The following is a 72,089-nucleotide window of genomic DNA, read 5'->3' on the forward strand; positions in this document are numbered from 1 at the left end:
GAGTTTTTACATTTTAAAAACCATTTCAAGGGAGATCGTCACATACTTTGCCCGTGGCCATGTTTGTCTTTAACCCAGCTGGGGATGCTCCACGAACCACCCACCGTGTCCTCGGAGGCAGAAAGCTCTGTGCTCTCACACTCACGCTCCTGGAAGCAAGGTCTTGAGCCAGCCATGAACGAGTGAGGGGAGAAAACCCAGAACCCTGTCATTGATTATTTAGCACAGAAGAAGGAGAAAATGATCACAGGTGGCAATGGCAGATGTGCCCTGCCCGGGATACTTGGCAAAGAATGGCTCTCATTCGATCGCTGGTGCGATGGCTTCTAAGGTATCAACTGTCCAAGCAGCGCTCGGCTGTCCCCCGCCCTCCCATAGCAAAGCATCGCTGTTTTTATTTTCGTCACTTCCTTCCCTCTCTCTTTTCTAAATACTTCAATTGGTGACATCAACGGCAGATGCTGTGTGAAACGAGATGCCTAAGTGAGGCTATAAAATTCTCTCAACAAACAATGCCAGCAATTAAATGTTTCAAAACAGAGCATCACGGTCATATCTCAAAATAGATGCATGACATCTTGAAAGATCGCCGCTATAGATCCCAAGTTTGGCGAGGAGCCCGAAACAGCTCTCATTCTAGGCACCAATTCAAAATGCTATTACTATTATTCTTAATTAGGGCATACTAATTACTTTCTAACTTTCTCTCCGCTTTAAAAAAAAAAAAAAATCCCTTCTCTTCTCTCCTGGAGTTTCAAGGATACTCACTGACAGTCTAATTCGATCACGGAGGCACCCTCATAGAAAAGGCAGCCTGCCTACCAGCCAGGCTCCTGCAAGATCCCGCCACTCCGAAGACGATCACCCCGGTGCTGAGGTTTGGGAGGACTCTGGCTCCAGGAAAGAAAGTCAGAAATTGCTATTAGGCTTCTCATACATCAAAGGCAACTTCATTTGCATTTTGCCACCACAAGGAGGATTAATAGGCAAATGGCGCATCATCTGCAGCCCAGCTGAGTTGAAAGGTGGATAAACATTCCGTGCTGGAGCGAGAAGACGGATCAGGCTGTTTCAGCCAGGGCGTCAGACCGTCTACACCTCAGCAATGCTGATGGAATAGCAACGAAGACTGTAAACTGGAAGTCCCAGCCACTGTCACCCTTATGCATGTGATTAAGATTTTTCTCCCACCCAGAAAGCCTGTGCCTCACCCAGGAGATCCCGGTACCCCCAGCGAGATACTAAGCAGGAAAGAAGGGGTGGGAATGAAACTGTATGAGCCCCTCTAGCAAGGTCAACTTCAGGAGAGAAAGAGAAATCAAAACCACAAAAAATACAAATAAAACATACACACACACACACACACACACACACACACACACACACACAACAGAGATATGGTACAAGAGCCCCCTGGAAAGTGCTCTGTTGGATGGAAGGGACTCCTTCTCTCGCTCTACCTGCTTTGTGTCCGTGGTTCACACGGATCACATTTGACTTGAATTCTCACAATTCTCGAACGGTTGGAATAAGGTCATTATTGTTCATTTGCTGGTGAAAGAACTGAAGGAAATCCCAGGAGCTCACAGGGCTGGGAAGGATCTGAGTCTAGCCCTCTCTGGTTTGTTCAACTGGACCCCAGGCTGCCCATCTGCGTCCCGGACCTTCCCCCTCTCTTGGGCTGCTCTGGTTCTCTCGGTCCTCACATTCAGTATAAGCTGGCTATTTAAAGCCGGTCTCCAACAGGAGAGGTTGGTCATGCTGGGTGGAGAGGATGGCATGTGATTGAAGTCTTGGTTTCCCTGGAGCCATTTTTATTCTTATCTGTGGCCACAGCCGAGCTCTTCCACAAGCTTGCCACTACTGATCTGTGATGCTGGGCGAGTGGGGATGGAGGAAAAGTGCAATCTTCCATCACCAGGGAATCCCCTGCCCCTCAGTAGTGGTGAGAAGTCTACATGTTGTACCCAATGTTTAACTAAGATCATGAAACATGAGAATGAGAGAGAGTACAGTCATCAGGGACTGTCCAACTTCCAACCATATCTGCGTTAGGTACAACTCTTCTGATCACAAACAACAGAATATATAATAAAAATTGACTTAAGCCAAAACCGGAGATTATCTGTCTCATTTAGCAGAGGGTGCCGAGGTAGGGCGGCTGGACCAGGGCCTTGTTGGTGCCACCAGGATACCTCTCTCAGCCCTCCCCTGGATTCTCTTGATTCTTTTGATTTTCAGCTTCCCCCACAGGATCCTGTTAGCTTCAGGACCACATCGTAGAAGAGAGAACACCTTGGTCTCTACCAACACCTTGACGGGGGTCCCCTGAGTACATCTTGTTGGCCTTCCCCAACCTACTCCAACTTCCAGATCACCCCCACCCATAAACTCTCACCACTGTTTTAGAGGCACGGGCCCAACGAGTCAAGGAACCCAGCATAATCTCAGTACTAACTCTCATGTTCTCCTAGTTTCCCTGGAAACACACACAAACACTCCAACATTAAATTAAATGTGAGACAGAGCCAAGTGTTGGCAAGGACGCAGAGCAAATGAAGCTATGAAAACACTGCACACAGGAGTGAACGTTGGTGCAGCCACTTTTAGAACAGGGTTTGGCAGGGTCTCTAAAATTAACATACACCTACCTTATGACCCAGCAATCCCACCCAGAGGCCTATCCCAGAGCAATGAGTTTGTATGTCCAAAAAAGAACCATACAAGAATATCCAAGACAGCGCTGCCTATTATAGCCCAAACTGGGAACAATCCAAGCATCTTTCAACAGGGTGATAATCAGCCACGTCCTGCCTGAAAGAATGAGCTGCTGGTACACACACCAACAAGGCTGGGTCTCAGTTCTCATGGTGAAAAAGAGAAGCCAAACACAAAAGACTATACGTTGCATGAATCTATTCATATGAAAATCAAGAACAAGAAAATCTCATGGATGGTGGAAGAATTCAGCATTGTGATTCCCTCGGGGAGGAGTGTACTAAGTGGAAATGAGAACAAAGAAAACCCTTGGGGGCTGCAAGTGTCCTACATCTTGATCTGTTGTAGACACGCACAAAACTTTGTTGGACTGTACACTGAAGTTTAGTTGTCCCGTGTACACATTCCGTGGCATCCTCTATACCTCACTAACAGATTAAAATTCAAAGTTAGACTTGAAGACGATAATAATATAGAATAAAAATGTTGGTTGAAATCAGATGTCTGAGTGATTCTGAATATGGTTGTGTATCGATGTGGTTATCCAAGTCATACTAAGACAAGGCCTAGGCAGGGAGCAGATAACCAAGGAATGCTCAGCGAGACGTATGTCGTAACTTGCAATTCATGGGGCAGTTTTTATTTTTCCAACCTGGTCTCACGTTCAGGGTAATTCCTAAGACCACACAGGGTGATAAACCCCACTCACGGGGAAAGGAGATATTTTGCAGCCCCACAGGCAGAAGTGGTATGGCGCAGGTGCTTTCTGGTGGCCTGGGGGCTGTCCTCTCTAAGGGAAGCCGGGTTCTACTCTGGATACACAAAAGGGAGTGAAAAGCAGTAAGGGTCCCACCACATGAACTTCCCGAAAGAGGAAGGAATCATGTTAAAGTCTAGAGAAAATGTCTCTGGGAGTCTTCGGTATAATGACACAATGTGGATAAGGAAAGAGAGACCCCGCAAAGTCCCTGTGACTTTCGCTTCTCCAGTGGTATGCTACATCACCTTGTGGCTGTCCACATCTGTAGCAAGAGGTTCATCTAGTTGCCTGCAAGGAATTTCTAAGTGGGTCGACAGCCTGGTGTGAAGGGTTTAAAGCTGACCACGTGTTAGCCATGCAAAGCCGCCGTCTCATGTGGAAAGCCTTTCTCGAGGCCCGGGGCATCTGAGCTGCTCAGGCAACCCCAGCCACCTCCCAAGCGGGCTGGGAAAACCCTTCAGACTACACTTCAATCACCTGTGCTCTGGCGACCCTCGTGCTTCTCACGGCACCCCCAACACGAGCCAACCTTCGGGGTCGTAATCGGGTCCCAGCAAGTGCTCCAGGCTCACCCGTCCCTGGGCCCTGCTGCCCGCCACACTCTCGGGGGGTGGGGGTGGCGACCACGTGTGGCCCTCGTCCACCACGGGGCTCTCAGGCCTTCCTGCCCCTCTGTGGGAAAACCCTCCCTTTGCCCTTTGTGGCCACCTCCTTCCTGTCAGGCCTCAGTTGAATTCTCCCTCCCTCGAGGGCCCTTCTCCAAAGTCCCATTTGGAGCAGACCCACCTGGATACCCCCTCACATAGCACAGACTCTTTTCCTTTGTGGAACACGTCACGAATAGCGTGTAGTTGTTGATGTGCTTACCGTCCTGCTCTCCGACTCTCAGATTGAACTCAGAAGGAAGGAGCCCAAGCTGAGCGCAGCACAGGGTTCCCAGCCCCGGCAGAAACAGATAGTAACGGGACGGCAAACAACACACGGACGCAAACACACGGGTCGCCGCTCCAGTCTGCTGCCTAGCAAGGAAGGGCTCATTAAAATGATAGGCGTAAAAATCAATTAGAAAATAAGTTCTAATCCTAAAACCCATGCTGATGAAGCCGTAGGAAAAGAGAAATGAACTCATTGCCGAGAGTGGCAGGAAGCAACAGAACACCTGTGGGCCAGTCACAATTATTTGGTACCAGGAATTAATTCAAAATAAACAAAACCGCTTTTACAAAGATAGACGTTTCCCATGTTTTCGTAATAATTATAGATCAGAAATAGCCTTAGCTATGTAACAAAGAGGGAACTGTTACATCTAGCATACCAGCTGGGCAGAATGTCTGCAGCTACTTGAAATGATAACACCTATCTTAGGGTCATAACAATTAGTTTTGATCATTTTTTCATATTAAGAAAGCATAGTAAACACAGTCTACAAAACATATATGCTGCCGTGCCTAGATCTACAAATAAGGAGTCTGAGGAACTCCAACACGAGCATAAAGAACACCGACGTTAACATCTCTGCGTGAGAGAAGAGAAACATCACCATTAACTTCTCCTTGAACGACAAATAAAGGAAGGTGAGTAGCGCTGAAGATTCCATGTGGATCCCCAAACCCAAAATCACTTGTCATCGATGATTACAGACGCCAGCGGCTGCTATCTCCGCCTGCTGCCCCAAACCCTGGTGTCTCTCAGCTGGTCCTCTCTCCTGGGCCTCCTTCCACACCGCACCCACCCCACCCACAGAGGCCCTCCTTGGAGGGAGCCCGGCACCTTCAGATACTCTATCCTTGGAAGTTGGGCTCCTTTCTCTGGTTGTAACACCTGAGTAAGCAAATGGTTCCCCAGTCAAGAGACTCTCGCGTTGAACTCGACACAGTCTCGGTAAGACGGGGTTTTCCAGAACGTCCCTTGAGGATGCTTGAGAAGGCGGCTTTCGCTGCACACCAGCCTCCTCGGAGGCCCGGCTGAGACTGTTTCCTCTGCTCTCGGTGTTTCCTCTGTAGCAGAGAAGCACAGTCTGGAACTTTTGCTCTGTGGCTGACCTGCATTTGACAACCCAGAACAAGGCATTTTTGGTTTTCCACATTTTTTTGCCTATCAGTTGGCTCTCTCCCCACAGCGGATCAGGAAAAGACCATCTTGAAAGTCCACGCTTGACTCACATACCAGAGAGTTCTGTGGCTCTCCAAGACGTTCACACGAAGATGGTTTCCACAGGGAAGAGACGGACACGAGGGGAAGAACACGTACCCACACCCATGCAACAGAAAATAACCGACTGTTTTGTGTTTTGTGTCCTTGGGTAGTTCTTTCTAGGGAGCTAAGCAGGTTAGTCACCTAATTAGGAAGAGTGAAATTGGTCATGTCTTCACTTTTACAGTCCTTAAAGCCTGATCCAAACCCAGACCAATCCGGTTTCCACGCGCACCCGTGGGCGACAGGAGTCCGCCCGTTCCGTGCGGGCAGCTCCTCCCTGAGCCGCCCGAGCCCGCCTGACACGCTGCCGTTCCGGGGCTGCACATCACTCCTGCTGGGAGACAGACCCTCATCACTCTCAAGCTTCCTGAAGGCTCATTTAGGCCTTGGCAGGATGGTGGGTACAGAGCAGCTGTTTGCTCTGACTCTTTCCCATCATTTGACCAGTTTTTAATCCGCAACAACGCTTCCAAAATTGAAAACGGAACCAGGTTGGATTCCCGACCGGAGCTGACCGAGTGTGGGGCTGGCTGGGCACATCACAGCAGGTGCCAGAATGAAGATGAATCTCCCTGGCCGCCTGCACTCCTGGCGGGGGGCAGCTCGGCTGCCAGGAGCCCTCGGTGCGCGGCGGGGAGGCCACCAGCCCGCACCCGGCACATCCCTGGGCAAGAACGAGGGACGCTTTGTCCTGACAAATCCAGACATCCCCCGACCCTCCCCAAGATATCCTCGGTGGTCTGTCGGACATGAACAGACCATCTGAGACGCTGTATTAATAACTGAGAGGCACCGGCATGAGGGGCAGAGTTTCATCAGGATGCGGGAGCAGCCTGCCATTGGGAAATTCATCCAAATTTATATTCGTTTAGAGTGTTTCTTATGCGGGTGCCTGGGTGGCCCAGTTGGTTAAGCCACTGACTCTTGATTGTGGTTCAGGTCATGATCTTGGGGACCTGGGATCAAGTCCCACATCGGGCTCTGCACTCAGCCCGGTCTGCTTGCCCTCTCCCTCTGCTCCTCCTCCCGCTCTCTCTCTCTCTCTTTCTCCAATAAACAAGATCTTTAAAAAATAAAAAATAATTAAAAATAAAATGTCTCTTATGAGAATTGTGTCTAGGCATTCAGGCTTCTTTTTTTTCTTAATTGTGGTAAAATATAATAACAAAAAAGTTGCCATCTTAACCACGTTTAAGTGTCCAGTTCGGTGGCAAGAAGTACATTGTTGTGCAATCCGCTCCACATCCATCCCCAAGACTCTTCGTTCTGCAAAACTAAAACCTCATATCCCGTCAAACAATGACTCCCTGACCCCACACCCCACCCTCCAGCCCTCCGCAACCGCCATTCTTCTCTCTGTCCTTATGAGTTTGACGACTCCAGGAACCTCATATAGGTAGAACTATACAATTTGCCCTTTTGTGAGTGGCTTATTTTACTGAGCATAATATCCTCAATTTCTATCCATGTTGTAGCATTTTTTAGAGTTTCCTTCCTTTTTTTAAAAAAAGATTTTATTTATTTATCTGACAGAGAGTGAGAGAACACAAGTAGGCAGAGAGGCAGGCAGAGAGAGAGGAGGAAGCAGGCTCCCCATTGAGCAGAGAGCCTGATGCGGGGCTCAATCCCAGGACCCTGAGATCATGCTCTGAGCCAAAGGCAGAGGCTTTAACCCCCTGAACCCAGGCACCCCTAATTTCCTTCCTTTTTAAAGCTGAATAATATTCCATTGTATGTCCACAGCCTCATTATATTTATTCATCCATCTGTCAATGGACACTGAAGTTGGTTCTTTTGACTCTTATGAAAAATGCTGCTGTGAACATAGTTGTACTAGTATCTGTTCAACCCCTGCTTTCAATTCTTCCAGGTATATCCCCAGGAATGGAATTGCTCAATCATATAGTAATTGTGTTGTTTTTTTTTTAATTTTTTGAGGAGCCACCATACCATTTCCTAAGCAACTGAACCAATTTACATCCCCACAAAAGGGTTTACAGGACAAAAGGGTTCCAATTTATCTACATCCTCGCCAACACTTGTTGTTTTTGGTTTGTTTTGCTTTGTTTTTATATAGTCACTGTTGTAACGTGTGTGAAGCCAGGTCTCATTGTGGTCAGACTTCTTTTCACAAATCCAGAAAAAAAGGAAAAGGAGCATTCCTAGGTGTTCTGTGGGTGAACTGCATCTGCCTAATGATAATAGGAACCACAGCACCACCTCAAGAGTAGGGACTGCTCCTCACAGGTGTGTCTTCGGGCCTGGCACTGGAGCGGCCACTTTATACAGATGCCTTGGTGTCTAAGGGTTGAGGTGATGACCTGGTGACAGACGGAAGCCTTGGCCACTATGTAGCCAGGAGGTGACTGGATTAGGGAGCCAGGTGAGAGAGAGAAAAAGATGTCTCGAGAAGGCGGAGGGGAAGAAGGAATGAAAGAGGCCTTTGAAAGAGCCAGTCCTTGGGGAGAAGCACGGAAACTTTGATGTCACCCCGTGAGAGCTGGTGGAGGGTCCTCCTCGCTAATTAGCGTCCGCGCGCATATGGAGCTCAGGAGGGCCGCTCGCGAGCCCAGCCAAGACCGCCAGCTCAGCAAGTCGTCTGGAACAGAAGCCAGCTCGGCGGAGCCGCACGCTGGGAGCAGGTCATGGGTCATCTTTTGCTAAATAAGAACCGAAGAATGCGCCCTACTAATGAGATGCCACCCACGACAGACACCACGCAATTAAACCGGGAGAAGCCAAACGCGGGAATTAAAGAGAGCAGATGAAAACGGGAGGTGAAGGGAGAGGGAGAGTCGAACAATAGTGCAGCCAAACTCCTGAAAGACGGAAGGACACTCGAGGATCACAGATGTGTTGAAGGCAAGGTCCGCTCTGTATGATTTTCCATGAGTTTCTTTGACTCCATTTTTTCCTCTCCCACCAGCTGTGAATCCCACCACGCGGATGGGCTGACACCACTTCCCTGACGTTGCCGGCCCTATCCTGTCCTTTCTTGCCTTCCTGATATTTGGACTGATGGGCAGACGCCCAACACTCGCACTGCCTCCTCCCATCCCCTGAGTGGGTGTGGCGGTGATCACAGGCCACGCCCCCGCAGCTGTGCCCCGGGCCTTGCCCAGCTGTCAGGTCCTGACCCACACCACCTCTGTCTTGTCACCAGCCAGGACAGGCCGTTTCTCCAGCAAGTGATATTCTGCCTCCTCCCTTTCCACAGGTCAAAATAGTGAATGGATCCCATCCAACTATCAGAGGTAGTTCCTTTTCCTGGAACATTCTGAAAGCCTCAGGGTGCCAGGTTCATGTGTTCCGTCTTCACTATCAGCCGAGGAATGGATGCAATCCACCAGCCATCTGGGCCATGGTGCGGGATCCCCCAACTTAGAAAAGCCTGCTCTCCTGTCTGTCTTGAAATTCTTGATAATTGTATAACAAGGGCCCAGAAATTCACACAGCAGATCTTGCTAAGAATTTCTAACATTTTCCAAACTTAACTGAGCTCTGGGCAAACGCGATTCCCCCACTCTCGAAGGGGATCTCCCTCCCTGTCTTCCTTCTTTCCTACTAACCTTGCTCCCGTTCTGTGCACAGCACCCGTGCGTCGGTGCACAAAACTAGACAACGCGGAAATGGGTTTAGTATATTCCCTGTCTTTCTTTGTTAACTTAAAGTGAGAGTTTGTGTGTGGAAAGGAAGAGAGAATCCCATTATTTAACTACATAGAGAAAAAAACATGATCTGTAAGGACATGTCCATCTAAGGGGGGCAGAAATAGCCTCAAAAGAAGACACACATACGGGGCACCTGGATGGTGCAGTCGGTTGAGCATCCGACTCTTGATTTCGGCTCCGGTCATGATCTCAGGGTCATGGGATCGAGCCCCATGTCAGGCTCCAAACTCAAAGCGGAGTCTGCTTGAGATTCTCTCCATCTCCTTTTGCCCCTCTCCCTGTTTATGCATGCACATGCTCTCTCTCTCTCTCTTAAAAAAAAAAAAAAAAAGACACACTTGGTAGCCCACACCTATGATTAGGTAGATTCCTGAGGATAACTGTCTCTGAAATTTTAAAAAGCACTATGTTCAGATGACTCCTACTGGCTCTCAGATTGTCCTCATTCTTCAACTGATTTTTACAGGTAACTATCATTATTTGATGTACACTGTTAAAAATAAGTACAATACATACAAACCAAATGAATGAAAAGAACAGATCATACCCAGAGATAAGCAGTGTTGGCCCATCGCATTCACTATGTAAATCCCTGCTAAGTCTCCTCTATATATTCAACACATTTTTACATATTGGACACCAAAGCATCATGACGCGGCTCATGGAACTTCCATTTCAGTGTGAGAACTCAGCAGGGCATGAACACCAAGCCATGAGGCAATCCACTCCAAATGCTCTTATGAATAGCATACAGAGAGAGACAGGGCAGCACTCTAAAATTGGTGGTCTGGGGAAGGTATCTCCGATAAAGTGATACTGAGCAAGGGGTTGAGGTGACAAGCAAGATTCAGCAAAAACATCACATGCAAAGGGCCTGTGGTAGAACACACCAGGTTGTCTGAGGATGACTCCAAGCCAGAGGGTCCAGAGCACAGTGAGCCAAAGGGGAAAGTGGTAGAAGGTGAGGTCTGTCCAAGAGGCAGCAGGGCCAGATCAAGGAGTGTCCCAAGGGCTGTGTGAGGTGCTGCCTTTTATTCTGAGAGAGAAAGGAAAGTGCTGCCAGAGTAGGACAGGGTCTGATGTAAAAAGTAAAGAGACAATCACAGCAATAGCTAACAATACCTGGAGTGCTTACGATGCACCAGGGTCTGTGGCGTAGGGTTCAGAGTGTCTATCAAAGAACTTGTAAAGTCCCTCTACCAAGAGATACGTGCTATTAAGACACTTTACTCATTACACAAACACCTACATATACATATAAATTAACACATTTTAATATATGCACAGAAATATCTATGTTCCTATATGTAATATGTATATTTAATCATGGCTATTTTGTGTCACATATAAAAATAAATGTATATGTAAGTATTAGTTTTATATATGTATATATTTAATCCTATATGTGGAATTAAAGGAATATATATAAATATGTATATAATGAACATTATAAGCGGGTAAGTATAAATATACACTTATAAGTGTACCTTACTGAGTACACATACACACAATGAGCAGTACACACACATACAGTTAATATCCAAGGCTAAATGAGTTTACACCCATTTACTCCTCACACTGAGGAGTAAACTGAGGCACAGAGGAGCTTGCCGAGTCACACAAATGGGAAGTGGAGCTCGAGCAGCCTGGCTGGGAGCCCAGCTTTTACCCCCACAGCACCGGGCGTCCAGCAGTGGGGGGGGGGGGGCGGGCGTGCTGAGCAGGGCTGGGGAGCCAGAGGGGCCGGAGCACAGAGGCGGGAGCCCTGGGGAAGTGGTCCTGGTCAGAGGAGCGGGTGCAAAGCTACCAGCCCTGGGGCCTCTGCTGCGTGCGTGCGTGCTTCCAGACACGGCAGCGAGTCGTGCGCTGGCACCATCCCATAAATGGCCTTTAAAACAGAACTGCCTCTGGGACAACTTCCCAAGTGCCTAAATATCACTCAACCACAGTGGATTAAACCTTCTTACAGTCAGGCAAGTTTTGTTCAAACTAAGTCTTCGCGTTGGTTAAAAAAAAAAAAAAAATCAGGAAGATAGTCCCCACAGCTTCTCTCCTGCCAGCCTCGAAGGGGTTCCCCAGGGAACCCCCCAAGAGTTGCCAGGAACACAGATTGAGAATCGCTGATCTTTGGCGGTACAACGTTTGCTTTGACATGAGCGACGAAGTTGTTTCCAATGCTTCGTTGTCAAACATCGCAACAAACACCTGTGAGCCCGCTCCATGGTGGTCTTGGTGAAGCTCCCCGAGCAAACCCTTCACCTGCCATCACACAGGCACTTGCAGGGTCGAGGGTATATCCCTTTTTAAGGTGTCTGGGACATATTGTCAAAGTCATCCCCGAGACATGCTGTATTCATTAACATTTCTTCCAGACTAGCAATTTCTAGTCACACACACACACACACACACACACACACACACACACACACACACGCTATTTGTATTCATTTTAAAGATGACAAACAAAGCTTGCCATAATAGGACTTACTGCAGTAGAAGTAAAGTATTTTTTCTCCTGCACAGTCCATTTGTGGTTTTCATTTTCTTTATGACCTGTTGACCACCTATTTTTCTATGAGCATCTTTTTATTTTTCTCATTAAGTTGTTTACTTTTTTATAAAGTATATGTTAGGTACTGAAGCTTCTACTTATTCTATAGGTAGCTCAGGTCCCCCCCCCCAAGTTCTCACGCGCTGTTCAACTTCATACACGGTGTTGGAGACCATGTGTGGGGGGATGTTTGATGTTTAGTCAAGCCTACCGGGGTGCCTTTTGGGACATCAACCTTTGGTGTCTTACATAGAAAGTTTGTCCCCACTCCCAGATTGTACAAATTGTACATGTTTTGTATATAATGTATAAATTAATTTTGTATACAATGTAGTGGTTAGTACATTGTATAAATTGTGCTCTTATAGTCTCTTCTCGTACTTTGGGGGGGGTATATTTTTACACCTAACCTTTACCCTCATCTTTGGCTGATTTTCAGTGTGTTTGGACGCAGGGGGGAGGGTTCTTGCCCCATTCCATGCCTTCTCTCCCTTCCTGGTCTTGCATCACTGACTATAATGTTTGCTATGGGGTTTTCTTATGTGGCATTTATCATGTTAATATCATTTGCTTTTATTCCTAGTTTGAATGTTTCATCATGAAAATATTGGATTTTGTCACATGCTTATTCTGCCTCAGCTGAATACCATGTGAGGTTTTTTTTTCCTTCATTCTGTGAATGTGGTATATCACACTGACTGATTTCTGCATGTTGAATCATCCTTGCATTCCAGAAGTAAATCCCATTTGGTCATGGTGTATAATCCTTTTAATATGCTGCTGGATTTGATTTGTGAGTATTTCGTCAAGAATTTTGGCATCAACATTTTATTTCTGGTAGTGACTTGGTCTGGCTTTGGTATCAGAACAATGTTGGCCTCATACGGTAAGTTGGGAAGTATTCTCTCCCCTCCAAATTTTGGGAAGGTTTTCAGAAGAATTGGTATTAGCTCTTCTTTAAATGTTTAATAAAATTTACCAGTGAAATCATTAGATCTAGGGTCTTTCTTCCATGGGAGATTTTTGGTTTCTGATTCAATCTCCCTATGAGTTGTAGGTCTGTTCAGAGTTTCTATTTCTTTGTGATTTGGTCTTGGTAGGTTTTGTGTTTCTAGGAATTTGTCTGTTTCATCTAGTTTGTCCAATCTTTGGTGTGCACTTGTTCACAGTACGCTCCTCTAATCCTCTATATTTCTTTAGAATAGGTAGTTATACACCATTTTCATTTCTGACTCTAGTAACTTGAGTCTTTTCTTTTTTCCAGTCTATCTAGCTAAACGTTTGTCAATTTTGTCAGTCTTTTCAAGGACTTAAATTCTATTTCATTAATTCTCTCTATCGTGTTTCTATTCTCTATTTCATTTCTTTCTGCTCTAATTTTTATGATTTCCTTCCTTCTGCTAGTTTTGGGTTTGCTAAGTGCCTCTTAATCATGGAATATTTCACACAGATATTTTTAAAGCTTACCACATGATTGCCTTGCAAATATTTTATTTTACTGTCTTGGAGTTAACACACAGTCTCATTGTCAAATTCACCTCCTTCCGATGTAGCAAATACCTTCTCTCTTACAAATGTAAACCTTAAAGAATCTACTGTGTCTAACTTGTATCAAATGGCTTCACTGGAAGAATATTTTCAAAGCAAACAAAACATCTGGCTCATTCAGAGTTTTGCTCTTTCCTTCCACTGCTCTCCTTTAAGTGAGTAGCTGCCAGCAAGGTCACCCCCAGGATCCTCACCTCCTTGACTGTTGCCCCAGTTTGGTGGGTCAACCTCTGCCCACAGGATCTGAGGCACCAACTCCACTCCACCAGTCGGTGTTCAGTCCCACTCAACAGGCAAACATTTTGAGCAGCGTGTGGACGATCTGGAGACCATTTTAGCACATCCCTCCCAGATCTGCACATGCATTGATCAGAAGTGTGTGGGTGTGCAGGCTAACCCAGTTCCCAATTGTCCAGAAATTATCATTTCTGTAATGATTTTTGTAATTATCCCAGCATAGAAATAGTGTTTTATCTGGCTCAACATCAGCTCCGTTCCCCTGGTGACAGAAGAGGTAAAAATGAGCCTAAAGGGCAGATTTCTCAACCCTCAGCCTGCCCCACCTGGCCGCACCCCCCCAACCCCCCCACAAACAGGTGGCCCAAGTTGCTGTAACTGGCTCCCAGATTCTGCGCGCAGCCCAGCGGCTGAAACCCAGCCAACGGCACTATCTATTTTAGTAACTTGCCCTTTCGCAGCCTCCAGCTTGTCTCCCAGCTCCCCGAAGTACAGACTTTTCACCGTGCCTGCTGCGCCATGGACTTATTTCAAAAAGACAACCAGGCCGGGCTAAATCCATTTTGTAACAAGGTAAAAATTCCTGCTCTCTATTAAGACTCTTTGCTTTCTTCTGGGGCCAACATCAGGAGAAAGGGAGGCAGAGGTTGGGAAGGAAGGAGGCAAATGAAAGGACCGGTGTATTTCTAGAAGTCAGACTCACAAGCTGCTGTTTCTGCCCACGCCTGTCATCTGCAGGATGAGCCATTTGCCTGGGGAGTTTTACAGGGAGCAGCAAAGCTCTGTATTCTGCTGATTGGCTGCTGAGCGTCCCTCCTATCCAGACACCTGTAAGGGGCCCAGAAGGCCGCGATGTGGTTACATGAGGCTCTGTGAAGGCTGACACTTGCTAGCACAAATGTGTGTTTAATTTATTATGTGACCACTTCAATTGGATTGCAGATATCGGGTGAATGGCTGGCTGGATTTGCATACCTTATATTTACAACTGGCAGATAAAAAACTCCTCTGAGGTAGGGACTGCGGGTGCATCCATTAATAAATCACTAGCAGAGGAAGGAAAAATCAGAAAGAGTTTCAAGGCTCATATTAGAAATAATTATGCTCAGAAATATAAAAGCAAAGCTATATGGGGAGATGACCGCAAGCCCTCGGGATTCCTGGTTCTCCTCCCTATGAGAGCGCAGAGGGGTCCTCTCCCTCTTTACCTTCCCAAGGGACTGATGGTTGGTGGGGGCAGCGAGGGGGTGGGGGGAGGCACTGTGGGAAGGATACATTCAAATGGAAGCCCCCAAGATGGGGACCGCACATCCAAGAGGTCAAGCAGCAGATGGTATTCTCAGATGCCTGTGGCATCTGCTGGCCTGGCCCCCCAGATGACCTGGGGGGTGGCTCCAGGGGGTTGGACCAGGGGAGATATGCCTGTGCTTCCAAAGGTCACTCATAGAGCTGCTATAAGGGATCACGGGGAAGTCGGTCCTGTGTAGAGGGAAACCAACTGCACCTCTCCCTGCAGTCTCCATCCCGACTTGAGGCAAGGAGGCAGCTGGCCTTCGGAAAGATCCAAGTTCCCTTTCCAGGCATCGTGGGCCCATGCCCATCCCCATGCCGGACACTCCCTGTGTTGAGAAGCGGGGGGAGAGGCAGCAGCCATAGGCTGAGCAATAAGCAGTTCCTTGACCTTGAGGAAGAGTCTTTGCGGCCCTGAGCACAGAGGTTTGGGGCTCAAGTTCAGAGCTGGGAGTGGAACAGCCGACCAGTGTCCGGCCTCAGTCCCTCCCAGTGGTTCCGCAGTGCTTCTGGCCCCTCTTAGGTCTTTTTCTCTCTACATCTAGGCTCTCCCAGCTAAATTCTTTGAGCTGAACTGGGTCAGAAGAAATGACACGGGAAGAGGGTAACCAAGCTACGACACATTCACTAAGGGCCCCGTGGAGTCCATTTGAACTCTTGGGACGTGGGGTTTTACCTGCTTCCCATAGGGGCGTTCTTATCTGTTAGGTAGAACATACTCTACCCGATCGTACAGACCTGACCGAGGAAGGCCATAACTCAACCAGGGACAAGGAAAACCAAGACATACTCTAGAAAACCTCCGCAGCCTTAGACGGCTGGGCATGAGGGCTCTGCAGTGCTCATGCGGAGACAGCTCTCCTCAACAGGTTTCTAGGATGCACTCGTCCCCATCCCAGCGGTTCCTGGGGTCCTGACTGTAGGACACAGAACAACACACAATAAAACCCCAACTTTCTTTCCTTGGGAGCAGAAGCCACGAAAACACAATCCTACCCCTGGAAGAGTGAAGTTGGAAGGCAAGTATCTTGGTTTTCTTCTTTGGTTTTAAACCAGCCGCTGACACAGGGAGAAGGTGAAGTCCCCTGACCAACCCCGGTGTCAGGAGGATAGCCCTCGAGCACTTTTAGCCTCTCTGATTCGCAGACGGGAAAGGCTGCTGTGTCATGGAGCACAAGGCTGTCACCCCCGAGCTGTAATTTCTGGGATTCCCTCTTAGTATCATTCCAAAATTAAAAAACAGAACTGGTAGGTCCCCCAGTCCCCAGGACTCTGGTCAGAGTCCCCGTTCTTGCTTTGAGCCTAAGCTCACCGATACGTTGTGTATTCTCCTCCCCAAGGACACTCAGTTGAGAAGTTGCTTGTCCACAAAGTCTAAACACTTTCTTTTTCGTCTATTTGCTTTCTTTCTCAAATCTTAAATCCTGCAGATTGTACCAATACGTGATACTCCCTCTGCACCCCTCACCCCCATGTCCAGAGAAGCAGAGCTGTGCACGAACGAGGCGCGGCACCAGGGTCAAGTGGAAGGAGGGAGCCTTGCCACCAGCACCAGGTGTGGGGACTGCCCAGGAAGAGCGGGACCGGCGGGGGAAGCTGAGGCCACAGGAAATGGCAGCAGAGCACAGTGAGGAGTCTTCTCCTGGTGGCGAACCAGCAGGTAAGGGGCATGCAGGAGACTCAGCCACAGCGCCCCACCCCAGCCATGATCCTACCAGACTTAACGTCTCTCTGATGGTCCTGCCCTCCAACGGTGCTGTCCCTCTAGCCTGCTTCTTCCCTCCCCAACGCCCTAACGTGTGACCCGATGGAGGCCCATAGGTCTCTCTCACATCTACCCTTTCTCTATGTGTCTGCGGAGCCAGCAGGAGTCCAAGCCACCAGCACGGCATGCTGTCCTTTTGAAACGGCCCCCAGCTGAGCCCCCACTGTTCCTCGGGGCCAGTCTCTGCATCACGTTCCACTCTGAGGCCAAAAGGACCTTTCTACAGCTCAGGTGGTTAGATTCAGCAAATAAAAACTCAGGATGTTCTGTTACATTAGAATTTCAGATAGATCATGAATATGTTTAGTGTAAGTACGTCTCACGCACATACCGCCCATGAATTTCCCTCCTAGCTATAAACCCAAGACAAACACAGACACGTTTCCATACAAACACTCATATATAAATGTTTGTAGCAGCATTATCCATAATGGACAAACGCTGGAAACGATGCAAATGTCTACCAACAGATGAGTGAATACACGTGATGTGGTACATCCATACAATGCGATATTACTCAGCGACACACACACATGTAACATGACTGAATCTTGAAAACGCTACACTGAGCAAAAGAAGCCAGTTACAAAAGACCACATAGTATGTGGAAGTCCAGACTACAGAAATCTGTAGAGAAAGAGAGAAGATTAGTGGTTGCTCTGGGCTGGATCCAGGTCGGCAGGGCTGGGAAGATGGGCAAATGTTGGCTAAGGGTACATGTTCCTTTGGGGTTTCTTAGGCAAAGAATATTTTCTCAAATCAACTGTGGTGATGGCTGTACATGTGTGACTTTTCCAAACACATTGAAGTCCACACGTGACATGAGTGGATCGCAGGTTATGAGAATTCTATCCCAGCAAAGCGGTGTTGGAGTGGAGGGAGATTACATCCCATGAAATATTTGGCATATACTTAAACTAAAAATTTGTTTCCTCCTCATCGGAATATCCCATCTTACTGGGCGTCCTGCGTTTACCCGGCAACCCTGCTTATAGCAGACAACAGATCCTGTCCCTCTCTTGCTTGGATTTTTTTGAGGACCTGCTTTGTAATGGAGAAGAATTCACAACCCTTAAAAATCTTCAAGACCAGGAATGACCTTGCCACCACCCTCCCTCTCACTAGCCCTCAGGCAACATCCTTCTCCCTGTGCCCCAAACGGGGCTGCAGGTCAGTGTTTCTGGCTAGAAGCACTCCTTGTGGACTCAGCATCTTTTTTGCAGGTGGTTCCCTCCCTGCAGTACCCACCCCCACCGGCGCAGACCGCGAGCCGTGCTGGGGATCCCTTATGTTCCTCCCGTGAAGGTTCTGGTGAACGAAGGTGCCAGAGGTGATTAACACAAAGAAATAGAGGGAGCATCACGGTGAAATTTTCTAACCTGGGATGATCATTGTTAAGTCCTGATGTCGAGGCTTTGTCTCCCGATACGGTGTTTATCCAGCACCTTCAGGGTGGATTTGGCATGGATCATAGATTCTGGCCTTCTTTTGGGGGGCTACTCATTTCTAGTGGGTAGGTTGCTGTCCCTGCCCCTGCTGGACCCCATTGTCATTCTCCATCCCAGCACCCTCCCGGGGTGACCGTTTCATGGATCCTGCACCCCCACCCCCCCAGGTGAAGACGCCATCACACCCTTGCCCTGGGCCCCCTCACACCCCTGCTCCCCACACAGGTGCTGTGCGCCCTCAAACGGCTCATACTCCTGGAGTCCTGGAACAGTGTCCGACACTCTGGAAGCGTTTGCTTCCAGCAAACAGCCGCTCTGGAAGTGTTTGCTATTACAAGAGGAGGAGGTCAATAGATGCTTTTTAAGCCAAGTTCCTGAGAAACGGGGGAAGGCTGAGTCGGCCCCCATCACCAGCCGTAGGAAGCAGCAGGTGGAAACAGCCCCCAGGGAGGGAGAACAGGCAGGGCCTGGAGTTTCTGAGGCATGTGCCTCATGGGCACAGTCATGAAGCTTCATGGTCACCCCGTGAGCGGCAAGCCAGGCTCAGTCCGAGAGCATCCATGCCACCATCGCGTCTCCAAAGTCTCGCCAACCTTGGCCAACACGGAAGAGCCCCCTGTCTACACTCCCCGAGTTTCCCCTGCAGGCGGAAGTCGGAAACGAGCACGAAGCTCCAGGATCTGAACCACTCTGCTTGTACACACTCACCCGTCCACAGCTGCACTTAACGTTTCTTCTAGATTGTTCTACTTCAGCCCGTGAAATGATAGACCACTCTAGTTTCTGGGTCTCATAAATCCAAGAAGAGGAGACCACATTTTAACTCTCACTTCATCAAGGGGCCCAAAATAATGCTTATCCTCAGATCTCCTCTATGAAATGTGCCAAGTTCTACCTTGATGCCTCTATTTAAATCATTTGCATGCTTAAGAGAGAAAAACTTTTGCACAACAGAAAAATCAATAGAATTTTTTTCTTAAAATGTGAGAATGTTCAAAAATGAAACCATCACCAAGTAATGCACAAGCAGGCAGAGCACAGAGCTGACACTTCTCGAAACCCCTCACCAGATCCCTCTCCACATGGCACCCTACCCGGCCCCGAGCACACAGTGCCCTCCCCACAGGAGATAAGGTGGGAACCAACATTAAATCCATCCACAGGAGACCTATGAAAAACTACACTAGAAAAAAAAAAAAAAGTCCTGCGTATTAGAAGTAAACTCTTCCCATTTTTTTCAAGGTTAGGAATTTCATTACTGATGCCCCATTTATTTTTCTTTAAATCACTTTTTGGATAGAAGGTCACCAGAACTATTTTAAACACACACACACACACACACACACACACACAGCAAAAACCACAACAAATTTCTGTACGAATGGCTCCTCTCAAAAAGGGTTCAAGGTAACTTGCCGTCACTAAAGCTCACGGAGACGCTTGGTCCTGGAGAAAGGATACAACATGGCATGGAAAACAGAGCAGCCCATGGTGGGAGGCACCTCCACATCCTTTCTTCTCTCATGAGCATTTGTTCAAATAGTATTCCCATCGTGTGGCCTTCGTGGGTTGGTTAGAGGCAGCATCGAGCATCTCATGGAGCCTAAGAGAGAGAAGCAACGTTTCCTTTGAAACAGCGATGTGAGTAAAATCTTGACCGTCGATAGTGACAAATGGCTTGGAGCAAGAAGTAAATCTCCCAAAGCAAACTCCTCCATGCGGGACCCGCTCAGCCACGAAGCCACGAAGGAGGATATGGAAGAACCTGTGGACGAAGTGAACCTGAGAGGAAGAGAACGTTCTCATCCTCGTTCCAGGTGCTCACCAGCTTCTGAGCGAGGAGGAACTGGAGGCCAGGACCAGGATCTTCTGCACAGCATTTATAACGTACCGTCTGTGAGAATTTAGAATGACTAGTTGTGGTTCTGAGAAAAAGGCAACATAATTCTTCCTTGAAGATACCTGACAATGATCACTTTTTACCTTGCTGGGGTTTCTTCTTCCAAATTGCAACCGTGATGGCAAACTTCCAGAAGTAGTGGGGTAGGGGGACGTCTGACCCAGGAGAGCAGGGGGAGCTGCTGCGGGAATTTCCAAAGGGGTCCACTGGACCCCTGATGGGGGACTGGGAGTGAGAGCTGCTTATGCCACCGCTGCCACTGACCAGGAGGACCCTATGCCTTGTGACCTTGGTGTCAGGAAGGACGCTGTGCACCTGTGTGGGGCCCTTCCCTCTCCAGCGCCCCGCACTGCCGCGGGGAGCCCAGAGCTCCAGCATCCTTAGCTCACGGCTCCCCATCAAGCAGGACGGTTTAAGCAGGTATCCCCTCCCGGTATAAACAGAATATTTAATTTTCTTTTTTAATCATCACTTTTGAGCCAGAGGCGTGCGCGTTTCCAAGCACTCAGTCACTGAAAGGTGTGGAAGACAAGGCTTGAGGCGTTTAGAAGCTTTTCAAAATTAAGTCTTTTCATTTTCCTTCCATCATCCTTACCTGGGGTTTCCTGTCACCACTGATCCATGGGAAACTGGGAAATTGTTGGAGCAGACGAAACACCCCAAACGCTCATTCGTTATCCTCAGGAAAGTGATCGAGCAGAGAATGGCAAAGGGGCTCCAATAATCTTCCGAGCGGCCATTTGTAGAAAATCCGGGGGCAATCCGTTTTTTAAAAAATTCTCTTCCTCTAATGAGTTGAAAATATCGAATATTCAAGCTGAGGGAATAGCGATCCTAATGGAGGCAGGATGGATGGCCAGGCGAAGGTCGCGGCAGACTGCCGCTCTCCCACCCTCGCACGTCGAGGGTTCACGCTGCCCCTCCAGACTCATCTCCTGCCTCCACTCCGGGCTGTCCAGCGCACGGTGCCTCATTTGTTACAACATAAAAGTCCCCTTAATATTTTTTATCATTTCACATCACAGGCACGTAATGACACCCCTAGGAACAACCTGTCCGCCCGTGTATGTTTTTAGCATCGCTGGCGTCTCCTGCAATTCTGTGAAGCTGGGAATGAGCCCTCGCCTGCTGGGGAGAAGGGACAAATCACTCACTGGTTGTCACCCCCATCTGGCCCCATTGGTGGCTACGGCTCGACGTGGCTCAGCCTCCGTGACGGGGTCAGGCTCTGCGTGGGGTTGGGGCCAGCCCTGTGCTGTCGTACGCAGCAAGTCCGGGCACCCATCGTCTGAGACTCTCGGTGACGCAAGCCCTCCAGCCTCATCAACCCCAAAGTTTTACAAGTTGGGGGTCCACCCAAGTGTTGTCGCCAAGCAGGAAGTACTACACAATACCTCCCCTGGGGAGGAAAAGCCCACATGACCCCAGCAGCTTTCTAGTCATTTTCATACATGCCCTCAAAGATTTTGTTTTTTGTTTTGTTTCTGTTTTTGTTTTTATTTTCCTTAAGCCTCTTTTGCTTAAGGTAACAAAAATGCTGGGGCTCTCCTGGGATTTTGAAGATTTTATTTATTTATTTGACAGACAGAGATTACAAGTAGGCAGAGAGGCAGGCAGAGAGAGAGGGAGGAAGCAGGCTCCCCGCTGAGCAGAGAGCCCGATGCGGGGCTCGATCCCAGGACACTGGGATCATGACCTGAGCCGAAGGCAGCGGCCTTAACCCACTGAGCCACCCAGGCGCCCCTCTCCTGGGATTTTGATGTTAAGTGATTTTGCAGCGTTGCTGTGGACTCTATGAGCCCCTGTCAGCTGGGTTGTCTGGGGCACCCAAAGTGCGTCTCCAGTGATGCACTTTGTCATTCACCATTTTGAGACCCACTGGCTCCCACTTATCTCCTGCTCCACCAGGAGCTGCACGCGACACTGTCTCTCGCGGTACACGGCAGGCAGCGTCTGGGCCACCAAAGCGGTTCTCGGCCTGGGCACTCCCCACCCCTTCCTCTGATGGCCACTCCGGCAAGGAATTTCTACCGGGCTAAGTGGCCCTCCGGATGCAGAGAACATCCTTTCACATTGGAGACCCTTACCTCCAGCAGACCCGTGCCCGCACCTCACCTGCCTCCGCCTGGCTCTCTGGGTGAACCTCGGGTGCCTCCCAGCCCGTGGCTTTGTTCCAGGGACACACACACTGAACGCCACCCCTGGTTTGGCCCCTGCCTCGAAGAGGATCAGCGTACCCCTTCCAGAAAGGGACTCGGGAGAGAGAGGAGTACAGCGCACAGGAAGGAGACTGATCAATGCCACGAATGATGGCTCCCGCCACCTTACAGACAACAATGACTGAAAACGGAAAGCAGGACATGACTCATTTCTCCTACAAAAATGTTGCCAGGAGCCAGGTACGACTATGACAGAAATGATCAAATCGCAGGTTAAAAAAAAAAAAAGAGTGTCACGATTAACCAAATAAGCTTGGAGAAGGCCTGGTTCCCACCTTCCTTCCCCAGGCCCTCCCACCCAAGAAGGTACCGAACTTGCTCTTAGAAAGGCGTGAAAGCAGGGGAAGAATGACAGAAGCAAGACGCGGAGAAACACATAAAGCACGCAAGATCACAGGCACATAAAACACATCAAAATAAATCTGTCATATTACTATATTTACTTCTTTGTCCCTCTTCTGCCGGCTGCCTGTGCCATAAATCTCCCCTGGAGGAAGGGGAGGTGGGAGCGCAGGTAACATATCCTGAGATTTCAAACATAAATATGGAGTTGTGGGGGAAGGCGGGCAGCCGGGAAGGCGTCGGCTCCTTTGATAAGTTAATACGCCCTCATAGCATAAGGCACCGCGAGCTTGACATTTGAATCATTTATGGCTTGGGGGGGAAATGGCAGCAAGCAGCCTTATTTTTTTCTGGAAAAGAACCCACATGTCTTTATAAGCAGTGAGAGTGTCATTGATGGCGCTCGGGAGCCTTTCCATTTCGGCCATAAACCATGTGTTTGGGAGCCAGGCCATTTCTGTCGAGGAGTGAGCCCGCCGGCCCCGAGCTCTTTGTGCCCGAGGCCCGCGGCCCACCTCGGCCCAGCACGGTCATGGTCATGGCAAGGCCCGGCAGCACCGGCGTGGCCCACGACCTTCCCTCCCATCAGGTGGCTGCAGTCTTGGCAGGGCGGGCAGTCCGGAGGATCCTGGGAAGCACAGTCACTATATTCAGCGGCTGAAACCCACTGGCCGGGATTGTCTCCAAATCCCTCCCATCGGTCAGTTCATTCCCGCGGAGAGGGAGGCCCGGCCCGGCCCGGAGTGGAATCTTTGCGACGTGGCCAACCTGACAGCGTTGCTAACACGAACCCCCTCCCTGCGTGGGTGCCTGAGCGATTCCGTCTCCACACCCCCCCAGCCCCAGCTGTGTTTACGCCACCCTCCACCTGACCTTCCCAGAGCACCGGATATGAGCCCAGCCCGGGACCCGCACCCCGCCCCCTGCCCCCGTCGTGCACCCAAACCATGGCGGCAGCTGTGCCACATCTGCGGGCGGGGGGGGGGGGGGCCAGAAGGCACAGGGAGGCGGAGGGCTGGGGGAGCGGCGGCTGTGGCAGACTGGATCCTCTTCCCCTGAACTCTGTGTCAGGGGCCAGCCTCGGGGCTGGGTGCCCGAACCCAGCCCCGCGCCGCCGCACACAGGGAGCAAAGTGAAGAGACCGGGGTGGGGTTCAGCACGCTGGCCAGCGCCAGGCCTCCCCCGGGGGTTCGCTCTTCCCGTATCTCTCCCTGACAGCCACCTGTTTCCCCGGTAGCGCAGCTTGCCGGCCATGTCCCTCCGCGCGCTACCAGAAGTTCATCCCCGCAGCGGCCCCATCTGTCCCCAAATTCTGCAGGCACCTCCCTCGCCTCCAGGCCTGTGGGTTCTCGCTTCCAGGGCTGTGGATCTGGGGAAGCCAGCTCCTTGCTTGCTCTCCACCTGCCCTCCGCCTGCAACGCTGAGATGCTGCCTTCTCCTCCCGCTCCGGGGCAGCCTAGACATCCTGCAGCCAGGGGGCTTCTTCCCCACGTGCCCCGGGCCGCTCATGACGCTGCACAGCGTGCCCCTCTGCCACTTGCAGCAGCACTCAGCCTGCCCGTCCCCGACCCACCCCTGCCCTCTGGCTCACACTTGTTCCAGGCCACTCCCTCCTCTGTGACCATGGACACTGAGCCTGCTGCACCAGCCAGCACACACAACTTGGCTCTCACTCCTGCTCCCTCCGTGGCATTGGCTCTGACAGCAAGGCCACCTTCCTGCTGTGACTTCTCCTCTGGCTTCAAGCTAGGTAGGACCCTCCTAGCGGGACTTCCCTAGATTCTTCTCAACACCGGACTAACCGTCTGAGGCCTCGCCTCTCCAAGTGTGTCCCAGGCACCAGCAGGGAGCTCTAGGAAATGCAGAGTTCATCCCCTTCCCCAGACACACCAAGTCCAAGTCTGCATTTTAGCAGGATTCCCGGGTGATCTGAGCACACAGTAAATTCTAGAAAGGGCTATCTTAGGGCAGCATCTCCAGCCTTAGATAATCACAGACATCGCCTGGGGCATCAGGAGGTCCCCTCCTCCAGAGGGAGAGGGTGATCCTTGCGTGGTGCCTTCGAGGTTCTCACCCTCCTCTCCCTGCACAGCCTGCTCCCACGTCCCCGGGGTTTCACCAGCCCTCCTGCTGGCTGATGCTCAGACACCTGCTTCTGCAGCTCACACCTGTCTCTCAAATCCCATCTATTCAACTGTATCAGTGTCCTGGGGCTACCAGTTGGGTTGCTGAAAACGGTAGAAATTTGTCTCACAGTTCTAGAGGCCAGAAGTCAGAAATCAAGGTGTCGGTAAGGCTGCTTCCTCCTAGCTTAGCTCCTGGCTGCTGCCAGGCATCCTTGATGTGGCTCCGGTCCCTGCATCTGTGGTCACGACGTGTTCTCCCTGGGTCTATATGCAGGTCTCCCTTCCCTTTCTCGTATAAAGCCACCAGTCACTAGACCCAGGTCCCTCCAGCCCAGGACAATGTCATCTTAACTTGATTGCATCTACAAAGACCCTGTTTTTCAAGTAAGGTCATATTCACAAGAGCCAGGGTTAGAATTTGCACCTCTCACTTCGGGAGAAACAGTTCAACTCACAACAGCATCCACCTGTGCTGGGTGATCTCACAAGCTCCTTAAATCAGACATGTCCTAAGGTAAACTCAGCACTACCTCTCTGGGACCTGCTCCGGCTTCTGTCCTCTCACCCCAGCAAAAGAACCTGCCAGCCACGAAGACCTGGCCATCAGTTTTGCCATCAGGTCACCTTTCTGTCTCTCTGTTCTGTCTACCCCTTCTCAGGTTAGAGTTCCACCATCTGTCACCAGAGTCATGGTCCCTACTTATCTTGGTCTCCCGCCGGCCAGGTCAGCTCTCTCTACTCCATTACAGACCAGTTCTCTTGTGAGGCACCGATCTAAAAACCATCTTCCATGATTCTGATGGAAGACCAGACTCCTCCACGACGTTTTCTAAACCCAAGATGCCCTGCCCAGCCCCCACCTGCCCCCGACTTGCCTCTCCTTATGGCTTCACCTCTTCATAGTCCACACCCCAGGCACTGCCTCAGCTCCCGACACGGACTCTGTCTCCTGGAAGCTAGCACTTCCTTATCTTCCAGGCTCCAGCTTGCACATCACCTCCTCCGGGAATCCGTCTGAGGCTCGAAGGCGCTTGGGCATCTCTCTACTTCACTTCTGAAGCATCAGGTACTCAGTCCCAGCACAGGCTTCCCTTGCCTGATTCCTGTTCCGAGCATCGCGCTACGTGACAAGGGTCATTAGGATGGGGCGTGGCGCCCATGCAACCCAGGGCCCCTGTGCCTGGACAGCCCTGGACCTGAGAGGCGCTCAGGTGTTTGTAAACTGAATATTAAGAAAGGAAACAAAGACTGTCTTTCCTCTCCTTCATGGGTAAGTCTCAGGCTTAATGGACTTTCCAGAACAATGAGCCTTCCCGGGGGATATGGACTTCCTGGCTGAAGTCAGTGGCTCGCTAGTTAATTGCCTTAGAAACTGTTTTCTGAAGCTTGTAGCAGGGGAGATGTGCTTAACTACCCTGTTCATCATTTACTCATCAACCCCAGTGGAAAGAGGATAAAGGGCCATCACAACAAAATGCCCTGAAAATCTGGATGATCTGGAAATGTGTTTTGCTATTTTTTAATGAAGAAATTGTTTTAGCAGGTCTTTGACCTTAGGAGGTTAGAAGTGATAAACTGACCATTCTGACACCTGTTCTTCAAATTATTTAAGAAAAAGCAAAGAACCTGTTTTTGGATTGGTCCTCCCCCTAAGGAGCCCTTTACCTAATTAATTCCCATAAAACCACTGTGAGTTAGGTGAAATGAGTTAAAGTCAGACCTAATTCACTAGAAGCCAGGGGACCACATCTCAAATTCACCCTCCCAAGTGGAATCAAATCAGGGTCTCCACAGAGAGATTCACTGTCGAATGGCGCGTGCCGGCATAGCCCCCTCCCCACGGCGGGTCCTCACCGGTGCTACCATCACCGTGGAGGTCCTGCCTTCCTGCCTGTGTCCTCCTCTGGACCACCCTCTTGGTAATCCCAAAGCTTAGTGGGTGCCTGTGGCCTGGAGTGGGAACCCGAGAGAAAATCACTACGTGGGCGAGCAGAGCTCTAGAAGCAGCGATCTTCAGCTGATGGCACCAGTAGAGGCCTCCGATTTAAAAGTTGTCCTATGAGCCAACACTCATATGCCACATCTCCAGCTGTTTTGAGCATACACACCAGGCCTTTTACTCTTGATACCCAAAGAAAGGAAAAACATTCCCTTCCCAGCACACGACACCTCCCGAGCTCCTGACGCTTGTGTCCTCTGTCTTCGGAACTGCACGCAGATCTCATTCACAAAGCAACCGTTTCCCCTTGTCACCGGCTACAAGCAGGTGATAGGGGTAAGTGCAGCACGAAGTTCACCACGGGTGAAGTTCAGCACCGTGCAAAGACATCTACGCATATGCTGTGGGGAACGAAGCAAGCAGGAGGAAGCAATATGGAAAGGAGAAATGGATTTGGAAGGCACAGACGAATTTCCCAATGTGCAGAGCTGCCCTATCATTCTCCCGATGACAGGATCCGGGAAGAATTGGAACAAACTAAAGCCCAAAGGGGAGGGGCCCGGCCAGGCGGGGTAAGAGCTCCTTGAGTGAGCGCAACGCCACCCTCCTCCATGGACACAGAAGAGGTTGTCCTGTCAGCTCGGGTGCGTGGATAGGCCCAGCCTTTCCCTAAGACCCAGCTACAAACCCTCTCTGGTCCCAACCCTGATCACCAGCCCCTGCAAGGGGCCATCTCAGAAGCGGGGAAATAAGAGAGATGCCATGCCGGGGATATTCTGAACCTAATATCTTGCAATTATTAGCCATTGAAATAGAAGTAACAAACAGCTGTGGTCCCCCCGCCACCATCCATCGCCACACCCTGTCATGCAGTGATCTGGGCACACCTCTCTGGGTCTTCTCTGAGATCATCCTATCATCCTGTCTCTCCCCTGTACCATCAGCCTCTCCTCCCCCCTGGTTTCTGTTTCATGTTAGCCCATCCATATGCCCACATCTCTCCCATATCAGAAAGTGGTCCCGGGTAGATGGAGAGGAGAAGGGAGTTGAGGGAAAGTGGAAGGGGAGGTGAACCATGAGAGACTATGGACTCTGAAAAACAACCTGAGGGTTTTTAAGGGGCGGGGTGGGAGGGTGGGGGAACCAGGTGGTGGGTATTAGGGAGGGCACAGATTGCATGGAGCACTGGGTGTGGTGAAAAAACAATGAATACTGTTACGCTGAAAATAAATAAAAAATTTAATTAAAAAAAAAAAAAAAAGAAAGTGGTCCCGGACCAGAGGTTCGCTCTAGCAGCTGTCCAGACTCCCTTCCTTCCCTGAAGAGAAGCACAAGGAGCCGAAGTCTAGAACCTTCGAAGTCAGTTTCTTCTACCCACGGCTCCCTTGCCTCCAACCTCTTCCCGGTTCATGAGCGCGTGTGTTCTACAAACGCTCACGGAGAACGCAGCATCTGTCAGACTTGATGCTTGGCTTGGTGTGGAGGGTAGAGCTGCAGGAAGACAAGCCCTCGCCTTCAAGAGGTCATGGGATACTGGGGAAAGAATCGCCGTGGGCTAAAAGCTTACTGAAAAGAATCCGTGCTCTGAGAAGCCCATTCCTAAAACCACCACAGCTGTGGTGACCCCTTCGTGCTCTTCTGAAACTTTTCTCTCCTCACCCCGTCCCCAGCGTTCTCAGCACCAGATCCAGTGCCGTCTTTCCCCTCCTTTTCTGCTCCAGCTTCCAGCCCCGGCCGCACGAACCATGACCTCCTCCCCGCTCCACTGGGCTTCCCCATCCTGTGTTCTCCCGCCTCCGGATGGAACGCATCCAGCCCCTCATGTTCAACCGCCAACCTGTGAGCAGGGCCGTCAAGCCGGAACGTCTGAGCCAGCCCCTCGTGCTGAGCTGAAGTCCCACCCCTAGCCTCAGTCCACCCAGGGATGCCAGTGGGTCCCCAAAATGCAGCGTGTCCTCGGGCAAAGTTGTGACCTTTCCCAGTGTGCCAAAAGCCCCAGGAATGGTCCTAGATCCATCCTCCCCCCCGCCACTCTGCCCTCATCATCCCATGATCACATCACTGCTCCCTTCCAAACGCCCTTCCAAACTACCGCCCCAGTTTGGATAATAAATAAGGACTGTCAATATGACTTTAAGGGAACCCTCCAGCCTCTCCCTCATTCAATCCTCTTTTTTTTTTTTAATTTTTAAAGGTTTTTATTTATTTGACAGAGAGAGTTAGCGAGAGCAGGAACACAAGCAGGGAGAGTGGGGGAGGGAGAGGCAGGCTTCCCCCTGAGCAGGGAGCCCGATTCGGGGCTCGATCCCAGGACCCTGAGATCATCACCTGAGCCGAAGGCAGACCCTCAACGACTGAGCCACCCAGGTGCCCCTCATTCAATCCTCTTCTCCCAGATTCATCCTTGCAAAATGCCGCTCTCCTCCTTCCTCACGGGAAGCTGGTAACTCCTCACTGCCAGGAGCCTGAAGCTGAAACTCGGTCCGGAGGGTATCAACGCGCTGCCGAGCCCTGCCTGCTTCCCTTTCAAGCCAGCTGAGCCCCTCCCCGGCACACGGTGGCATTTAGTAAGTGTTATCTAGTTATTATCATCGTCGTTATGGTTGTCACTGTCATCATTCTTACTGCTTTCACATGCACACACGGTGCAGGAGCAAAATCCATGACTCACTCACTCACGTACCCCAAGATGGTAACTGAGCACCTCTGTGCTCCAGGCAGTACACGGGCACCGCGGATTCATTGGAAAACAATAAGGACAAAACCCCTTCCCTCCCGGGGCTGACTGACCTTCTCGGTGGAGGAGACCATCAATGACAAATTAAGGCAAGTGTGTATCATTTCAACAGGTGGACAGAAGGGCAGGGGGAGGGCCAGAGGCTTCGGGACTTACTATTGTGTGCAGGGCGATCGGGGACATTTCTAACCAGATGGCCCTTGATGAGACACCTGAAGGAAGCAGGCGACAAGCCAGTGACCGTCTGAGGGAAGAGCGGTCCAGGCAGAGGAAACAGCCATGCAAGGGCTCCGAGGTGGGACACACAGGGTGTTTTCGATGGGGAACAGCCGGGGGCCGCTGGCTGAAGTCAGAGCAGGTAGAGGAAACAGTAGAGGATCCAGTTATTATAGGTCAGAGAACGAGATGCCTCAGGGTCTTACAGGCCACGAAAGAACGGTGGCGTTGATCATCTTTTCCTCCGGGAAAGTATTCTGAGGTCAAATATGCGTGGCAAATGCAGGGTAAACTAGAGCATTTCCTAGTGTCTCTCATGGGCTAATGGTAAAGGGGGAAATTTCTAAGTTTCTAAATCTGTTCTCCTCACACACATCTTCGGTCAAGTGTACCTTCACTCACATCTCTGCGTGGAAACCAGTTTGGGAATGTGGCCTTAACCACGAACTAGAGGATAGTATTAACTCTTGAAATTGTTAACAACCAGATCATTCTAGGTTCCAATTGTATGTAGAAATGCTTTTCCTGGGGGCCCGGCTGGCTCAGTCGGTGAAGAGTGTCGCCTCTTGACAGGCTCGGGTCATAATCTCAGGGTCGTGAGATCGAGCCCCATGTTGTGCTGTGTCCTCACTGGGGGGTCCGCTCAAGATTTTCTCTCTCTCCCTCTGCTCACTCTCTCTCTCTCTCTCTCTCTCTCTCGGAAAAAAAAAAAAAAAAAAAAAGGAGATGCTTTTCCTTTTGCATTGAACATGTGTCCTCCGTAGTAAATTTAGGAGTTTCTAAACAGAAAGTGAGATTAAGGTCTGCATGCTTGTGCCATTATGTAAGGAACTAAGTCTGTTTTTATTTTATGGAAGTCAAGAGTCAGTTTGGATGGGGGAGGGAGGTTCTCTCCCATTTCTCATGCTTACCTTCCTGAAGTCTAAATGCAACTGAAGTATTCATAAACTTTTCTAGTGTTTCTTAGAAAACCTCTTTTTAAGGTTATGGAAATTCCCCATACAGTATGGTACAGCATAATCTACAAAACCCACAACTCTTCCAGGGTTTTGTGTTTTTTTTTTTTTTCAAAGCTCAGAAAAATGAATTGTTTCCTTAATCTATAGTAACTTTTTCTTACAACTCACTAATAAAAATACTTTGGGCAGTGAGGAAACAATATGGAAAATGCTTGTTGAGATGGTTCGCAAATAATGAAGACAAAATAAAAATCTCCAGACTTTACTGAGCTGGACTGATTTCCATATGTCTTACTAGGTGATATTTATGACATCACATATTTTTCTTAATGTGCTAGTGACAGATTACCTAAGAGTCAACAAAATCTTGATCAGTGCTCTGGGACCATTTCACATACAATAAGAGCAATTTCCATCACCCGTTCTCACAGTCATCTTAATTAGGTCAAATGACCAGTATGGAAACAGCTAGCTGAGTTCCCTTAAACATGTTAGTAAGCAATTATGATCCCCTCGCTTTCAAAAGAAGTGATAATTAAATTCAACCCAGCATTTCCAAATAAATGTGATGTCTACAGAGAACTGACGTGAGCAAGTGTGTTTTTTAAAAATTTTCTAAAAATTATAATTCATAGTCCCTAGACAGAATGAAATGGCTGAAGAAAACAGACTATTCTTCAATTTTTTTCTCTTGGTGTGCATAAAAAGTTAAAATACCCGACAAGCCATTTGAATTCAAAGTCATCTTTGACTTGGGAAACTTGAAATAATGAACATGCCATGGAAATCTTAACTTCCTATTTCATTCTCTAAAGGAAGTAAAATTATTTAGTTTGAGAAGATGCATGATAGCAAGAATATAAGTGTTAAATGCTGAATCAAAGATAAGCAAACAACGACCACTTGTTTTTTTATTTTTTCTTATCTTATTTTTAGGATATTAGAAAGTGAAATTGAAGTAAAATTTTTAAAAATTATAAATTCATAAAATGCTTGTAAGGACAAATGTTAATAATTTTTGAGTACTAGTGAATAAAACTCAATAGATTAAAGGAATAGAATATTATGACAGGAAATTTTGCTCAAGAAAAAAAAAGGGGAAAAAAGAAATAAATAAATTATGGAGGGGGCTCATAGGACGCATCATAAAACCTTGGCCCTGTCATGGGGAATGATGAGATCCACATTAAATGCTACTTCAGTTTACCTAAAAGGGCTTAACAACAGGCCATGAAAGGATAAAAATGCTTTTTAAGTAAATTAACGGCATCCCAGAAAAAAAGTTCAGTAATTTTTGTAAAAACACAGAAGTATTCTGCTCCAACTAGATAAAATTCACAATCTCTGGCCATACGTTTAAAAATTACCATTTGTGTAAAGACAGAAAATACAACCCATAATGGGGATAAAACCCATTAAATGCAAACTAACCCAGAACTGACACTGATGTTAGAATCAATAGATTGAGTCATTAAAACACATAATGTAACTATATTTCCCATGTTCAAAAAGTCAAGTAGAGACATAAACCATTTTTTTAAAATATCCAATTCCAGGGCACCTGGGTAGCTCAGTGGGTTAAAGCCTCTGCCTTCAGCTCAGGTCACGATCCCAGGGTCTTGAGATCCAGTCCCACATCAAGCTCTCTGCTCAGAAGGGAGCCTGCTTCCTCCTCTCTCTCTGCCTGCTTCTCTGCCTACTTGTGACCTCCATCTGTCAAATAAAATAAATAAAATCTTTAAAAAATTAAAAAAAATCCAATTCCAGATGCAAATTACAATGTGTAAGATGAGCTGGATGGAGTTAATAACAGATTAAATAATGCATAAGAAAAGATTAATGAACTTGACATAGCCATAGAAATTACCCAAAGTTAAATAGAATGGGGAGGGAGAGGGAAGGATATTAAAAATAAATAGAACATCCGTGAGCTCAGGGACAAATTCAAGTGATATGACACATAGAATTGGAGCCTCCGAAGGAACGACAGAGAACGGGAGATGGAAAACCATTTGAAGAACTATTCAGATCTGGTGAAAATTATAAAGCTATAGACCCAAGAAGTTCAATATACTTCAAGTACAGGAAATGTGAATAAAACCACATTAAGTCATGCCATAATCAAACTACGTCAAAAACAGTTCTAAAGGGAAAACATTTTTTAAAAACTGTATTAGAAACATATAATCAGGGGCGCCTGGGTGGCTCAGTGGGTTAAGCCTCTGCCTTCGGCTTGGGATCCTGGGATCGAGCCCCGCATTGGACTCTCTGCTCAGCAAGGATCCTCCTTCCCCCTCTCTCTCTGCCTTCTGCTCCGCCTACTTGCGATCGCTCTCTCTGTTGAATAAATAAATAAAATCTTTAAAAAAAAAAAAAAAGAAAGAAACATATAATCAGAGATAAGGTGCCAATGCAGATATCATTGGAAACAATGCAAGTGAGGATAGAGTGGCTCGAGCACTTTAAAGTACTTCTTTAAAAAAAAAAACAGTTAATCTATAATTCCATACTAAGCAAAATATTTTTAATAAGGGTAAAAATGAAGACTTTCTAAAAAGATTTTATTTATTTATTTGACAGAGAGAGAAATCACAAGTAGGCAGAGAGGCAGGCGGCAGGGGGGCGGGGAAGCAGGCTCCCTGCTGAGCAGAGAGCCCGACCCGGGGCTCGATCCCAGGACCCGGAGATCATGACCTGAGCCGAAGGCAGAGGCTCAACCCGCTGAGCCAAGTAGGCACCCAAAAATAAAGACTTTTTATGACAAACAAAAGCTGTAGAAATTTATTGCCAATAGACCTGCATTAAAATAAATGTTCAGCAAAATCTTTCTGGCAGAAAGAAGGAAAATGATAGTAGATGGAGATAACAGTCCACAAAAAAGGAATCAAGAACATCTGAAATAAGTAACTTCATGGGTAAACAGAGGCCCTCTTTGTTCTCATTATGTAAAGTTCTTTAAAAGATTATTGATTGCGTCAACAGCAATAATGACAACATAAGCTGGAGTTTGTAACATACGAAACTGAACAGCGTGGCAGAGGCACACAGGCTGGGGAAGGAGAACTGTACATACAGTATTGTAAGATTCTTGTGCTGTCTGTGAAAGTGTGTATCACTTGAAGGTGGGCCGTGGTAAGTTAAACAGACAAATTAAAACAACCACTAAAATATGCAAAGTGTTCTAACTAATACATCTACTAAACAGATGAAATGCAATCATAAAAATTTTTAATAAATCCAGAATGAAAAAAGAAAAGAGAAAAAGAGAGCAGGTAGGACAAAAAGAAAACAAACAGCAAGACCATCTATTTTAACCTGTGTCAATAACAACGTTAAATTTAAATCTTCTACACATCTCAAGGAAAAGGCAAAGGTGTCAGACAATGTTTAAAGAAAGAAGAAAAGGCCCAGCCAGATTCTGCCATCAAGAAACCCACCTTAAATAGGACACAAATTGGTTAAAAGTAAAATGATGGGACCACAGCTGTATCTATACTTATGGGGCTGGCACGAATAAATGGAGGCTGGAATGGCCATACTGAAATCGGACCAGGTGGACTTCAGAGCAGACGATACTACCATGTATGACGAAGATCATAAAGGATGAAGAGTTCATTCATCAGGAGGAAATTATAATGATTAACACTTACGCATCAGGTAACAGAGCTTTAAAATACATAAAACAAAAACTGATAGAACTTTGGGGCGCCCGGGTGGCTCAGTGGGATAAAGCCTCTGCCTTCAGCTCAGGTCATGATCCCGGGGTCCTGGGATCGAGCCCCGCATCGGGCTCTCTGCTCAGTGGGGAGTCTGCTTCCCCCCCCTCTCTCTCTGCCTGCCTCTCTGCCTACTTGTGATCTGTCCATCAAATCAATAAATAAAATCTTAAAAAAAAAACTGATAGAACTTTAAAGAGCAATAAACAAAATCTCGCATATAGTGAGGGGTTTACATACCCTTCTCTAAATAACTGGTAGAACAAAGAATTAATAAAGCTCTGGAACACTGAACCACAAAATCAACCTGCTTGACCTTATGAACATGCATAGAACGCCCCCCCCCAATAACAGGAGTTTATATATTCTTTTCACAGGGACAAGGAATATTTAACAAGATAGTTCATATTCTGTGACACCAACCAAGACTCGTATTTGAATCAAATCATAGGATTTTCTTAGACCACAATGGAATTAAATTAGAAATCAATACCAGAAATGTATCTGTAAAGTCACAAAATATTTGGAAATGAAATAACACACTTGTTGTTGTTGCATGAATAAAACAAGAAATCAAAAGGGAAATTAAAATTCTTCTGAATTGAGTGAAAATAAAGATCTAACATATCAAAATTTGCAGAATGCTACTAAGGCAAGTGTTTAGGGAGAAATTTATAGCATTTAAAGCCTATACTAGAAATGGAGAAATCTCTCAAATCAATGACTTCAGCCTCCCTCCACCTTAAGGAATTATGAAAAGGAGAATAAATTAAAACCAAAATACGCAGAAGAAAAGAAAGAATAAAGGTCAGAAGATAAACTAAAGAGACAGAGAACAGGGAGAGAGGAAGGAGTGGGAGGAGAAGAAAACACACAGAACCAAAAGCCAGTTCTTTGAGAAGAACCATAAAATTGATAAACCTGTAGCCAGACTGACCAAAAAAAAGACAGAGAGAGGAAAGAAAGTACCAGTGTCAGGAATGAGAAGCGACATTGCTATATATTATAATGCAATCAAGAGAATAATAGCACAATATTATAAAATTTGTCAACACATTTGACAACTTAAGATGAAATGGACAAATTTATTGAAAGACACAAACTTGCAATGTTCACTCAAGAAGAAATAGGGAACCTGAATTTCTAGTTAAAAACCTCTTCACACACACACACACACACACACACACACACACAATAGAGAGCCAGCTATAACTTTACTCATGAACTTGGTTGAATATTAAAGGAAGGAATAAAACTGATTCCACACATACTATTCTGGAAATAGGAAAGCAGTCACAATTTCAATGAGGTCAGCATTATGCTGATACCGAAACAGTGAGTAAGCCAACTGCCCCCAAACTGATCTATGGGCATAATATAATTCCCATCAAAATCTTGGCAGGATTTTTTGCAGAAAACACAAGCCGTTTCTAAGAATTAAATGGAAATGTAAACAACTGAGAATAGCTACGACCAATTAGAAAAGAGTCACACGTAAAGAACTTAAACCGCTGATTTCAAGGTTTAATCCAAAGCAACCGTAAATAAGACAGTGTGGTCTTGGTGCAGGGATAGACATAGATCAATCAAACAGATTACAGAGTTCAGAAATTGTCCTCCACGTATGTGATCAATGAATTTTTGACAAAGGTCACCAAGACAGTTCGATGGGCATTCACATGGGAGAAATGAACCTTAATCCTTATATTACAATATACGCAAAAATTAACTCAAAATTGATCATAGACCAATGCATAAGAGCAAACCTATAGAACTTCTACAGAAAAATAGAAAAAAAACTGTTTGTGACTTTCAGTATGCAAATATTTTTTTAATAAGAAAAAACAGGAATAATAAGAAACAGATTAACTGGACTTCATCTAAATTAAAATTTCTCTTTCAACAATGTTTCACACTTTTCATGATATAAGATTTTTACTTCTACTGTTATTTTTTTCTGATTATTTTTATGCTACCCTGAAAGGAATTGTTTTCTAAATTTCCTTTTAGGATTGTTCATTCTAAGTATATAGAAATACAATTGATTTTTGTTTATTGATCTTGTATCCTAAAGCCTTGCTGCATTTATTAATTCTAATAATTCATTGGTAGATTCTTTAGGACTTTTTATATGCAAGATCATAATATCTGTGAATAGAAATAGTTTTATTTATTTCTTTCCAACTTGGACATTGTTTACTGTTTTTTCTTGCCTAATTGTCATGGCTAGAACTTCTAGTACAATGTTAAATAGAAGTGTGAAGAGTGAACATCCTTTTCTTTTTTCTGATCTTGGGGGGAAAGTACTCAGTCTTTCTCCATTAAGAATGATTGTAGGTGGGACGCCTGGGTGGCTCGGTTGGTTGAGCGGCTGCCTTCGGCTCAGGTCGTGATCCCGTGGTCCTGGGATCGAGTCCCACATCGGGCTCCTTGCTCAGCAGGGAGCCTGCTTCTCCCTTTGCCTCTGCCTGCCTCTCTGTCTGCCTGTGCTCACTCTCTCTGACAAATAAATGAATAAAAAAAAATAAAATAAAATGAAAAAAAAGAATGATTGTATGTTGTAGGTTTTTTATAGGTGACCTTTATCAGGTTGAGGAAGTTCCCTCTATTCTAAATCAATGGAACATACCCCGCAGTCACAGATCAGAATCCACACAGCTTTAATAGAGATTTTAAAGAAAACTTATTGTACTAAGGGCAATATTTTCCAGGTTGATCTAAAGATTCAAGGAAACCTCTATCAAAATCACAGCTGACTTCTTTGTGAAAATCAACAAGATGAAGCTAAAATTCATCTAGAAGTGCAAGGAACCCAGAATAGCCAAAACAATCTTTAAAAAGAAAAGGAAGCGGGGAACCTGAGTGGCTCAGTCCGGTAGGATCTGACTCTTGGATTCAACACGGGTCATGATCTCAGGGTCCCTGTGATGGAGCCCTGGGTTGGGCTCAGCACTCAGCGGGAAGTCTGCCAGAGATTCTCTCTCTTCCTCTCCTCGTCCCTCACCTCTCTGTCTCTCTCTCTCCCTCTCTCTCAAATAAATTAAAAAATCTTTAAAAAATAGAACAATAAAATAAAAAGAAAAAGAAAAAAGAGAACACACACTTCCCAACTTCAAAACTTACCACAAAGCAACAGAAATAGAGATTCCACAATATTACCTTAAGGATCAACATTTAGATCAATAAAATAGAAATAAAATACATTTATGGTCAACTTACTTTTGGCAATGGTGCCAAGATCATTCAATGGACAAGAATAGTCTGCAACAAATGGCACGGGGACACCTGAATCTCTGGCACATGTGAAAGGGTAAAGATGGACTCGTACCTCACACCATATACAAAAGTTAACTGAAAATGGATCAAGACTAAAACATTAGACCTAAACTATAGAACTCAGAAAGTGAAAAGACAAACCACGTAATGGGAGAAAATATTCATTATATGATAATGAATTAATGTTAAGGACTAATTTCCTGTGAGCATAAGGCACAAAGTATTTAAAAACATTATTCTGGACTGCATTATCACTATGAGTACTGCCAGCGCATGGTCAATAAAAAGAAAATAAATATAAAAGAAAAAAATCCATAATGAGATATCACTTCTCACCCCCTAGGAGAGCTATAATCAAAAAGTCAGATGCTAAGTGCTGGCAAAAAGGTGGAGAAGTCATAACCTTCATATACTGCTACTTGCAATGTGAAATGGTGAAATTATAAATGTAAAGATTTTAAAAATATATAGATAGGAATTATTCAGAGTAACCAAAAGGTAGAAATGACCCAAATGTCCAACTACTGAAGAATGAATAAGCAAAATGTAGTACATCCGTACAATGGACTATTACTCAACCATAAACCATAAAAAAGAATGGGGTTCTGATCCATGTTACAATACAAAAAACCTGGAAATCATCATGCTATTCACAGCAGCTGCTTACAGAAGATCACAACTACAATGGTTCTATTTATACGAAACATCCAGAATAAGAAAACTGATACAGAGCGTGGGGCAGGGGAGGGGGCCTCGGAGGGCATAGGATTATGATAGCCAAAGTGTACAGAGTTTCCTCTCAAGTGAAGAAAATGTTCTGAAATTGACAGTGGTTATGGTTGTTTACCTGCATGAATATGCCAAAACTTCTGAATTATACACTTTAAAGGGTAAATTGTATGGTACATGTTTTATATGTCAATAAGTTTTTATAAAAAATTAAAAACCTTGGTTCATTGACAAGAAAATTAAGAAGCTAGTGATAGAAAAGGAGAAAGGAGAAATGGTTTTCAAAATACATTATCCAATAAGGAATTGTAGCTGAAGAATTCCTGCATCCCAAAAATAAAACGGCAAGTAGGTTTATTCAAAAAAAAAAAAAAAAAAGGTAGACAGAAGGTTTGATCAGACATTTCACAAGAGAAGATAACAAAAAGCATATAAACCCATGAAAAATGTCCAACATTATTAATCATTAAAGAAATTCAAATTAAAGCAATCCCACTCCTTAATATTTATCCAAGAGAAATAAAAACATGCGCACACAAAAAGGCTTGTACATAAATGTTGGGAACTGACTTATTCAGAAATCATAGCCCAAAACTGGCAACGTTCAAACATCCATTCACAGAGAGATGATAAGCCAGTTGTGGTTAGATCCACACAAGGGACTCCTACTCCACAGAAAAAAGCAAAATAACTAGGGATATAGACATTAATAAAGACAGTATCCGGCTCAGTTAAAGAAGTCAGGCACAAAAATAACACATATCCTATGATTCCATTTAAATGAAACTTCAGAAAAAGCAAAGCTTACATGACCAAAAAGATAATAAAAGCATAAAAGTGGTTATTTAGAGCCAAGCATGCTTAGGGGAAAGAATTAACAGAAAGGAGAACCAAAAAAAAAAAAAAAAATTGTGGGTTGATGAAAATGTTCTGTATCTTGATTCTACGTGTATGTATACACACAGGAATATATAGAGAGATTACGTGCATTTGTCAAAACTCATTGGATATACACTGAAAATGCCTAAGTGTTATTAGTTATAAATTTTACCCTAATAAAAGTAAGTTGAAATAGGAGATATGAAACACTGTCGGAGGTATTCTCAAACTTGGGACATAATTGCAACGAACAACCCTTTCAGAAAGCAATTTGTCCTTGTTAATCAGAGCCTTAACACTGTTTATAACCTATGACCCAGTCATACCAGGACTACTAATGAATTCTCAAAAAATAATCCAAAGCACACAGAAAAGTTTCATTCCCAAGATTAGATGTAACCCTTTTTTTATAAAATAAAAAAGTAAACCTTACATGAATGTGGTATTTCAAACTTCAAACTTTGGTTTGTTCATATATTAGAATATTATTGTTTAACCAAATTATGTTTTTAAGTACTTTTTTAATTAAAAAGATGAAATATAGGGCGCCCAGGTGGCTCAGTCTGTTAAGCTAAGCGCCTGCCTTCGGCTTGGATCGTGATCCCAGGGTCCTGGGATCGAGCCCCACGTTGGCTCCTTGCTCAGCAGAGAGCCTGCCTCTCCCTTTCACTCAATCCTTCCCCCCTACATGTGCTGACTCGCTCTCTCCCTCTCTCTCTCGAATAAACAAGTAAAATATTTTAAACATTTTAAGAAATAAAAAAATTAAAAGGTGAAATACTTCTGTTAAAAATCTTGATTGAACAGAAAAAAGCCGGACATTGAACTTCTAGTACAATCACAACTAGGTTAAAAATATTCTTTTTTTTTTTTTTTAGGCTAAAAAGATTCTTAAAAAACATAAGCAGAAGCAAATATACAAAAATTCTAAGCAGTGAGATTCTGTTATTTTTTTCAATTTTGTTTTCCAAACTGTTCTATAGTTCATATAAATTACCTCTACCATTTTAGAAGTGAGTTTTTAAGGTAGTGAATAAAGTAGCTACTAGTAAAAATCCGTCTTAAGGTGCTCCTATTCGGAGTAACCAGATACAAAATACTGTTCTCAGGAGGAACGATGGTGGGGCTGGAAGGAGGGAGACGAAGGAGGGGCAGCAAGCAGGAGGGAGGCTTTGGCTCAGGAGCCAGAAGGAGGTGGGGGAGACGCGACCCCGCCTGGCCTCCCAGGAGGACAGCCAGCACCAGGCGAGGACTTGCTCCGTGCCAGAGAGGCCGATGACCTAGGTCGTTTGCTATCTCCCGCTCGCAGAGGAAATGGAGGCCAAGACTGAATAAATAACCTTGCCTGAACTGGTCCGGCCCCTGGATTCCAATCAAGTCCAGCTTGGTCCAGCCCAAGCTCTGCCGACTCCAGCATTCTCCCTGCCGCAGCTGGGCCAGCTGGGCGGTGGCGGCAGCCCTGGGTCAGCGGTCACCACGGCGACCCCTCGGTACTTTGGTTCACTCACTGTGAATGTGGGTAGAGACTAACATAGCATGCACCTCAACAAAGAAAATTAAATGAGCTAGTGCTATTACCAGTTGCCCTGTGCAATAAAGCAGTATTTTTTTTAAGATTTATTTAGTTATTTGAGAGAGAGAGAGAGAGAGAGAGAACAAGCAGAGGGAGGGGCAGAGGGAGAGGGAGAGAAATCTTTTAACAGACTCCCCGCTGAGCACGGACCCAGACGCGGGGCTCAATCCCAGGACCCCGAGACCTTGGACATTCAACTGACCGAACCACCCAGGTGCCCCAATAAACAGTATTAACAAGAATATGCCTGATTGTTTAGTGTGAGGGAGGTCGACAGTGGGACACGCCTGGCTTATGCAAAAGACCTTCTAGAGGCTCAGGAGGGAGCGCCCTCTCGAATCCCCATTTCCAGGTGGGAAAACAGAGAAGGAGGTACGATCTCAAACAAAGAAACACGCTTTGGAAAATTGAAAGGGTAGAGTTGCCTCCTCTCCCGGCATGAACGGGATAAAAATCCCAAAGCCCAAATAAATAAGTGACTAAATCACAGGGAGGCTGGGGGCCAAGGGTGGAGGGAAAGTTCCAACATTGGGACAAAGCTTCAGAGAGCTAAATTGATTCAAAGAGCAAGTGAGTTACTGAGGAACCCGGAGATCTGGGGAGCGGGCCGGGCCAGCCCCCTCCCGCCTCCCCCTCCCAGAATGTTCCCGAGAAATGATGTCTCCAAAGCAAGCAACATCCGACCCTACAAGAGATGTCCGTGACGTAATGATGTAATCTTCCATCTCTTCAAGGGAGAGAGAGACACCACCACCACCGACCCATTAGTTGGCATCTACTGTTAGTAACACCCTGAATTTCTAACCGGCCGTGGTGGGCAACCTGTTCTTTGTTCTAATTTAAGATTGGAAAAGGGCTTCAGAGATCCCAGGAATCTAGGAATTATTCATAACAAACCCCATGTCCACGTGTGTGTTCTTTTCGGTAATTCCGATGCTAAAAAAAAAAAATTCTTTTAATTGCACCGGTATTTAATTTTTATATTATGTACGTCTCCAAAATTTGGAGAGATAATCACTCTTGCTAGCCCCGGATCTCGTGATCTCACTTTATCAATGTATTATACTTATTAGCTATGAACTTTGGGGGAAATTCCCAGGCCCTGAAGAAAATAGTGGGAAAAATATCTTTCTGTTCATAAAAATCAGCGCATCTAAGAGACGGACAAAGAGGGTTAGCTCTGCAGCGGGGTGTCAGAGGGAAGGGTGTTGCTGTTGGCTTTTCCCCAGCGCCTGAGAGCCGAGAGGGCTTCCCGAAGGAGGGGTGGGAGGAGAGAGCAGGGGCCTCCTGACCCACACTCCTCGTCTTCCTGCCGCCCCCACGCTGTCTGCAGCTGCGGGGTTTGACAATTTGATTGGAGTCTCCACATTCGTGGTTCAGATTTTCCAAGGCTCATCCCCTCCCGGTGGCCTTTGTGAAACTGTCAGTGTCTACCTAAAACATGGTGGCAAGCCTTGCGACAGGATGTTTCCTCATTATTTGCGGCGCGGAGTCAAGCCACACATTCTCCGGAAGCTCGTCGCCGTCGTATTCGTCCTCTGGCTGTTACCTGCTGTGTCTCAGTCACACCTAATTGCTCCCCTGTTTTGTGCCTGTTGAAAGGTGTGTCCCCCTTGCACCGCACGTGTCCCACACACGCAGCTAATGAGATTTGCTCCCCGGTGAGGCCCAGGGAAAAGGGACGTGCTCATTTGGACCGCCAGTTTCCACACAGATGTGACAAAATGTTCCAGTCTTTTCCTCCCTGGAACTTGAAACTCCTCCCCTCCTAGAGTTGAAAGGGTCCCAACAAATGTCTATCCCTTCTTATTTCTGGGAAACAAATTGAGTCATTTCAGGGCACCGTCGCACGTCACTGTCGTGCCAAGGACGTTACATCGTCGTGCCAATCGGGAGGACAGCCGGGTCTCACTAATGTCAGGCAAGTGTCCCGAAGACGTTTGCCTTCGGCGGTGGAAAAAGAGAATGTCATCTACTTAGCCAATCTATGCCGGTTTCTTCCCTAATAACCAGTCTTCTGGGGCAACTTTCCAGGCGGAATCCAGAGGCTTTGATCTACACATTCCCAAGACATGTTTCAGAATTCCAGTTTCTCGTGGAGTCTGAGGACTGAGAAATAATATGTGATTATAGCTCCTTCTCTCCGTCTGTCTGTCCGGGGCTTTCTGCAAACCTCGATGCACTCACTGCTCCGACCCCTCCAATGTTGCCGCCTGAGCTCCCTCCGCGTGCCTGTCGGCCCGGCCTGGCTGCTGGCGTCCGCTGCTCCCTTCGGGCCTTCCTGGCCGGGGGAAGGCACCCGTCTTCTCCGCCCCCGGGTATTTCTACCCGCCCGGGTGCTGGCTTCTCTGCTTACCAGAGATTAAGCCTCCGCCGGAAGCAACTCTTTGGGGAGCTTGAGTTTCCACTTTGGTTCAGTTTCCCCAAACGCCTGATGTACATTAACTGATATCACACGTGACATTCATCTATTTTGGAACAATGATTCGAATCGAAAGCTCTCCCTTCAAACATAAACAACCGTAGAATATGCTTCCATGCAAGTCTTCTGAGAAATGATCTGATTTTGCAGCCGCGGCCATCGATTTAAAATAATACCGTGCGAGACAGAACCAATCAGCAGGCTCTCCTGACATAAGTTAACATCTTTACTCCCTAAAATAGAATTATGTACGGTGCAGAAATGCATTGGAGCAAAATTATTCCTGAATAGAACAGTGACAATGCAGTTTCCTGGATTTATGACGGGCACTTGGGGAGATATCTAAGTGGCCTGAAAGAGTTAATGTCCCTCCAGAAATGCTTGATTTTAATGTTTGGGAAGTTTATAATCTAGTATACCACACTGCAGTACAGAACTATCTCATCATTCCCAGACTCTATCCGGAGGAAAATATTTGCTTTTATGGATGAAGACACTCTCTGGACAAAAGTATTAAATGCAGCAAAGTTTGGGGCTTCCTAAATCCAAACGCTTTTAAAATGTGCAAACCTCCCATGAGCGGAATCATAAAAATGGCATAGCTCGATATCCACCACCTTTCTAACCAGAGGGCCATTTCAGTGGTGGGGGGAACGAGGAGACCCCACATTTCTCTTTCCGCTGAGTTTCCTTCTCTGCCGCCCGCCCCCTGATTCTGGATGGTGTCGGTCACTGTCAGTCCGCCGTCGGCAAAACTCAGGGAAACGAGAAGAATAAGAGAGATAAATGAAAGGAAAGATGAAAAATTGTCCATGTAAAAACATTAGGAACAAAAATTGGATGTTAACTAGAGAGCAGCCCAGCTACAGCCGGGTGCTTAGCCGACCAGCCCAGAAGTCAGAATTGGATGGTCGGGCGAGAAGAGGATCAGCACGATGACTTGGGGGAAAGAGCTCAAGAGCCCAGAGATGACTTAAATTGGATATGCTAAACAGAACTCCTGCTACCTTTTTCTGAAGGAAAAGAGGCTACTTTCCCAGAAGAAAGAAAACCAGAGCTGTGTTTAAATGATGCCCCTAATCTCTTCCCTAACCAGGCTCCATAAATCATCTCCTGGGCGTGCGGTGTGCCCTTTGAAACCAAAGAGGGCATTATGCGAGCCTCACGCCCTGCTCCCCCATCGGGCATGTTCAAGCTAGCCCATTATCAGCCAGCCACAGCGCTTCCAAATCCAAGGCCCCAAAAGTTGGAGACCAGGCTAAACACAGAGCAGGATCCAAGCTCAGACATTCCTTAAAAAGTTTGACTCCAGCTCTCCTGACTCAAGGCTGCCAACTTGAAATGGAAACCTCTTGAGAGCATGTTTTCTTACAAAATTTACAAAGAGCTTTGCTGCAGAGCCAACAGCTGGAAATGCCATGCGAGCAGCCGCTCTCCGTGATCTGATTTCTTACAGCATTTTGGCACTTCTGCTCCTGCTCCTGGCGGGCAACCAGAAGCCGGAGAGGTAATAAAACATGGTCTGCTCCCAGGACAGCTCTGGGCCAGGCTCCTTCCCGGAGAAGAGATGACTCATGCCAGGAGAGAGGCGGGACCACATGCCTCTGCTGCTCTCGGTAGAAGGGACCCAACGACGTCCCCAGCGGGGTGCCGGGCACCATGCCTTCCCCGGGTGTTGGGCACCAGGATGCCAAGCCCAGCCTTGCACACGGGGCTTCTGCATTGCCCTGGCTCTGACCGAAGTCAGGAGCACAAGCGACCGTAGAGGTGGTTGCTGCAAACAAAAGCTTCCTTTGCCAGCTTCAATCCTAGAGCAATTGGTAACAAGTAGTGCCCGTTCTCTAGTCATTTTTAAAATCACTGGAAAAAGTGACGCCAGCTGGATTTTGACGCTCGTGGTTCTTCCCGCGTTTATACTTTCCTTATTCTTCCCAGGTTTATCCTGCCAGTTTCATCATGTCCACTAGCGGAGGGAAGAGCGGAAAGACGGGGGTCTGCACGCCTGGAACGAGGCTGTCCTGTGCACCCCTCTGGCACGCACTCCGTGTTTCCCCGTCCAGCGCGTGTCCACAAGGGAGCGCGACAGACCCCTCCAGGAAGGAGACAAGGTGATGGGCATCGACTCTATTAACCCCAGCAGAGGAAAGGAAGTTCACCCATGGGCCAGCGTTCACTCTCCTTAACAAAACAACGGCCACTTCCGCTAATTCTTCAGCTCCTTAATTTCTCTCTCTGCTTATGAAAATCGGTGGCTATTGCATTTTAGATTACAGAGAGGAACGTCCAAGCTCTCATCTTCCAGCAGCCAGTTGATGACTAGCCATTGGCAGGACCCAAATAGATCCATCAGGAGACGACTGTGTTTGCTCAAACACTGGACGGTGGAGTACAAAGAACCCACCGGAGACAGAGTGACTTAGGCCAAGGTAAAGCAGGAGGTCATTTTGGCATTTGACCCATTGAAGGCACCCGTGGGGTAGGGTCATCAGATAAAATAGGGGTTGCCCAGTTAAATTTGAATTTCACATACACAGTGACTAGTTTTCGGTGTAAGTATATCCCAGGAAACGATTAAGATCTCCTTATACTAAAAATTATGTATTGTTCATCAAAAATCAAATTTAACTAGGCATTTTGTATTTCTGTTTGGGAAGTCTGGCAATCCTAACTCGAGGTTTCTGTCAATAATGAGGCAGCCTAGTTCATTCACGCCCAGAACAATCAAAGTGAGTCAGAAGCCCGAGCGGGCCCCGCAGGACGGAGCAGAGCACTACCAGGAGGAGAGAACATTCCAACTCCTCCCTCCCTCACAGGGACTCCAAGTCACTGTCTGTGACTCGAAAACAGCTTTCTCAGGAAAAGAAGCCAGGATGCCAGAAGCCTGAGAAGGAAAACCGATCTGATATAAAAAGAGGGAGTCAGGCATTAAATAAGGAGATGTTATCTGTGAGCCAAGAAACTGGAAACCGAGACCACTTTGGAACGGCCAGAGGGAGATAAGTGACTGGTAGCAGGGAGAGAGACACAGAGAAGATGAGAGAGGGAGAGAGAGACAGAGACAGAGAGAAGGAGAGACAGGGACAAAGAGAGAAGTGGAGAGAGACAGAGAGAGGAGACATAGAAGCAGAGAGAGAATGAGAGAGGGAGAGAGAAAGTGAGGGAGAAGAAGTGAGGGAGAGAGAGAAAGGAAGAAAGAGCCAGCGAGCGATCGAGAGAGAACCCCATAGGGGACGCACATGAAGCCTTCCGTTCTTTGAACCCTGGGCTGCTCCGTTCAGATGGGCACCGGGTGACAAGACCAGGACTGTTTCCCTTATGAAACTTTTAAATGTTTTATTATAATTATTATTGTAACTTGCATATACGAAAGGATACGGAAGAACATGAAAATTCCTCCTATCCCCAAGAGAAGGAAGTGAGCCCTGTATTGCCTTCTGTCTTCTATCTTGGCATCGCTACCACTTTTGCAACATTGGGATGATAACATATCTAACATTTTGCAACCTACTTTGACTATTTTTTTTATTTTTTTAAAGATTTTATTTATTTAGGACAGAGAGAGATATCAAGAGAGGGAACACAAGCACAGGGGAGCTGGAGAGGGAGAAACAGGCTCCCCCTGATCAGAGCCCCTATGGGGCTCGATCCCAGGACGCCGGGATCATGACCTGAGCCGAAGGCAGATGCCCAACGACTAAGGCACCCAGGCGCCCCGTACTTTTATTATTTAATATATTGTGACTGTTGCTGTGTATGCTTCGTTACTGAGAACATGGTTTTTAATGGCGGCTTAGTGCTTCGTGGCTTTTCATGGTCCACAATTTGTTGAACCTGTTCCTCTCCCTGGGTCTTTACCCTGTTTCTCCTTTCTTGGGGTTATAACGAGCACCACGGATCCCCGCACCCCCCAGCCCCACACGTGACCCTTCGCGGTTCTGTAATTGTTTACCTGGGATACGTGCCTAGAAGTGAGTCCAGGTTCCGGGGTCTCAGAATAATGTTGAAGTTTTAATTCATATTGCCAGTTTCACCTCTGGAAAATCTCATATACAAATACATAAGAATTACTGTTTTCCCATCACCTTGCCAACACTGGACATTACCTCTTTGGAAAATCTTTATTAATTTGATCAGCCAAAATAACTGTTATTACTTAAAGTTGTATTTCCTTCATTCTTAATAGGACGAATATTTCTGGAGATGCTCACTGAGTACCAGTAGTTCTTATTTGACATGTTTTGGGGCATTTCCCCCCCCAAATTTTTACTGAATTGTAAGGGTTCTTTATGTATTTGAAGGTGATAATTCTTTACTTAACAGTCTGCTACAATGTGCCCCCATTTGTCAAGATTGTTTAGGGTGTAATTTGGTGTTGGCAATTTTCCAATTTTTACCAAAAAAACCTCTATTGTGCTCCTGTTGGGTTTCTCCCTTGTTCTCCCTCCGCTACCTGGAACCAGACAGACGTGTAGCCCTTAGTCCTCAAAGTCCCTTTGTCCTCTTGTACTTACCTCTCTAATCACAGCGTGAATTTTCATCTAGAGGTGAGAGAGGGACCCGTCTCCAAATAATCAACCTGCTATCTCATCATCATTTACTGAACAATCAAACTTCCCTTATGTGTTTGAAATCCACAAGTACCCTACGGTGGGTGAGTGGGCACTCGTCCACCTGTCTCCTATGCCCGCCCCCACCACGCACTGAGCTGTGGAACCCTCTCTCGTGCTCTCCCTCTGATTTAGTATTCAATATCTGAATAGCTTCTAGAACAAGCTAGTCAACCTTAAATTTGAATTCCGCTAAGAATTGTCCTAAAAGCATAAGTTAAATTGGGGAAACGTGGCTTCTTTCCACTATTCAGTGTCAAGGTCTGTATCTCTACATATTCAAGTCTTGGTTGGCATCTCTCAAAACCTGCTGCCCTTCCCTTCATAAGGACCCCTGCACGTTTTGCCAGGTTTATCCCTAAGATTTAGTGTGTTCTATTGATCTCGGAGATTGGAAACCTGGTATCGCTTTACTTCCCAGCTAATCTTTAATGGAATATAGAAAAGCAATTGATTCATATAAGCAACCATCAAAAGAAACTCTGCCAACTATTCTCTTTAAAATATTCTTAGGGTTCCTAGACATCTAATCATACCACATGTAGATTTGTGTCTGTTCTAAAAGTTAATCTGATGAGTTCTGTTTCCTGTCTTATCACACTTGTTGGAACTTCTAGAATGATGTCCCTAATGAAGGAAGAGTAGCATCCCCACCCTGCTCCAGACTTTGAAGGACCTATGGAGAGTCTTCATTAAATGTGACGTTGCCGCAGATCTCATATCATCTTCCCATGTCAAGGAAACATTCTTCTAGTCCTGGCTTATTAAGTTTTTATTAGAAATCGATGTTGAATTTTATCAAGTGTCCTCTGGGAATTTATTTAAGTTTTTCCTCTTTTAATCTACCAATGTGATATATTTTATTCATAGATTTCTGAATCTTAAAACATTATTGCATCCCTGAAATAGATCTACATAGTATATGAAACTGTTGTTTTCAATTTGTTATGTATTATTTAGGGTTTTTTGTTCTTTGTTTCGATGGCTGCAGTCTGATCGCACCAGGGGCCAATCCCACCCACTGTTCCAGCTTCACCTTCCCAGTGAGATGGGTCTGGAATTTTCTGCCTTAAAGGTTTTAGACTCGAGCCCCAGCTGGCTATGTAAAATGCACCAGGAAACATTTTCTCCCTGTGCTTTGCAATCTTCCATACAGCAGGGGAATTATTTGTTCTTACAGGACTGAAATCCCTCACCCCCAAACTCTAAAGAATTCTAAAATTATTCTGGAAGAAGGAGCAAAACACTGAATAATAATGGAGAGGGACTGACAAAGAGATTCATTTTAAGATCTCACAGAGGTACAATAACTAAACCATAAGCAGCATCTGAAATTTCTCTCCTAGATTATTAGCCCATAGAATTTTTCTCCTTTTTTAGTCAGACATGGAGATTTTGTTTTCTTCAGAACAATCTTCCAGTCACTAGTGGTCAACTGTATACGTTACTTCTCAGTATTTCTTTATAGTTTTTATTACCATGGAGATATCCTAGTATTTTATTTTTGTTTGTTTCCTCAGTCACATTCACTTACTCCTCCTTTTCTATGTCTGTATTTATCCTAAATCAGATGTGCCAACACTTTGTCTATTTTAATGTGTAACTGCTTATTTTTAAAGTTCTTGAATTTCTTAACTTTACTGTTTAACTATGTCCTAATTCATAAGTTTCTCTTTTGTGATATTTCTTGCTTTCATTTTTTGAACATTCCTTGAATTTAATATCTTAGATTGTTACAAGCAATATTAAATTAAAGGCTTATTACTTTGTGCAATGCTGTTTATTCTGGTTTCATGACAAATACACTTAACTTCATGCATTTGACCTTGAATTCACTTTGAGCTTCAACCCTTAATGCTTTATATGTCATTATTTTGTAACTATTCTGGAATTACAGACTAAATTCCTATTTTATATAATGGGAACTAGAAGAGTATTATCTTAATTTTTAAGTGTATTGCAATTTGTGTTACATTTTGTTATTAAACTTACTATTTCTTTTTTTTTCTTTTTTTCTTTTTTCTTTAAAGATATTCTTTATTTATTTGACACAGAGAGAGAGAGAGATCACAAGTAGGCAGAGAGGCAGGCAGGGAGAGAGGGGGAAGCAGGCTCCCCGCTGAGCAGAGAGCCTGATGCGGGGCTTGATCCCAGGACCCTGGGATCACAACCTGAGCCGAAGGCAGAGGCTTTAACCCACTGAGCCACCCAGGCGCCCTAAACTTACTATTTCATTATAGCTGTGGATTCGCTTTGTACAGTTTGTTCAAGAAAATACATTAAATTTTTCCTTATGATCAAGATTCTTTTTGTCATCAACTTTTACAAACATAACATGGGCATCATCCTCTTTCTTCCAATGATATAAAGTTCACTATACTTTGTAAAATATTGAATAAGCTCTATTTATAATATATGACCCAATTCTTTGCTTATTTTTGTCATCTTGTCTCATCCACTCCTGTCCATGTGAAATCCACTCACTTATGATTCCTATCACTTATGCCTTTGTCACTTTCTTCTAACATTTTTAATTGACTTTAGGCATTCTAGTAATAAGGATATTTTACATGTAAATGTTCATTATTTATGTAATGTGCAATAGGTATGTGTCTTCATGGTGAATTTTACATTTTAGCAACATAAAAATCAATCATTTGAAACTAAACTCTAATTTGGTATTAATATTGCTACCACTTCTCAGTTTTCATTGGTATTTACCTGATATGTCTTAGTCAGCCATTATTTTTCAAAGTTTCCAAAGTCTTTAGAATTGTGTGTCTCTTATCAATAGGTTCTAATGTGATTCTGTTTTCAGTCAAACCTGAAAGCCTACCATTTGGGGAGTTTGGCCTTTTTACATTTATCTCTAGACTTACTATGATAAGTCTTTTTTTAATACTTTCTTTTTACTCCATTTTATCTTTTGATAAAAATGATTTTTATTAGCCCTTTTATTTTGTTGTTTTGTTCAGAATTTTGGACACTGTAAATCCTGTTTTTGTTCTATGTGTGGTGATTTTCACACTTCTTTTTTTATGTCACCTACTTTTCCCTGGTCACTGTTAGCACTGGGATACTATCTATCACCTCTTTCTAAGTAAAACAAAAATGTAGCACACATTTGCTTTTTCCCTCTCTGATTTGCCAATTTTTGCTATTACCTGAAAGCACAGATCAGATAATTAATACTATATTATTTGCCTAAGTTATCCATTTTTTGCTCTCCATATTTCTTTTTTGTATTGGGGTTGTTTTTCATCATACAAACAAGAGTTATTCAAGCTCTACATGTTTACCAAATTTGTTGTTTATCTCTTTTCTGTTTCACTGTGATTCTCCCATCCTTCCGTAGTTGGCTGCAGTGTGTACATTTTTTCAAAAAAGGACACATGAATGGTTTGTTTTCCAGGTTCTTTTATTCTCTGAGAGCATCCTTCGCTGTAACCCATTTAAGTCAGCTTATGTGTCGGGCGCACCTGCTGGGGCTGGGGGAGAGAGAAGATGATGAGAGGGTACACATCTTTGCAATCTTATGGACCTTACAAACTAACTGGATGCCACTTACAAATCACACATTTTGAGTAGAAATCAGAGTAGATGGTAGAGAGTACTTGGGTCAAAATATTTTTCTATAAAAGTTCTGTAAACATTGATGCGTTATCTTGTCTTCATTACTGCTGAGAAGCCTACCAGCTGTCTACTTTTCTCTGAAGTATCCTAATTATGGTGGGAGATGAGGAGGACTAGGATTGAAATTTTTTTTTCAGGTTAACTGTTCCAGTAAGGAACGAACAAAAAAAAAAAATTTTTTAATGGAAATCTTAAGCAGAACTGTGTAAGAGCTGGGGTTCCAGTAAAAGTGAGACACACTTGGCATTCTGAAGGCAGATGGGCTAACTCAAGCTGCTTCTTGTTCCCTTGCAGGTAAATTGCTTTTCAGCCTACGCGTGTATTTGCTTCCACCTTGAAATTCAAGTTCCATGCATCGTGCCGCTGCTCAGCGAGCCCTTTGGATTCCTTGGTGATCATTATTTTGGCCTTTCTGCTCATGCAACTCTCTCCTTTCGGAATTCCCATTATACATATATTGGATCTCTTGGCTTTCCAGGTCTCCTACTTTCTCCTTCATCACGTTATTTATTTATGCCTTCTCTCTGGGTTTCCCTAAGTTCTCAGGTCCATCTCCTGCCTCACTGATGCAGCTTTCCAGTTGCAAAACTGTAGAGGATGTGAGGGGGTTGGGGTTTTGGGTTTGTTGTTGTTGTTGTTGTTGTTTTTCCCAAACCTGCAGTTTTAAATTCAGCAATTATTTATTTGTGCCTTTGAGGGTCTTGAGTTCTGCCACCTTAACAAAGTCCTGTTCTGATTTCACCGGTGCAACGTCACTCTAAATTTTGTTACCAATAGAAACTAGCCGGTTTCTGGAGTCCTCCATCCTCACTCTTACTTCACTGCATGGAAGGTCATTGGCTCAGAACTTGCGGTCGTCTTGTCCTAAGTCACTGTTCTTTGCTTATCCTCACAGAGGAAAGTTTCTTTTGGCCCATTTTCCAGATGTTACGGATTCTGCCACTAAACATTTCAGGCCTAGACTGAGGGACACAGAGAAAGTTGGGAATTGCTCTAAATTTGCTTTGTCACATCCCTCACTCAGGGAAGCAGAGCTGGAGGCGTTCCCGTGCAGGAGCTCCGCTCTGTCTGGGGCCAACCTGTCCCGAGTTTGGTTAGGAGCTCCCCACTTCCGGGAGCAGAGCTCCCAACCTCTGCAGGCCTGGTTGCTGGCAGGGGCTAGATGGGCTCTCTTGCCACCTGAGCTCCTTGGTCACCAGCGCATGCATTTCCCTGGTAGCAAACTATTGGGCAGCTCTGTTGGGCGTTTTTCTAGACAGTTTTCTTCAGTGGGAAGACAAAGCTTAATACACCCCTTCATTCCATCCGGGCCCCTAAGTAGAAAACAAAGCCCAAAATCTTGAGTTTTCTGATGCGGAGCTGCTACTGTGGCCTCCTGCTCCCATCCTGGGTTTTCCCTATTTTCACATTTCTCCATCCTTCCCATGGGTAGCAGGAACCTCGAGGGGTCAGCAACCATGCACCTGCCCAAGGCACCTGTGCTGCCCACTGCTAACCCTGGAGAGAGAGCCCACGGCTGCTCCTCGTTTCAAGAAGGTCCAGCCGCCACCCAGCCCATCACCCAAGAACAGCCCGGTGGGCAACTTGGGCCTTCCTGGAAGGACGCTGGCCTGCGGAAGCTGGAGGAGCAGAGCCCACTCTAGCCTTTGCCACCCGCCCCCGCAGGCCTCCCCTGCTTCCAGCGCGCACTGGGAGCCCCGTGCCTTCCTCGGGAAGGAGTGCAGCAAGCGTCCTCAGGCTCTCCGGCAGCACCTTCTGGTGAGAAGCAGGACTCCAGCAACCGCTGCCGGCTTCCCCAGCTCGCCCTGTTCTGGAAGGAGCCACGCGGAAAACTGCGCCCAGAGTCCACACCACCTCACAGGCCTCTTTCAGCAGGACCCGTCCTTCTCTCCCGAGGAAATGTCCGGATTCCGGCCCTGCCCGACCCAGGGAGCATCAGAGGTAAAGATGTGAAAATTGCACATCACAGCGGAAACCAAATTTCCTGGGGACAGTCCACAACATCCCAAGACCGAGAAGGTAAATAAGTACTTTCTCCTCATCCTCGTCCACATTTTGCATTTTTTTTTTTTTTTTTAAAGAGCCCCTTTTTCTCACGGCTGCCAGGAAGGCTTTGGTGGGCCTGCCATAAATCTGCAGGAGCTCGCCGGGCGGACGTGCGGGCCGGCTCTAGCTCCGCGGCATCGATCGTCTCTAATGAGCACCAGCGCAGCTGCGGCTAATGGTGGGGCGACCGGTGTTAAGGGCAAACGTGGGAGAAGATTATCAGCCCAAGGGGCTTAACAGTTGCTGGACGGCCCGGAGCCCTCAGGGCGATGATGCACTTGAGAGGTCACTGAATCAAATGAGGGGAAAGATTCAGTGCCTGCTGCCGGAAGAAATGCAGCAGGAGTGGATTTTTTTTTCTTTTTCCTTTTTTTTTTTTTTCCAACAGAGACTACAGGCATCAACAAAACCCGTACCTTCTGCTAGTCATTAGTCCCTGACCCTTCGCCCGATAAGACGGCTCCTGCTGGAGCCGTCTCGTCCTAATTATGACTCATCAGACGGCAGCAATCCTACCCAATTAGTGGGGCTTAAGCGAGGGGCACTTGATGTAACAAGGGTCCGCGCCCTGCGTGAACCGGGGAAGGACAGGCGCCCGTCCAAACACGAGCCACCCCGAGCCTGCTCCTTACCTGGGGGGCCAGGCTGCCATTTGATCTGATTTGCTTGATATTTAATTCACTGTGTTGCCTGCCACCCCCCTCGGAGATCTGACAGGGGCCCGATTAGTGGCCTTAAGAGGTGCAGAGGCCACTGGCCTTGGAGAGACAGCTCACCGGCAGATGGTACAGAACGCTCGCAGTCAAATGTTAGCACAGAAAGGGAGCTACAGGTATTAGGAGAGATAAAAAAAATGACTGGCAAATGCCTTCAGGGGTCGGGCGTGTTGCACATTCTGAACTTTAATAGCATAATGGAGTAATTGCAACGAGGGAAAGAACCCAGACCCGGCAGGAAGGAAGAGTGTGCGGAAGCCAGGGGCGGGGGGAGAGGCGGGGGGATCATCCCGCATGGCCTCGTGTTTGCCAAAATGCCCCAACCACGATTTATTTTGACGCTGTAAATAAGCAATTTAAATATTATTCTAGTTCCATAATAAGTAACACGGCAAATAAATAAATAAATAAGTAACATGGCAACACGACGCCCTGTGACTAAATCAAATTATTTATTAGGTTTTTTTGTTTTGTTTTGTTTTGTTTTGTTTTGTTTTAATTCAGAGGCTGTGTCTTTGTAACCAGGAGATCTCCGTTGGGTCAGATCACTAAGAGACGGGCGTGGGTCCGCGCTCCCCACAGCAGGGAGCACTGATGTCTGAATCACAAACCAAAGCTGCGTAGGATCCTGTCATTTTTTTTTCTTCAGCCAAAGGAAGGTCTTTCAAAGTGGTTACCCCACAAAAATCCCACACACGCCCCAGCCCGTCCCGTGTGCTTCCGACTCCTCATCCTGCATCAGCCAGAGGGAGAGGAAGGAGAGAGTGTGGGTGGGGCTGATGGCCTGAAAACCCCCCGGGGCGCGGGCCCCCACCCCACCCCGTGTGCCCACCCTCAAAAGAACAGGTCCACCCAGCAGGAGGTTGGAAGTGTTTGTTTCCAGTCTCCGTCAACACTGTCCAGAGAACACCGAATGTAGTCAAGTCCACGGTCAACTTCGCCAGGAATAAAAATCAAGAAGCACATGAACTTTTACCAGCAGGACATAAAAGCGACGAGTGGCTGAGACTGCCTTGATTAATGAAGATGAGTGTTCTTCTGAATATATTAATTTTTTTTTAGTCTTCAATAACATCCTCTTCTATCTTGCTAAAGCATCCTTTCGTAGCCCAGTGTTAGATGCCACGGGATACACAAAGAAACGGACGTGTGCCTTCCTGACCCCAGAGGTTGGACAAAATCGGAGAACAGTACAAGTCAGGACCCGACAAAGGGCACAAACAGGGCTCCGGTGCTCAGAGAAGGAGCCCTGAGTGTTGGATGGTCAGAGAAGAGGGTCTGCAAGGAGCCAGAGGCGGGGAGTGCGGCAAGTCCCGAAGAAGGCCCATGGCGGGGGGGGGGGGGGTGGTGGGGTGCGAGGAGGGAGCAGGAAGACCAAAGGTACAGAGGCAGGGACGTTTCTGGAGGACATGAGGACAGCATAAAGGGGATGCTCCAACATATGTTAACAAAATAGTCATATCCAAAGAGTGAGATGGATCAAAATACAGAAAGAAAATATAAGGGTGACTTCTTTATTATTCGTACTCTTCTTTATTTCTAAAATGGGCATACCTTACTCTTTCAATCAGAAATATAAAGGAATACCAGTAAACTATATGCGCCGTGAACGGCCATGTCCCTCTGGGCAGAAGTGAAGGTCATGTGTGGGGAAAAGGAAGCTGGCTGAGATCAGAGGGAGGAGGCCCAGAGTCAGACAGAGGAGGCACGCCTCAGTGGAATGCTTTCCAGAGGCAGGCTCACCGTCACACAGGTCAGGAAAGCCTCACGTGGAGAAGCTCTGTCTTGTCCCGTTGTCAGTCCACCGGCTCCCAAAGGCACGGGCTTCTCCACCGCCCCCATGTCTGCGTCCCGCGTGTTGTAGGGTCCGTCCACTCTGCTTCAGGTTACAGAGATACGAAGGGTGGTTGGGTGGCATCAAGCTGGTGGGCAAAAGGAGGTGTTTCTGATCAACATAGGGAAAGCAGTAATCAGGGTCAGGTTCATGGCCTGTGCAAGGCATCTCTACGTGCCTTGCTCTAAGACAGGCATGCAATTCACACAGGGCGTGAAGCCGGATTTCTGCTCTCAGGACTTGAAGTGTCTGGGGAAATTTGCATTCCTTGTGCCCTTTTTGGTGTTGTGAGCCCAGGAAGGCCCTCATTTGTCTACATGCATGACACAAAAACCCAGTGGGCAATTAGATGCCCATGGGCTACAGCTCAAAGTTGCCCCAGGCTCCATGTATCCCTTAGCTGGGTCCCAGGTGACCACAGATGCCATGATTCTTCCTATGTGCAGAGAACGACAGATCTCAAACGCAGTGCTGTGCGGCTCCCAGGTCCATGGAGGACACGTCTTCTGGGTCTGCCACGGATTCACAGGTGGAGATCACATGCCAAACATTATAGAGCTCATTAGAGGATGTAATCTATCCAAAGTGGTCCCGGCAAAGTGGGAGACCCAGGGCTGGCTGCTCAGTAATGAAGAGAGATGCTCTGGGTCTTAGAGCTCCTGAGCCCTGCTCCGGGGGATGGGTACCAGGTCGGCTGGTCTGGCCCACTAGGGCTCCTCCCAAGCCATACAGTGTGCATCTCCGGGCATGCCAACCCCAACACTGATGGCTACTGCAGGAGGCTTCAGGGACTGGCTGGCCTCAGCCAGGACACTGGCTTCTCCCTCCTCAAGCTGCTTTACTGGTGTGGAACTTCGCTCAGTTGACTGTCCGCAGCCATCAAAATACAGGCCTGGTCTTATAGCCGTAGTCTCTGAAGGAAAAGCACAAAGGTAAATAGACAGGGTGAAGGCACAGGAAGAGAAGTCAGCCCCAGCAACCCGTGATGGACAGGCGGGACACTAGAGCTCCTGTGTCCTACTTCCCAGGCTTGACCCAGGAAGGCCATCCTGGACATGCCAGACACCAGCCCGCACAGCAGGCGTCAGTGGTGCCACCAAGCACACCTGAGCCAAGTCCAGTCAGAGCTTTATCCCAGGGGCATCCTGGGAGAGGCCCTGGGGGAGGGGTGCATTCCCCAAGAGAGAATCCCTCGCTCTACACACTGTGAATGCACATCTGAATGGAAAATTTTCTCTTCTCAAATGGATCAAGTAACACGAGGCCAGAAGTTCCCAAACACAGCCCCACTTCCTGTAAGCAATGGCAACCTTCACTCTGCATTTCCCTCTTATGGGAACCCCAGCCCTACCTCAATGACAAACTGATCAAAAGTTGACTGACTCTAAGTAGCCATAATCAAATAGAATTTGTCTTGTCTGAGAAGATAGCCAGATGTCAAGAGCCTTGGTAAATCCTGCTGTGCAAGGTTTCTGACACGGAACAAAATTTTCACAGCAACAGAAAATATCCGCTATTATATTCTTCTTGACTTTTTCACTCAGTGGTATTGTAGAACCATTCAGACCCAGTCTCTAATTCACATAATGACTTGCCCAAAGCTCCATCACTCACTGGCAGCAATGTGGGGCTGGCATCAGGGCACCGGGGTCTGGAGCTGGGATCCTCCCATAACCAGAAGGGTGCCTGAGCCTCTCTGGGCCTCAAGAAGACACTCGAGGTCTTGGCTCCGAACCCCATCACCCTAGATGCCAGATCTCGGGTCTGCCCATCCACCCTTCTGCCCCCCAAGACTCAGGCCTCCATGTTGAGCAGCATAGCTTTTGCAGGTCCATTTAACACTCAAATTCTGGTCCCTTCTGACCCCTCCATATATCCTCTTCCACTCTCTTATTCCCACACATTCTCTGATCCCTACAGGGCTCCAGAGCACGCCAAAGTTCTCTCCCATTTCTGGAACTTGCTTATGTATTCCTCTCTGCCTCAGACGCCCTTCCTTCTTTTCTGAGCCTGGGTCCTTCAACATCTGTCCCAGGATCCAAATAAGCCAAGAATGATCAACTCAAGGAAGCCATTCCCTGGCTCCCAGCAAGCGTGGACCCCCTGAATGATTCTCAAAGCACTGAATGCACTAGTACAACTGTTGAAACCAACTGGACCGTCCCCCTCTTGAGGGTCAGGATACTCTCACCATTCCTCTATGCTTACCCTCTGGCAAATACGTAGTCTGTAGAAGGTGCTGTATCATTGACAAATGACTAAAAATAAAACTAGCGTTTATTAAGGACCTCGCCTGTGTCTGCTAGCCCATTGAATGTTTATAATAATAGTACAAGATTTATGTGAAAATCCTGAGGCTTGGGAAGCTGTGGCATATTGATGGGGTGTGCAGATCTGGTCCACAGGGCCGAGTTCAGATGGGTCAAGAGCCTGTGGAGTGCAAAGAAGGAGACTTCAGGGCAGGGTCCTGGAAAGGGCTGTCACAGAACAGGCAGTTCTTCCTTATTACGGATGCACTGATTTTTAGAATCCCTGACTAAATCCATGATCTTTTTTCACGATAACATTATACTGAAGATATGGCCAGAGAACGGCACAGACTAAAAATAACTACATTCTGTGGACCATGTGGATGCATGCAGAAGAAAATCAATCATTTGCAAAGAATTTTCATTATATTCCATTATTCCTATACATCAAGTTAAGTAAATGTGAGAAGGCTGCAACCAAATGAGCTGACAGGCGAGGAGCACGGCTGAGGGGAAAGGTATTGGCATTTCAACATGAAGAGCTCGTGGTTTCATTTCAGAATAATGACCAGTGAGTAGGAAGATCAGTGCAGAGAAATCGAAAGGACGATTCCTCCCAGACATGGCATCCCTCCGCATCCATCTCGAGAAGCCTAATTGTGGAAACCACAGGCAAGTGTCCCACAGGGATCCCAGGAGAGGGCTGAAGGCAAACTTTGGTGCCTGGAATCCTACTTTCCCTTTGTCTTTCATGAAAACGTCGAGGCTCCAATCAATGATATATCACATTTAACAACCACAACAAAAATGTTGAAAGATTTAAATGTTTAGACGGAGGGGAATCCTTATAGTAGAGCTGCCCCTTGTCTGGACTGCGGTGGAGATCACACCAATCTGTAGAGCATGAGCACATGTAAGACCACGGAAATCTGAACAGGATGGATGGATTGTATCAATGTCAATATCCCGGGTGTGATACGGTTACTGGACAGGGTGTTACCACGAGGGGAGACGGGACTGAAGGATACACAGGATCTCTCTGTGCTGCTTATTACAACTGAAGGGAAACTACAATTATCTTAAAATGAAATATATTGTTTCTGAAAAAGCAGCCATTGCTCCAGGTTAGGATTCTGGCTGTCACGGAAACAATCACAAGAGGTGACCAGTTGGCTGAGTTTCATACTCGTCGCATTTGCAACTAGAGAGCTGTTTTGCTGCCCTCTGTGCTGTGGATCCTGTTCTCACATTTCCAGACCTTTCCTCCCATGACACTGTTTAGTTATTAGATTTGGTTGTTCTGAAGAGCTGGCCAGGAGGGCAAGCCAAGGCTGAAATGGCCAAGCATTGCTCTCAGTCAGAGCAGCCTGTCCCATGCAAAGTCAATCATGGTGGAAATGAGGAGACTTCTGTATACCGGGTTTTTTAACCTTTAAAAATCAAGAATCACAGGAGTAGACAAAAGTGGTTTTTTTGTTTGTTTTGATTTCAGAAATATAACCAGCTCAAGTGTGTCTTCAGACCACCATCTTCGTTTCTCTTCTATCCACACCCTTCCCTTCCAGAATAGGGCCCTTCCCTGAAGGGAAGCGCTTTTCCTCTCCAGCCTGTGACAGACAAGACCAGGTCTGGAAGTTGGAACAGAGAAGATGCACATGTGGAAATGCTCAGGAACATGGCCAAAGTCCGCCATTTCCGTTCTCTGCAGGTAGCATAGGTCATATATCTTCCTGGCTTTACGAACCCTGCAAAGGAGATACTATGTTGCCAGAACTCGAGGAAACTTTATGTCTCAAAGCCAAATGACAAATCTGGCCCAACTCAGTTGTACGGCACCTTTTTATAACTTTCTCCCACTAAATGTCAGCTTTAGTTAGGCTAACTCAGATTCTCAACCCATTTATCATTTCCCCTGAAAGTTTTGAATGTGTCTGTGTATCTGACGGTCTTCAAGTGTCCCCAACCCACTGCTGATGCTTCTAACCCTACTGTTTGAATCTGCCACTTACTTATGGGAAATGAGCAAACAACCAACCAAACACTGAAGGCATGCAGGGCATCCTACACCCAACCAGTAATGAGTATCTGAAACCCAGGGCTCAAACAAAGAAACACAGTTTCCCGGACTAGCCCAGACCCATAAATAGCATGTCTAGACACTCTGACAGAAGCTGGGTTAAAAACTAAAATAGTTCCTAATTTCTACACTTCTACACTAGAGTCACCAGGGTTCTTTGGGTCATAAGAAATAGAAACACAACTCAGACCATCTTAAGCACAAAAGATAATCCATTGCCTCAAATAATTTGGAATGTCCAGGGGCAGTGGAAGGATCCAGTTCCTCCATGACTGGTAGCCAGGGTCCAACCACACCAGGTTAAAAACTCCACCCTCCAGTAGAGTAAGTCCATCCTAACATGAAGGTCCGGTTTATTTTTCTTTTTCTCTCTTGGGCAGTCCAAGGCGGAGGGGATGGCAAAATGCAAGAAGGCTTCCAGTCGGTGGGAAGGAGCTGGCAGCTCTAGGAGGGGTGGGTGGTCACTCGTGCTGGTCGTCGTTGCTGGTTCTGGGGGTCCCACTCCTGATCTGACTTCAGAGCTGTTCTCTCAACTCTGGAATCTGCTGCTGCCTCTGCTGGGCAAACTGCTGGCTGGTCTGGATGAGACTGGCCAGGTCGTCCTGGGAGGGGCTGGTGCCAGGAGTCCCCAGGAGGTTGTGGCTGCATAATCATCCTGGACATGAGCTGCTGAACTGGGGATTGCTCATTAGGTTCGATACCATGCTCCTGAACCTGGGTGTTTAGCCGGCCAGGGATGCCAAAGCCACCAACATCTCCCGTGGGACTTGGTCTACAGCTCTGACCCTGGTCTGTAGCTCTAAACTTTGGTCCTTGCAGTTCATGATCCCAGAGAAAGTGAGTCCCTTTCCTGAGAGCTCAAGTGCAAGCCCAGAAGACTCCCTGTGGTCCCGGGGATCCCGATCCCATCTGAAGACTATCCCTGGTGCTGGTGGAAGTTGTACTCTGGGCATTGGAGGTCAAGTGTGCATGCTGGGCTTCCCAAGTTAGACGGCAGGAGGAGGTGCCAGCTGGCCCCCAGGATTTGAGCAAGACCATTTTAGTTTCACTTATTGGTGGAGCATAACAAATAATATAGAGGACAAGGGTAGATGGAGAGGAGAAGGGAGTTGAGGGAAATTGGAAGGGGAGGTGAACCATGAGAGACTATGGACTCTGAAAAACAACCTGAGGGTTTTGAAGGGGCGGGGTGGGAGGGTGGGGGAACCAGGTGGTGGGTATTAGGGAGGGCACGGATTGCATGGAGCACTGGCTGTGGTGAAAAAACAATGAATACTGTTACGCTGAAAATAAATAAAAAATTTAATTAAAAAAAAAAAAGAATGCAAAAGAGCTTGTGTTTTCAAAGAAAAGGATACCGAACAGACACCAAAAAATCTAGGTCCACTAAGCACATTTACATTACCTCTGAAGGCTGGTCCAAATGTCGACCTGTGTAGCTATTTCAGACGTAGATCTACTTTTAAATTTGAAATTTCCCAATTTGGCAGCTAAGGTCCAGATTGTACAGAAAGAAAACTACACTCACAGAGAACCTAATTTGCAGAATTTTTTTAAAGGAAAAAAAGCAGGAGGTAAGACCCAAAACTCCCTGCTTTGAGCTTCAAATTGACAGTTCTGAACATGCTGATGGCTTCATTATTTTTTTAACTCAGCCTCATTGTTACAGTGAAAAAGTACTGTGGGATCCAAGTACCATTGGAAACGAAGATTTCAGTATTGTAGTCGTTGAAGAATAGACTGTTTGCTCCCAAACCCATTCATTTCACTCACGAAGGAGGAATCCACACTGAAACCTAAGTGCGATTTCCCTCTAAGGTTTAAGAAGCTCCGTGTTTATCTAGAGAAAAAGGACTTCAGAGGAATGTGCTTACAGGTCACAGATTACTCCAAATAGTCTCCTATTTGCCAAAAACCACATTGACATTTGAAAATGAATAACCAGAAGGCACAGTAGTTGACACATTTTTAAAAACTGTCCTATTTAAATTTCTCAGAGAGACCACAGAGCATCTATAGAAATTCCTTACCTATTGGGCCATGGAAGCTCCCCTCTTTTAGGAATAATAATCTAAAAAGCGAGAACTCAAGCATTCAGACTTTTAAAACTCCCATGGAACCCTACGTTTCCTCACCAAGGCTCTTTTGATAGAAAGGACAGAAACAGAACCCAAACAAGCTGGGGCAAATGGAGGGATGCCTGATGCACGCACCCGGGGGTCACAGAGAGTTGGGTAGAGGCAGCCCAATGCCAGAGCCACACCCACGTCTACCCCGGTTGCTTTGATTTCTCAGCTGAGCTTCTCTTTGAGGCCAAGTCCAGGGCTCTTGGAACCTTTCAGGCTGCTATCACCCCAGCTCTACAACTAGGAAGGAAAGATTTCTTTTAAGTGTCTCAGCTTTGATTAGACTTAGAATCGATTTTGACACTTGACCGCAGGGAGACCAACCACATCCCCAGAAAAAGGGGCACTGTGATTGGCCCAGCCTCAATGCCCTTCCCACCCCCCCATCACAAGGAGGGAACGTATGGCTGTGGAGGGCAGTGTGTAATATAGGCTTTAGATCCAGGCCAGCAAGCAGGGTGCTCACTCAGGGCTCCACGTCACCCAAAATCTGGTCTGTGGACCAGGGAGCTACATGCCAAGACATGTCTCACCACTTGGCACACCACTTCCTTTATTGAAAGTCTTTCTACCCAAAAACGAACAAAAAAGTTGGTCAGACTGAAGAGTGTGCTCAGTGACATATGTGTCTTCGCGTGTGTGGGTGATGCTTCTGGAAGGTCCTCTTGCAGATACTGAAGATGCGGAAGTGAATAAAAACCACACAAGCTGTTTCTTTACTGTCTGGTAAGAGAGATCGACGTGTACACGGACAATTACCGCAGAACAACGGATGAGCATTACGTCAAAGCAATAAAGCAAAGCCCTGAATGAAGGATCTATGTTCTCATTCAAAAAAGAGCACTGGGTTTCGTGCGCAAATGATGAATCATGGAAGATTACATCAAAAACTAATGATGTGTTTTATGGTGACTGACATGACATACTAAAAGGAAAAAAAAAAAAAAGACCAGTTCAAGGAAGGCTTCTGAAGAGGAAATACGTCATGGTGCAGGACAGCGCCATCCACTTTCCAGATCCCGGCCCCCCCCCCCAATTGGCACTCCAGGAGACGCATCAGAAGGAACCCAGTGAGAACTTTGGCCCAGAGACCTGAGAGACCCCATAGCAGTGATCCCACCAAAATCCTAGCCTCTCACTTCTAGCTCCAGATTCCAACTGGTCTTCCTTGCTACCGCTCAGCATCTCACCTTGAGCTCTCCTCTGCTTTCAAATACGAAAACCCCTCATGGACCATTCCAGAGCCAGGCCAGAAAATTACCCTTGCTAATTACAATGAGATAAAGAGTACCTCTGCGCCAGGCAACAAGCCTATGCTATCTCCACAGCAACTGTCAGGGAAGGAGCCATCCGGAGTCGCATTAAAAGGGGGAACTGGGGGTACTGCGGTCACTCAGGAAACTGAAAGGAAATTCACATCTTCACTTTCTCTGCCCACAGACGTCTTCACAATGGAGCACGTCCCTTCTGTCTGCGGATAGGCCAGGTGTCCCGCGGCCGGCTCCCGCCCGCAAGCCTGCTTGAACTCCCTGACACTCCAGCTGTCTGAAGACTACTTCCTCTTAATTGTATTTGCTGAAGATGCACGTTAATGCTATATGGTTGCAATCACAGGAAATGTCGTCTTCTTGGATCCTGGTATTAAATAATCACTTCACATCTCTCTGTTTCCGAGATGACGGCTTCCGACTGTGGAGACAGCGTGGGGACATGGCTGTGTGGCTCCTGCCCCAGACCTTCTCTGGCTCGGGTAGCTGCCTGGGCTCCTGAGCTCTCTCCCACTTACACAGGCTGGCCTCCAAAGGCTTCGCATTACTCTATCCTTGCCCATGACATTATAGGGGACTTGGAAATGTCTCGGTGTGCCAACAGCTGGCCCCAGACCAGCCGTTGCAATGGGCCACAACTGTCCTGTTCTTCCTGAGGGCACTTGCAATCATGAATGCCAGGTGCAATCGTTTTGTGCCCTTCTCATTAATTTTTGCTAATGAGAGGCAGAGAGACAGAGACAGTGAGAGAAAGAGAGGGAAGGAAGGAAGGAAGGAAGGAGACAGGGAAGGAGAGAGAGAGGGAAGGAGAGAGAGCGAGGGAAGGAAGGAAGGAGTGAAAAGAGGGAAGTGGGAGGAATATCACAATAAACTGAACAAAATTCTAAGACCTGCCAGGAGATACTCCAAATCTCCAGTAACCAATTCTCAATTCTCCCTTTCCTGGTATCTTAACTGCTTCAGGGTTTCTTCTCTCAGTCAGGGAGCAGTTCAGTGCAAAACAAAAATCACAAGAAAAGCATCAGTAACAAGGAAATGCAAAACAGCAGTCAATGAACACAATTTGTATGAAGTTCTCTCTGATTAAGAACCGAGACTGCATCTCCCTAATTTCCCACAATGCCTCGGAGAAGCAGGACACCTGGAACAGAAAATCAAGTGCTGAATCATGAGCGGCCATGGATCAAGGTCTTTCATCGAGGAAATCTTTAGCTAAAAGAGAGAGAGAGGGAGAACATCAATCAGATGTTATTTCCAATTATTTTTCAAATTGGAACAGAGAAAGAAAACACACACACACAGAAGCTTGACATGGTGTTAGTCAAGTTTGTTGCTGGAAGGAAAGTCCTTGCCTATATTGAAGTAAAGTTCTGAAAATAAGCAAAGAACAGATTTATTGATTTTGGGGGAGTCTGGGTGTAAAAAAGAGAAAGAATAAAGAAGTGCTCTTTGCCCGCTCTGTCCAAATGACATCCCAAGTGGCCTCCCTAATGGTGGGGGAGGGGAGGGGGCAGGTGCCTACCCGGGCACATGGACAGAACTGCCCTAAGGCTAGGGCTAATGGTATTGGCTGAGTCTGCTGTAAGCCTCTCTTTTCTAATAGCCAACTTTCTATGTGCGAGAAGACAGACAGATATTGATTGGTCCAAATGCCCTTGAGTTGACAACATCTGAAATGAAAATCCACAAGGCTAGCACAAACTTTCTGCAAGTTCAATTTCTCGAATCTGATTATGACACTGGACTGTGAAACCATTCACACATGTAAAAGGCCTCTCTTTGTTGTACCCCCACTTGGCACCTGTAATTGGAGGGAGTTAAGTGGCTTCATCAGGCTTGTTATTCAAATGTCGGAAGGAAGGAGGCAACTGTAGGTTAATCTGGGGGTGATAAAGAGAGAGATGGCCTCTTGCTGGTACGGGGCGAATGTCAGATATACAGTGGGCAGAGGCTCTGCGTGGCCCCCTCCGGAACCGGTGTGCGATCACACTCCTGAAACACGCATTCTGGAAGAAGCCGGCACGCAGTCTTCTCAGAACACCTACAGAGATGCCCATTGGTTTCGTAACTCGGGCATTCGGTGGGTAAGGGAGCTCTCGCTCTGCCGTCTCCATTATTCTGTTACAATTCCTTTTCCTCTCCTCTCCCCTCCCAGATCAGATGCTGAAGTTGCAGTTCCCAACTGTTGAAGTCTTGGGAATAACGAGGTTTGCAGTACTCTGTCCGGCTCTTATTAAACACACCTCTGTATTCTACAAATTCCTCTTGATCGATACATCGACTGCAGTATAAACCTTAAATAAAGCACTATTAAAATGGAAGCACACACTGTTTTTGTCTTGGTGTGTTATTCAGGAACATAAAGAGGCAAAACCTCTCAGAATCGGCGTCTGGATGTTTGCGCCAAAGAAACTGCAGATGGAGTACACATTAAATGTATTCAGCATTGATTGGAAATGCTGATCCTTTATGGTTTCGTGTTTCTTTGCTCATTAATCTTAGTTAACCCTCTCAAAACAATGCCAGCTTTCGTGGCTCCAAGGATAGAAAACCCACCATGCAGAGAAGGCAGCTTTTGAAGACAGGTTTGATTCCTGGCATCAGCAGATCAGCCAACAACCCTTATCTTAGAAGATGCCACTGCTTTCCTTCTAAAAATATTAAAACAAGAAAGAAAGAGCCTTCTGCAAGACAGCATGGGGAGGATGGGAGTTCGAGGAGGAGGAGCGGTGGCAGAGCCAAGCAGGGGGGCCTCAGGGAACAGCCCCATTTCAGGAGAGGAGAGATGTCGGCACAGGACAGCTCGGGACTTGTTGCCTTGACACCCGTTACCACAGTCCATGGTCAGCAGAAGCCCAATGTCACCGTCACCCATGACCAGAACCAGACCGGATCAGGCTCACCTGCAGGGACCGGACAAGTCAGGGCCTTGTGACTTACAGCTCAAGGAGATGTGCTCTCCACCCAAGCGGCTGTCTGAGGTCTGGGACCACAGACTACTCGCAAACCCAAAAGAAACATTCTAGGATGCAGGAGCGTGTCCCCTGCTCCCCCAGTCTGGCTGGTTGACATGCAAGCGATCTTCTATGTTTCCACTGAGCTGAGAGAACTGCCTTGCATCACTCCTTTTTTCCCTGATTCTCCAGCTTTCGGACGAATACTTCCTCTTAATGGTATTTGTTATAGACGCACATGAATGCTATATGATTCCATTTATAGAATATGCCATCTTCTTGTACCATGGTATTAAACAATCACTCACGTCTCTCTGTTTCCGAGATGATAGCTGCTGTCTGCGGGGACAGCGTGGGGACACTGCTGTGTGGCTCCTGCCCCAGACTTTCTCTGGCTCCTGAGTTCTCTCCTGCACATACCTGCTGGCCTCCAAAGGCTTCATTCACATCACTCTATCCTTGACCGTGGCATTATAGGGGTCTTGGAAATGTCTCGGCACACCAATGGCTGGCCCCAGACCACTTGGTGCCCATTGCGCTGGACCACAACTGCCCCGTTCTTCCTGGGGACCTTTGCAACTGTGAACGTCAGGTCCAACTGCGTCAGTTCTTGCTAATGAGAGACAGAGAGAGAGAGAGAGACAGTGAGAGAGGAGGTGGGGGGGGCGGAGAAGAGGCGGAGGAAGAAGATAAGGAAGATGAGGATTTGGGGAGGAGAAATCCCACAAAAACTTGAACCCGAAATTCTAAGTTTGTCATTCTAAAAGAAATTTTAAAAACTCCTGGGAAAAAGCACGAACAGTCAAGACCCACGACAGCCCACGCGGCAAATATTTCATGGAGACCACACCTGCAGCCGCGACGTAGGGCAGCCAGCGCACCAGAACCTCACGCAGGGAGTCTGGAAGGTAAAGCCCTTTCTGAATTCATGAAAAGATCAACATCTGAATATATATTAAAGGTAAAGTCCAAATAATTCATAAGAGGCAGCAAAACCGGGACCTACCTTCTGGGTGGGTGCGGGAGTCCCTGCCCCTCAAAGGGGGAGCAGACCCCCCGGGGAGTGTGTGTTAAGTGAACTCTGCTCTGGCCACGTCCACACAGGCACCGTTTTAAATGGCAGGCCATTTTATTAGAAGAAAAACATCTATCTCTCAACCCAGAAAAATATGGGATCTCGGCACAAAATAAGGAAAACAGCCCACAGCTAACACCAAAACTTTCAGGGTAGGCCAGGAAACCATCCCCCTCAGATGACCGATCTTTGTGTCTCTCCAAGTTTTGAAAACAGCCGTGGGGATCATTCCAGAGCCATCAGGTTTGCAAGCACCCAGATGCCCAGAACCAGCCGTGGGCAGGGGACTGGAGCAGCACCCACGTGGGGTTTTCCTAGAACATAGCACCATAGCTAAATAATTCCTATTTTTTCTCTTATAGAAAGCCAACCCATCACCAAATGATTGTGCCAGAAGGGAGCAGGGATCCAATTAAAAAACCCTTAACTGTCCCGTCTACACGAGCCCAGCTCTGTGGCCCAGCATCTGCCTGGCTTATGAATGCCACCGACGGAGGGGCCCAGCCCCAGCCTGGGTCCTAATGACATGCACCCTTCATCACACTCCTGTGGATCCTGTCTGACAGTCAGGGCCCTTGGGAACGGGAATCCTGCAAGCTAATTGAGTGGGCAATCCCATTTCAGCGAGTTGCTGTCACCGGGAGGGCCCGGGGCTCTGCACGGCCACCCTTGGACAGCATCGCACCGATCCAGGCTTGGGCACGAGTTACCTTTCTCGGCTGAGTGCTCGGGAGTCACAGAGTCACCGTCAGCTCACAGAGGCGTGGTCCCACGGGGCCCCCGCCGCGCCACAAGGCCAGCTCCATGCCCGGGACCAGACAACCTGTGCTTTGCTTTCTCCAAAGGAGGAAAACGCTTTTTTGATTGAGGACAAAGGCTTCGCTGGGAACAGCCTTCCCATGTTTTCACGTCTAAAAACCATCCACTACCTTCAGCTTCAGGGAGACGGAGCCCCGTTCCCGGGCAGAGCCTCTCTATCTCCCCCTGCACCCGTGACACCTCACCCCTCCGTCCTTCCTGTTCAAAACAAAACGATATTTCTTCTAATTTACAGAAGAGGATGTTTTTTACAAAATTCATAGAAGTAAAAGAAAAAAAAAAGGAAATTCAGAAACACCTGTAATTACTTCCTGGAGTAACCCGTTTTTTATTACAGTATTGTAATTTTTTCCACGAACACATCAACTTTTTTTTTCTTAAAAGATTTTATTTATTTATTTGACAGACAGAGATCACAAGCAGGCAGAGAGAAAGAGGGGGAAGCCGGCTCCCTGCTGAGCAGAGAGCCCGAAGTGGGGCTCCGTCCCAGGACCCTGAGATCATGACCTGAGCCTAAGTCAGAGGCTTAAACAACTGAGCCACCCAGGAGCCCCCACATCAACTTTTTTAAAGAAAAATGTGGGTAAACGCTATGTGCTACTTCATAAGTGGTCCTTTATTCACTTATCCACCGAATCTGAACAATTTTCAAGTTCCTAAATATTTTCCTGCATCATCACATAAAGGACTCAAGGCTTCAGCGCCCTGTAATTCCCCGATGCCCCTGCCCGGCGTCCAATAAGCACAGCTGCGGGGAACATCCTGCAGACTAAAGCTTTGCCCATGGACAGGACTATTTCTTTAGGATAAATCAGGAAGGATAAATGCAGACAGAAGTAGGTCCGTTCAAACGATGTGCTTTTTTTTTTTTTTAATGTAAAGCAGAAAACACTTCTTAAAAATAGATGCATGAAATAAATAGTAACCTCATGAGTTAGTAAGTGGCCACACGGTTTTCAGAGCACCTGCCCAGGTGAGCTCCTAGATCACAGCTCTGTCCCATGGACACCAACTCTTTCTGTCACCGTGTGGTGTGGCCAGCCCCCTTTCTGCTTCCCAGACACCTCCATTTTGCCGCCAGTGCCAGAGGAGTGGGCCATACCCGCGAGGCCAGGACAGTCAGCTCTGCCAGCTGTCACTGTCCCCGTCCAGGGTCATCCTCCCCTACTCTCCAAGAAGCCACCTTCCTGGCTCTGCCCTGTGGCCCCCAGCAGAGGTGTCGACCTGAGGGAGGGCAGCAGTCCGAGTCTGACTTAACCCAGGTAACTTAACCCAGCAACACATGTGTCCCCACCTGCTCCCGGCCCAGGCTCCCTCTCTCTCAGAACACCACCTCCATCTCCAAACCGTGCACGGAGGCATCTTCATTTCCGGTTTATCTTTTTCTCTCAACAGCCAGTGGCTTGATTTCGAAGCCCAGACAACTTTCTCTTTGGGATATTTCTCTACAAGTGGTATGATCATCAGTGAGGAGTGCTGGGCACAGGTCCTGGCACTAAGCATCCCTCGTAATTATATACCATTAGCTATGTATGTTATGTGTGTGTTTACCTCCACTGCAACCTTCCCTGGCTTGACCTCCAGCCCCTGGTCTTAATTGAACAAGGACTCCAGAAGGGGGGTCTTTTAGACTCTAAATCCGAGTGCACTACTCTGGTACTTCTGTGGCTTCTCATCGGCCCCAGGGGCTAGCCCAGATGTGCCCACAAACTGTACAACGTCCTCTGCCGCTGGCACCCTCCACCGTTCCAGATCACCTCCCTGCACTCCCCTCCGGCCCCATCCCTAAGCCCCTCCCACTGCTACCTGCACACCTTGCTCCGGGAGGCCCTCTCTACTAGGGAGCCCTCAGCCATAGGTGGGCACTCAGATTACATTTAAAATAACTCAGGGTAAGTGAAAGGAAATATTCCGTTCCTCAGGCGCACTGGCACACTGGACGTGCTCAAGATCTGAGTGTGCGAACCACTACCGTCCTGCACGGCTCAGGTGTAGACCATCCCCACCCCTCCAGCAGGTGCTTTCTGACGGCACCGAACTAAACCTAGAAAACAGTGTCTGTCTCTCCGAAGATCCCAGATCTTTCTCCACGTGGCCTCATCCCCATTCCTGCGGAATCTGGGAGATAGAGACGGATCAGGTCTCGGAATCAAACCCCGCGGTGAACTCATAAGCATCCTTCTTCGCCATTCCGCGGATTGATTTTGTTCCTGAGTCTTTCCAGCAGCTCTCGGATAAGCAAGGCGCCTCGTGCAATAAGCTGATTACCCCTCAGCTTGCCCGATGGCAAATTCTAATTCCCTGCCGTGTATATTTCTGGCCGAAAGCTCCCTCCACCTACTTAACGCCCCAGAGTCCGACCTCGCAGGTGCTCCTGTCAGCCCGGCCGCCCAGAAGCAACACACGTGAGCTTCGTCCTCCGCTCCCCCCGGGACCCCACAGCCATCAGAGACCCTCCTCCCCTCCTACCCTCTGCAGGCAGGACTGGGGAGGTGACCCCTGGTCCCAGGGCCAGCCGCAGCTCGGAACGGCACACGGGGTCGCTCAGACTGTGCATCTGGGAGGGGGCCAGAAGCTCAGATCTCGCCCACCTACCATTCCTGAAATCTTCCACAAGTTGGCCCCTCTTGTTAAGACATGAAAGGGTCTAACGAATATAAAAAGGAGGAAAAGTTATCCAGGAGAGGAAACAAGCCAACAATCGCCATGCATTAGCGCCTAATCACCAATTAGCGCGCACGCCTTCAGTGTGGCCGCACGGAGGAGCGGGGAGCAGCTGCAGCCGCGGTTCCCAGGGTGCGCGGGAAGAAGAAAGAAGAGCGAAGGATAAAAGGCGGGGGCGGGGTCAGAATCCCACCCTGCTCCGAGTTCGCCCAAGGCCCACCCTGTTCTTCCAAACACACTGGCCGGCTTTACAACCAACTTGCACGCTGAACATTTTCAACATCAAAATATTCATAACGAGGCACCTTCTCAAAGTTCTCCTGGGAGATGTGCCTTTGGTTAAGGAACTCCTAGCCCAGGAAAGCAGTGGGAAATCCTGCAGTAAGCGGGCTTGTTAAGATCAGTTGGCAGTGTCCCAGCAGGCTCCTCGACAGTCGATGAGAATTACTAAACATCCTTGCAAAGAGTGCAGAGTAATTCCACGAACCCAGAAGAAAAGGCAGAGGAAGTTAATTGGTGCCGTAAAAGTGAAGTCGGACCCCTGGACCTCCCGCGGAGCTCCCGCTGACCAGAGGGCTTGGCAGGCATCGCGGGGACACTGAGGGGTGGCAATTAGCAGTTCAGCTCAGCGTGGCCCCCAGAGCCCCCGTGCTACCTTGGTGATTGCAGCAAGAGGGGGGCTCCCCTGGGCGGCACGTTCCCAGCCCCACTCCGTGGGCATCTGGGAGGCCTTCAGAGGCCAGATCAAACGCATTATTGGAGAGGACAGGAGGTGTGTGAGTGAGATGGGCCACTTACAGCTGT

At 47.1% G+C, this 72,089-nt stretch overlaps 1 long non-coding RNA gene across 1 annotated transcript; it reads left to right on the forward strand.

Moving 5' to 3' along the window:
- The first annotated feature begins 14,159 nt into the window (after positions 1-14,159).
- Positions 14,160-22,744, forward strand: LOC308354886. The gene is made up of 3 exons (XR_013967913.1): positions 14,160-14,254; positions 16,402-16,631; positions 21,110-22,744. It is a non-coding gene; the product is annotated as an uncharacterized lncRNA (long non-coding RNA).
- Positions 22,745-72,089: the final 49,345 nt, after the last annotated feature.

Source organism: Martes martes, assembly GCF_963455335.1.
Source record: "Martes martes genome assembly, chromosome: 14".
Taxonomy (NCBI): domain Eukaryota; kingdom Metazoa; phylum Chordata; class Mammalia; order Carnivora; family Mustelidae; genus Martes; species Martes martes.